Source organism: Takifugu flavidus, chromosome 13 (genome assembly GCF_003711565.1).
Source record: "Takifugu flavidus isolate HTHZ2018 chromosome 13, ASM371156v2, whole genome shotgun sequence".
NCBI lineage: Eukaryota > Metazoa > Chordata > Actinopteri > Tetraodontiformes > Tetraodontidae > Takifugu > Takifugu flavidus.
Genome location: NC_079532.1, coordinates 10,198,110 through 10,251,956, shown reverse-complemented (window position 1 = coordinate 10,251,956; position 53,847 = coordinate 10,198,110). Strand labels below are relative to the sequence as shown.

The 53,847-nt window shown below is 58.1% G+C and overlaps 7 protein-coding genes and 1 long non-coding RNA gene across 12 annotated transcripts in view; 4 read left to right on the top strand and 4 right to left on the bottom strand.

Annotated features, from left to right (window-relative positions):
• The window catches only part of ces3 (carboxylesterase 3), a 5,969-nt gene extending 1,327 nt beyond the window's left edge, over positions 1-4,642 (top strand). The window contains 12 exon segments of the mRNA XM_057052643.1: positions 1,488-1,626; positions 1,776-1,909; positions 1,974-1,990; positions 1,993-2,126; positions 2,226-2,330; positions 2,401-2,502; positions 2,602-2,742; positions 2,812-2,892; positions 2,977-3,118; positions 3,295-3,444; positions 4,187-4,259; positions 4,333-4,642. Of these exon segments, the coding sequence (XP_056908623.1) occupies positions 1,488-1,626; positions 1,776-1,909; positions 1,974-1,990; positions 1,993-2,126; positions 2,226-2,330; positions 2,401-2,502; positions 2,602-2,742; positions 2,812-2,892; positions 2,977-3,118; positions 3,295-3,444; positions 4,187-4,259; positions 4,333-4,510 (1,396 nt within the window). The 3' untranslated portion in view covers positions 4,511-4,642.
• Positions 4,643-6,245: 1,603 nt separating this feature from the next.
• Positions 6,246-11,917, top strand: kiaa0513 (KIAA0513 ortholog). The gene is given in 13 exon segments (XM_057052642.1): positions 6,246-6,266; positions 6,412-6,588; positions 6,591-6,721; positions 6,834-6,933; positions 7,391-7,464; positions 7,552-7,622; positions 7,693-7,900; positions 7,971-8,011; positions 10,065-10,137; positions 10,285-10,362; positions 10,490-10,570; positions 10,677-10,771; positions 10,858-11,917. Coding segments are annotated over 13 exon segments (1,203 nt in total). The 3' UTR covers positions 10,911-11,917.
• A 2,473-nt stretch (positions 11,918-14,390) lies between these two features.
• On the bottom strand, positions 14,391-17,404 carry foxl1 (forkhead box L1). The gene has a single exon (XM_057052833.1). It carries the CDS (start codon positions 15,642-15,644, stop codon positions 14,580-14,582), a length of 1,065 nt encoding a protein of 354 aa, XP_056908813.1. The 5' UTR covers positions 15,645-17,404; the 3' UTR covers positions 14,391-14,579.
• A 789-nt stretch (positions 17,405-18,193) lies between these two features.
• acd (ACD shelterin complex subunit and telomerase recruitment factor) lies at positions 18,194-20,444 on the bottom strand. Its single transcript, XM_057052830.1, has 2 exons — positions 20,264-20,444; positions 18,194-20,181 (listed from the first exon to the last, which is right to left on the bottom strand). Exon 2 carries the CDS (start codon positions 20,079-20,081, stop codon positions 18,462-18,464), a length of 1,620 nt encoding a protein of 539 aa, XP_056908810.1. The 5' UTR covers positions 20,082-20,181; positions 20,264-20,444; the 3' UTR covers positions 18,194-18,461.
• A 147-nt stretch (positions 20,445-20,591) lies between these two features.
• Positions 20,592-25,697, top strand: gan (gigaxonin). Of its 3 annotated transcripts, none has more exons than XM_057052827.1 (13): positions 20,592-20,624; positions 21,260-21,453; positions 21,537-21,651; positions 21,723-22,073; positions 22,168-22,236; positions 22,310-22,461; positions 22,546-22,667; positions 22,749-22,861; positions 23,145-23,294; positions 23,650-23,786; positions 24,392-24,526; positions 24,610-24,719; positions 24,780-25,697. In XM_057052827.1, exons 1-13 carry the CDS (start codon positions 20,607-20,609, stop codon positions 24,950-24,952), a joined length of 1,839 nt encoding a protein of 612 aa, XP_056908807.1. In that variant the 5' UTR covers positions 20,592-20,606; the 3' UTR covers positions 24,953-25,697. The 3 variants fall into 3 exon arrangements, with proteins under 3 accessions (XP_056908807.1, XP_056908809.1, XP_056908808.1); XM_057052829.1 differs by lacking the exon at positions 20,592-20,624 and adding an exon at positions 20,742-20,878; XM_057052828.1 differs by lacking the exon at positions 20,592-20,624 and adding an exon at positions 20,803-20,935.
• On the bottom strand, positions 25,282-30,787 carry LOC130536713 (uncharacterized). Of its 3 annotated transcripts, none has more exons than XR_008953447.1 (3): positions 30,353-30,787; positions 25,727-26,050; positions 25,282-25,608 (listed from the first exon to the last, which is right to left on the bottom strand). It is a non-coding gene; the product is annotated as an uncharacterized LOC130536713 (long non-coding RNA). The 3 variants fall into 3 exon arrangements; XR_008953448.1 differs by lacking the exon at positions 30,353-30,787 and adding an exon at positions 26,406-26,446; XR_008953446.1 differs by lacking the exon at positions 30,353-30,787 and having other exon boundaries at positions 25,727-26,099.
• On the top strand, positions 26,981-47,650 carry cmip (c-Maf inducing protein). Its single transcript, XM_057052825.1, has 21 exons — positions 26,981-27,907; positions 34,865-34,990; positions 35,661-35,711; positions 35,787-35,948; positions 37,014-37,055; positions 37,223-37,285; positions 37,411-37,491; positions 38,276-38,379; positions 38,510-38,614; positions 39,604-40,056; positions 41,613-41,678; positions 42,368-42,394; positions 42,467-42,515; positions 43,001-43,108; positions 43,220-43,336; positions 43,426-43,566; positions 43,684-43,731; positions 44,614-44,760; positions 44,896-45,001; positions 45,091-45,161; positions 45,668-47,650. Exons 1-21 carry the CDS (start codon positions 27,593-27,595, stop codon positions 45,719-45,721), a joined length of 2,436 nt encoding a protein of 811 aa, XP_056908805.1. The 5' UTR covers positions 26,981-27,592; the 3' UTR covers positions 45,722-47,650.
• Positions 47,651-47,799: 149 nt separating this feature from the next.
• On the bottom strand, positions 47,800-53,443 carry tgm2l (transglutaminase 2, like). Its single transcript, XM_057052826.1, is given in 16 exon segments — positions 47,800-48,515; positions 48,589-48,725; positions 48,803-48,960; positions 50,266-50,395; positions 50,477-50,538; positions 50,541-50,621; positions 50,768-50,867; positions 50,938-51,080; positions 51,150-51,253; positions 51,531-51,669; positions 51,745-51,922; positions 52,006-52,134; positions 52,222-52,340; positions 52,455-52,682; positions 53,078-53,248; positions 53,313-53,443. Coding segments are annotated over 16 exon segments (2,064 nt in total). The 5' UTR covers positions 53,326-53,443; the 3' UTR covers positions 47,800-48,343.
• Positions 53,444-53,847: the final 404 nt, after the last annotated feature.

The following is a 53,847-nucleotide window of genomic DNA, read 5'->3' as shown; positions in this document are numbered from 1 at the left end:
CTCCTCTCCTCTCCTCTCCTCTCCTCTCCTCTCCTCTCCCCTCCTCCTCTCCCCCCCTCCTCCCCTCCTCTCCTCTCTCCTCTCCTCCCCTCTCCCCTCCTCCTCTCCTCTCCTCCTCTCCTCTCCTCCTCCTCCTCTCCTCCTCTCTCACCCTGGCACTGGCCTCATTATTAGCATCTTTGCTAATGGAGCTACGGCCCCTCAGCACCAGCTAACCCTCCTCTCCTCCTCTCCTCTCCTCTCCTCCCCTCTCCCCTCCTCCTCTCCTCTCCTCTTCCCCTCTCCTCCCCTCCCCTCCCCTCCTCCTCTCTAACCCTGGCACTGGCCTCATTATTAGCATCTTTGCTAATGGAGCTACGGCCCCTCAGCACCAGCTAACCCTCCTCTCCTCTCCTCTCCTCACCTCCCCTCCCCCCCCTCCCCCCTCCTCTCCTCTCCTCTCCTCTCCTCCTCCCTCCTCTCCTCTCCCCCTCTCCTCCTCTCCTCCTCTCCTCCCTCTCTCTCCTCTCTAACCCTGGCACTGGCCTCATTATTAGCATCTTTGCTAATGGGCTACGGCCCCTCAGCACCAGCTAACCCTCCTCTCCTCTCCTCTCCTCTCCTCACCTCCCCTCCCCCCCTCTCCCCTCCTCTCTCTCCTCTCCTCTCCTCTCCTCCTCTCCTCTCCTCTCCTCTCCTCCTCCTCCTCCTCTCCTCTCCTCTCCTCTCCTCTTCCTCCTCCCTCCTCTCCTCCCCTCCCCCCCTCTCGCTCTCCTCCTCTCCTCTCTCCTCCTCCTCCTCTCCTCTCCTCCTCTCCTCCTCCCTCCCCCCCTCTCCCCTCCTCTCCCTCTCTCTCCTCTCCTCTCCTCTCCTCTCCTCTACCTCTCCTCTCCTCTCTCTCTCCTCTCCTCCTCTCCTTCTCCTCCCCTCCTCCCCTCCCCTCCTCTCCTCCCCTCTAACCCTGGCAGTGGCCTCATTATTAGCATCTTTGCTAATGGAGCTACGGCCCCTCAGCACCAGCTAACCCTCCTGAGCTCTCAGCTAGCTGCCAGTTGTTGCTGCTTCTCCTAGCAGCCGAGTCACTGCAGCACTAAACTAGCCAAACTAGCCAAATGTCCTCTGTTACCACCGTCCTCCTCCTCTCCATTTCCACGTGGACATTGGTCCATCTGCACCGAGCTTGGAAACGTTGCAAAGGGGACAAAGTTGTGAGATCCGAAACAGCGCCGCTAACCTTGGGCTCTCTGGAGTCCATGCTGTCCATGGTTTAGCTCGCCGCGTTCCAGCGCACGTAACGGTGGAAAGATGATGATGTTGTTGACTCAATGACACCAGACAGGGAGGAGATACACAGCCACGACCCTCTCAGCTGGGGGGTCAGACCGATGCTGCTGGGCGACCTGCGTCACACAACAAACCGATGCGCTAATTTCAGTGTGAAAGCGGTAAGAGACTGAAGTTTGCCTTATCCCTGTCTGTCCACCCGTCTGTCTGTCCGCCCACCACAGGTGTATCCAGGACCCAGACATAATTGTGACTGTTTCTCAGATCATGTCACTTCAGTACACCCCAACAGAGGTTTCAGAGGACTGTCTGTACCTGAACGTCTACGCACCAGCCGAGGCAACGCGAGGAGACAAGCTGCCGGTGTGTTGGGACGCAGGCGTTAGCAGCTGCTGCAGCAATAACCGGCTAATGACCAGGCCATGAGAGTCACCTGACCAACGAACAGGATGGTGCATTCTGGCCTGTGGTGCCCTTTAAAGAACTCAGGACAGTTTTTTGTCCTTTTGTAGGTGATGGTGTGGATCCATGGAGGAGGGCTGGCCATGGGAGCAGCCAGTCAGTTTGACGGCGCTCCATTGGCGGCTTATGAAAACATCGTTACGGTCATCGTTCAGTACCGCCTGGGCATTCTGGGCTTCCTGAGGTGAGAGCGCCTGGCTCGACTCTGTTCTGAAGGAATTCTGAGGTCATTTTTTCCTCGTCCACAGCACCGGAGATGATCACGCTAAGGTAACTGGGGGTTATTGGATCAGCTGGCAGCTCTGAGGTGGGTTCAGGAAAACATCGAGGCCTTCGGTGGCGACCCGCAAGCTGTCACAATTGCTGGAGAATCTGGGGGGGCAATCAGCGCCTCCATACTGGTACGGACGGAAGAGAACCACAAGTGCTTCCACGAAGAGCCGCTCTAATGTCCGAATCCCTCTTTGCTGATTACCGTGTCCATCCCTCAATGTGAACAGACTCTGTCTCCAAAAGCTGAAGGTCTTTTCCAGAGGGCGATCTTTCAAAGTGGGGTTGCCACAGTTGGGTCCTACACCATAAAGGACCCGTTGCCTCAAGCCAAGGTAGCCCATCCAGGCCTGGCTGCCCACAGCCCCCGTCGCTGCTGCTCATCCATCTGTCTTTTGGCACCAGATCATCGCCAACCTGACGGGATGTGACCACAGCAGCACAGAGGAGATGATCCAGTGTGTGAAGGGGAAACCAACGGAGGAACTCATCCATGTGACCAAGAAGGTGCGTTTGTGACGAGCTCCGACTCCACTGAGCTCGTTTGTTGCTCCAAATGTCACCGCTGATCCCGACTCGAGCTTCTGCTTCATCCTGTTGTGCTAGATGAAGATTTTCCTGGGAGCTGTGGTGGATGGGGACTTTCTGACGGACACAGCTGAAGAACTTTTCAAGAAAAATGAGGTTCTGAAGGTTCCAGTCATGATGGGAATAACCAACCACGAGTTTGGGTGGATTCTGCCTCAGGTAGGAAGTGATGTCGTTCTGTTTTACTGCAGCTGGATCAGGACGGGTGGGTTGTCGCTGTTCTTGCAGAGTTTCGCCCCTCCAGGCTGGGATGAGGGCATGACCAGAGAGTCTGTGCTGGCGGTGGTGAACATGTTCAACCCGACGGGGGTGAGCGCCACCGAAGCTGCTGTCCTTCAGAATGAGGAGTGTCAGGAGAATGAGCAGGTTCCCCTCTGGTCTCTGGTGTTTCAGCCCTCGCTGGCCAACAGCCTCATCACAGACCAATACCTGAGGAACGCCAGGACCCCCGCGGAGATCAGGGACAGGTTCACCGACGTCCTCGGAGACATCCTCATGACGCTGCCGGTTCTGAGTGTGGCGGGATACCTCTCAGGTCCAGAGATGTCAGAGTTCTTTTCCAGACTATTGCACAGTTCCAGCGTTGCTCTGAAGAACTTTATGATCGAGGCCAAAACAGCAGCTGGGCCGAGGAAGCCCCTCCGGCCCGAAAGAAGGTTCCTGTTAACACGAATGTGCTTCTCTTGTCCTCCCCCAATGGTGCCTCTTCAGATGCCGGCGTTCCAGTTTATCTGTACGAGTTTGTGTACCGGGCCGACATGCACCGGCACAGCAGGCCCGGCTTCGTGAAGGCGGACCACGGGGATGATGTGGCCTTCGTCTTTGGCAGCTGTTTCTGGGATGGCCATACAAAGCTGACAGGTAGGTGGCAGAGCCGTGAGCTGACCCCGCGTGTCGCCCACCCTCCACAGGCCTCTGCTCAAGGAACTGTCTCAGTCCGACCCAAGCGGTAACAGTGGTAACATCTCCCGATCACTGAGTTCCTGTCACCTCCACCTTGACCCAAACCAATCAGGCTTCAAGACTCCACAAAAGCCCTGTTATCTGTCAGACTCTCACATGGGTCTGAGCATCTGCTCAGTTGGGTAGCCACATTGGATCAACCAGCTCGTCCGTCTCTCCATGCTGGGCATCACTGGCAGAGCACTTCCTGGTTCCACTCTTACCTGTCTCAGGTCTGTCTCTTGCTCCTCACCAGCTCCTCACCCCAGGTATCGGGTCCGCTGCTCTTTTCCATGGCCTCGCTCGGGCCAGTCATCTGCTGCCATGGTGTTCCGTACCTGCTGACGTGCTTCTGCCGGTACCTGTTGTGAACCCTTAGTCTCGGAGAAGATCTCAAACTGTCTCTTGGACTCACCTGCATGGATGCAGAGGCGCCACCTCTAACTTGACGGTTCCATTCATCGTAACCTTGACGTTAACGAGACACCAAGGCTGCTCTCCTGATAGATGAAGCCACTTTTCCTGATCAGGTTGCATCATCTTCCATCCATCTCCCTGTCCAGGACAGTTCCCCTCACAGATCCAGAGGACATCAAGTGACATAAAACTACTTTTGTGTGAAAGCTGATTACTGGCAGTCTGAGAAGTGTTTCTCTTCCAGGTAACGTCACCAAGGAGGATGAAGACGTTTGCAGAACCATGATGGCGTACTGGGCCACGTTCATCCGGACTGGGTGAGTCGATGAAGCTCTTCATGGATTCTGGCTTTAGGTGGAGTTTAGCAAACGTTGTCTCCTGTCTCCTCAGCTCTCCCACCAGTGCCTCTCTGGTCCACTGGCCCCAGTACAATAAAGAGAGGCAGGAGTATTTGGAACTGGGCTCGACACAGACGCTCAGACAGAAGCTGAAAGAAGACGGCTTCCATTTCATGACTGTTGTCCTCCCTCAGAGGCTGAAGCAACAGGCCACAGCTGGAGCCATGTGACATGTCGCCTCATACGTCCCAGCTAAACCAGTGCAGACCAGTGCCTTTTGAATTTATTTATGCTAGCACAACTGGTTCTTCCATCAAACCAGGAAAATGTTTGGCCAAGTTATTCTCTTTGCTCTGTGTAATGACAGTACCAGAATTGACATAATTTTAATATTTACGCCTGTTTAATGAATTTCTATAAAACACAAGTTTTAATTGAATAAAATTGTTTGCTTGCAAAAGAACCAAAAGTGTCTCTGTGGGCTAAAAAACAGCATCATCATTGCAGTCAGACCCTTTTAAAGCAATCTAAAGCTTAAAAGAAGATGTTTAGGATCGATAAAAGCCAAGGATTAATAGGAGCTCAATTAAAATGATTCAGAGCAGGATGATTAATTAATAATTACCAAATACAACATGTACAACATTTTCTTACTATTTATATATATATACTGTACATATGTCTTATCTTATTTTATTTATCTTATTCTAATGTTGTCTTCTTTATGTTGAATGTCGCAGCATCACACCAGGACAAATTCCTAGCTTGTGTAATACTGTGTATTACATGAACAATGGCAATAAACCTGATTCTAATTCTAATTCTACAAAGAAATTAGAGGGAAAACACTGGCGCGAGACCAAGTCCCGGAAGCTTGTGACGGCGCGTGTGTGAAAGGTCTGCTCCGATTGGTTGTGTTCTGTGGTGACCTCACGAGGCCACGCCCCTCCTTCCGCGCATGCGCACTTGTGTCGCCAGTCCTGGGGTGTCCAGCGAAGCCTCCGAGGCAGAAGAAGCGTCGAGGAGCCGCAGCCTTCCGCCGACCTTCCTCGCGTAGGTACCCCCGCGGAGGGGTCCCGGCCCCCGGCCCCCGGCCCCTAACCCCCCCGGCCCGCCGGCGTTACAACCCCGCGGGGGTGACTCTGCGGGCAGAGCCGAGAGTCGGTGCTTCGCGCCGGCACATCGGGCCGCGTTTGGTCTGCAGGTGCTTGGAGGTGGATTCTGTCGGCTCGGGTCTGGTTTCAGTGTGGAAACAGCAGCGAGCAAAGTTCCAGGAAGCGTCATTCTTCTGCGTGTTTGTCCTCCTGCGTGTTTATTCTGCGCGCTTCCTGTCTCCGCGCGCAGGTGTTCCGTGAACGCAGCACGGCGACGTCGCTCTACGAGAAAAATGGGTTTTATGGTCTGTGAAGGCTCCAGATGTTCCGTTTGGTGGCTCCAACTCGACCCCTGAACAACAGGCCGGTGTCATTCTGTGTGGTGGCGTGTCACACGCACGTCAATCAAAATACGGGGAATTTCTTAGCTGTGTTGTCGCGCATTTACATGCAGATTTAAGACAACATTTCTAAATGTTCTAAACGTTACTCTTGCTTTTATAAAGGTTATAACCCTAATACAATCCCCTGGATTAGACGTCGAGTGACGTTTGACCTCACTTTAAAAGATTCGAGGTGCACTTGTGGGCGGGGCCAATGTCCGTCAGCCCCGCCCAGTGGCATGAACTTCCCCTGACCGGAAGTTTACGTCTGACCAGGTAACTAGTACAAGCTAACGTTATTCTTTGAAAGTGGACAGATTACAGCAGGTCATTGAGCCCAATATTAGTCACGCGTCCAGGAGAGAAAATGTTCCTTCCTGTCTGGACTCTTAGCAACAACAGGCTAATTAAACGGGTAGCGCCGCCCCTGTGTCCCGGACGTCCCACCAGCGCTTCTGTCTTTCTTTGTCCACAGGTGTGTCGACCCGATGGCGGCCCCCCCCGACAGTGTGTGGTCGGTCCAAGCCCAGAATCTGAGCGATCGGCGGTTGTTCCTGTGACATCACTGAGGACCTACGAGGGGGAGTGTCCCAGCATGGAGGGCGTGGCAGCAGCGCCTGCTGAGGCTCCGCCCCCCCACATCCAACTGTGCAGCCGTCTGGCCGCCAGAGCCGCCGGCGTGCCGGCTCCAGAGCCCGGGGCCTCCGCCGGCTCCGGGAGCCCGGGGCCTCCGGCCGCCTCCGGGAGCCCGGGGCCTCCGGCCGGCTCAGCCCTCCTGCCAGCGGAGACAGCGATGCCACAGAATCAGCAGACAGCGAGGACGACGCCGACCCCCCCCCTCCCTCACCTGGGAGCGGAGCAGGTCCTCGTCCTCGTCCGTCCACAGCGGCGAGGACGAGGACCCCGACACGCTGGAGACCAAGCAGTTCATGAAGCGCTACGTGGAGAAGGTGTTCCACGGAAGGTACGAGACAGCTGTTGTTAGAGGTCCTGGTGGTGGGAGGGGCGGCGCCGCCCCCGTGTCGGCGCCGCCCGCCGCCGCCGCCTCGGTTCTCTCATGATCCGGTCTGTGGCAGGGAGGACTTCGACCAGGAGGAGAAGGCCCGTTTTGGAGAGCTGTGCAGCGGCCAGAACGGCCGGGGGAGGGAGTGGTTCGCCAGATACGTCAGCGCTCAGGTGAGCGAGGGCCACGCCCACGTGGACCCGGACTTGTCCGCGGTTCAGTCGGTGCTCCGACGTGTGCTAACGGTAGCTAACGGTAGCTAACAGGAACACTTTTGGTGGCTGAGCGCTGCATCCTGTTTAGCTAACGTTGGTACGGGACAGGAAGTGTGTGTCAGCTCCACACGCTCTTCCTGTCTGTCCCGGTTCCGTCCCGGTTCTGTCCCGGGTCCGTCCCGGGTCTGTCCCGGGTCCGTCCCGCTTCTGTCCCGGGTCCGTCCTAGGTCTGTCCCGGGACAGACCCGGGTCCGTCCCGGTTCTGTCCCAGGTCTGTCCTGGTTCTGTCCCTGGTCCGTCCCGGGTCTGTCCCGGATCTGTCCTGGGTCTGTCCCGGTTCCGTCCCGGTTCCATCCCGGGTCCGTCCCGGTCCGTCCGGTCCGTCCTGTAACCGTGTGGCCGGCTCTCTTGGCAGCGCTGCCACTCCAAGCGTGTGAGCGAGGCCACCTTCTACCGGCTGGTCCAGTCCTTCGCCGTGGTGCTCTTTGAGTGAGTCCAACAGTGGTTCTGACCCAGCAGTGTGGTTCTGACCCAGCAGTGTGGACTCTTGCTAAGACCTGCTGGCTCTCCTTCCAGGTGCTACCAGGTGGATGATCACAGCCCGGCCAAAAACCTCATGACGATGTGCTTCACCTACTACTACCACGGTACCTCCTCACACCTGTCGCCGTGGTTACCGCCGTGGACGCTGAGCCGTCTGACCCTCCTCTCTTCCAGGGAAGGTCCAGCTGTCTCCGTCGGAGCTGCTGGACCGCGGGGCTCCTCCGGCCAGTCCGGACCAGTACCTGAACAGGGCTAACTCCTGGCTGTCGGGGAAGAAGGGAGCTGCCGAGCGCCTCCTGAAGAACTCCTCCAAGACGGACGTCAAAGGCTTCTTCGGAGGTCTGGAGACCAAACTGAGGAGCTCAATGGCACCAAAGACTGAGTGAGCTCCACCTCCCAGGTCTTCCTGGACCTCCCTCTGGTCCTGAACGCTTCTGTCTCTTGCTTTGTAGGGACGGGGACAGTCCACCGGAGACAAAGGCCACACTCACAGGTGCGTCGCAGCAGAAGGCGGGCGTGTCCGACCCGGTCCTCCAGAGAGGTCCCCCCCTCCAGAGGGGCGTCCCCCTCCAGAGGGGCGTCCTCCTCCAGAGGAGCGTCCTCCCCCAGAGGAGCGTCCTCCTCCAGAGGAGCGTCCCCCTCCAGAGGGGCGTCCTCCTCCAGAGGAGCGTCCTCCCCCAGAGGAGCATCCTCCTCCAGAGGAGCGTCCTCCCCCAGAGGAGCGTCCTTCTCCAGAGGGGCGTCCTCCTCCAGAGGAGCGTCCTCCTCCAGAGGAGCGTCCTCCTCCAGAGGAGCGTCCTCCCCCAGAGGAGCGTCCTCCTCCAGAGGAGCGTCCCCCTCCAGAGGGGCGTCCTCCTCCAGAGGAGCGTCCTCCTCCTCCTGAGGAGCGTCCTCCCCCAGAGGAGCATCCTCCTCCCGAGGAGCGTCCTCCCCCAGAGGAGCGTCCTCCTCCAGAGGAGCGTCCCCCTCCAGAGGGGCGTCCTCTCTCCAGAGGAGCGTCCTCCCCCAGAGGAGCATCCTCCTCCAGAGGAGCGTCCTCCTCCAGAGGAGCGTCTCCTCCAGAGGAGCGTCCTCCCCCAGAGGAGCGTCCTCCTCCAGAGGAGCGTCCCCCTCCAGAGGGGCGTCCCCCTCCAGAGGGGCGTCCTCCTCCAGAGGAGCGTCCTCCCCCAGAGGAGCGTCCTCCTCCAGAGGAGCGTCCTCCCCCAGAGGAGCGTCCTTCTCCAGAGGGGCGTCCTCCCCCAGAGGGCGTCCCCCTCCAGAGGGGCGTCCTCCTCCAGAGGAGCGTCCTCCTCCAGAGGAGCGTCCTCCCCCAGAGGAGCATCCTCTCCAGAGGAGCGTCCTCCCCCAGAGGAGCGTCCTTCTCCAGAGGGGCGTCCTCCTCCAGAGGGGCGTCCCCTCCAGAGGGGCGTCCTCCTCCAGAGGAGCGTCCTCCTCCAGAGGAGCGTCCTCCCCCAGAGGAGCATCCTCCCAGAGGAGCGTCCTCCCCCAGAGGAGCGTCCTCCTCCAGAGGAGCGTCCCCCTCCAGAGGGGCGTCCTCCTCCAGAGGAGCGTCCTCCCCCAGAGGAGCGTCCTCCTCCAGAGGAGCGTCCTCCCCCAGAGGAGCGTCCTTCTCCAGAGGGGCGTCCTCCTCCAGAGGAGCGTCCTCCTCCAGAGGAGCGTCCTCCTCCAGAGGGGCGTCCTCCTCCAGAGGAGCGTCCTCCTCCAGAGGAGCGTCCTCCTCCAGAGGAGCGTCCCCCTCCAGAGGGGCGTCCTCCTCCAGAGGAGCGTCCTCCTCCTCCTGAGGAGCGTCCTCCCCCAGAGGAGCATCCTCCTCCCGAGGAGCGTCCTCCTCCCGAGGAGCGTCCTCCTCCCCCTGAGGAGCGTCCTCCTCCTCCTGAGGAGCGTCCCCCCCCGAGGAGCGTCCTCCTCCCCCTGAGGAGCGTCCTCCTCCTCTGAGGAGCGTCCTCCTCCCCCCGAGGAGCGTCCCCCCCTGAGGAGCGTCCTCCTCCTGAGGAGCGTCCTCCTCCCCCTGAGGAGCGGCGTCCTCCCCCCGAGGAGCGTCTCCTCCTCCCCCCGAGGAGCGTCCTCCTCCTCCAGAGGAGCGTCCCCCTCCAGGGCGTCCCCCTCCAGAGGGGCTTCCTCCTCCTGAGGACCGTCCTCCTCCCCCAGAGGACCGTCCTCCTCCCCTGAGAAGCGTCCTCCTCCAGAGGAGCGTCCTCCCCCCCCGAGGAGCGTCCTCCCCCGAGGAGCGTCCTCCTCCTCCTGAGGAGCGTCCTCCTCCCCCCGAGGAGCGTCCTCCTCCCCCCGAGGAGCGTCCTCCCCCGAGGAGCGTCCTCCTCCTCCAGAGGAGCGCTCCTCCTCCCCCAGAGGACCGTCCTCCCCCTGAGGAGCGGCGTCCTCCCCCCGAGGAGCGTCTCTCCTCCCCCCGAGGAGCGTCCTCCCCCTGAGGACCGTCCTCCCCCTGAGGAGCGTCCTCCTCCCCCCGAGGAGCGTCCTCCTCCCCCCGAGGAGCGTCCTCCTCCCCCCGAGGAGCCGGTTGTTGACCTCTGTTCTGATCTCCTGTCCAGGGTGTGAGGCTGCCAGGGACCAGAAGGTGGAGAAGGTTTACCTGTACACACACCTGAGGCAGCAGCCCATCTGGTAGGCGGCTCCCCTGCTCCCCTGGGTCTGTGGGACGTTCCAGCCACGTGGACGTCACCTGTTCTGCTACTGTAGAGGCAACATCTCAGGTGACCTGGGTCTGCGCCTCACTTCCTGTTGAGCGTGTGTCTCCTTCCTGTCCTCCAGGCACAGCTTGAGGTTTTGGAACGCTGCTTTTTTTGACGCCGTCCACTGTGAGAGGAAGAAGAGGTCTCCGCCCACCAGGTGAGGGGCGGCCTGCTGGTGTGTTTGGGTCCTGAGTGTCAGGAGGTCCGGTAGGATGTGGGGGGGGGCTGTGGTCCTGAAGAGAACCTGAACCTGAACCTGAACCTAGATTCTGTCCTGTCTGTAGGGAGAAGTGGTGTCACATGACCCAGGAGGAGAAAGACGACAGCTACAGAACGGACGAGAACATCGCCTTTGGCCAGCTGGGGTGAGGGGGGGTGAGGAGGAGGGGGGGGGGACCAGGAGGTCCAGGGGGACCAGGAGGTCTAGGGGGTCCAGGGGGAGCTGCTGATGTGTCCCTGCTGTGTCTCCAGGACCTTCACTCACAACATGTTGGCCTTCGGCCTCAGTCAGAAGCTGTGCAGAGACTTCCTGAAGAAGCAGGCCGTCATCGGGAGTCTGAACGAAGGTAACCAGCACCTCCGGCGCCTCCTTGGCCTCCTCGGTGACCCGGGTCAGCTTGACCTTTGCCCTCTCTGTCTGACCCTTTTGCAGAACAGTACAAGCTGCTGACCGAGCACATAGAAACGATGGCCGCGGCCCATTAGCGCCGAGGGACGCCGCCAGCTCGCTCCCGGTTGTCACGGTGACGGACACTTTAGTGGTGAACCGTCACGAGGTCGACCTGCTGCATCTCACAAACCTGCCCGACGTCCTGGTCCTCCGTCTCCCGCCGCCGCTTTGATGGGCGGCTCAACGCACCCGTGCTGCAGCAGGTGGCGCCGCTGAGGCCCGTTGACGGCGCCCGGTCCTGCGCCGGGTCTGTGTGAGGTTCAGCTGTGGGAACGCCAACACTCAGAACTCTCCTCCCGACTGAAGAGCAAACGGAGCTAGCCGCGAGCTAAGCTTTGCTAGCGTATCTAGCCAGGAAGTGGTTTAGCGCCGAACGTTAGCTAAACGAAACTCACCTTGCTTCGAGCACTGACGAAAGCATTGAAGTCCAGCCTTGTGCTAAGCTAATTTTATTATTTTTAAAGCAATTGTATGACTTTTTTGTAGCTTTTATTCTGGTTTCCCACCGCTGGTCGAGTGACCGCGTGCACGTTTACTCATCTGGTTCCGTCCAGAAACTAGAAGAATGACTGAACTGAGCTGTGTTCTGTGGTGTAATGCCTCCTCCGACCACTGGGGGGCAGCCTTGTGTGTCAGGTCCTGCCCAGCGAGTGGTGATGATGTCATCCTGGAGCTCCTGTGCTGTTAGCCGTTAGCTCAGCGGTGCAGCGCCTGTGTCTTATTTCCCTGCTGTGGTGGTTTGACCTCGAAGGCTCCGTCGTGGCTCCAGAGGAGACGTCCCCGTCCTGCGTCCCCGTCCTGCGTCCCCGTCCTGTGTCCCCGTCCTGCGTCCCTGTCCTGCATCCCCGTCCTGCGTCCCCGTCCTGCGTCCCTGTCCTGCGTCCCCGTCCTGCGTCCCTGTCCTGCATCCCCGTCCTGCGTCCCCGTCTCCCTCCGCTGGACCGGCTGAAGGATCCGGAGCCTTCGCTGGTCCTCTGACTGGATCAGTCAGGAAGTGTCAACCATGACTCCAGTTCAGCAATAAATTTGTACAAAAATGTCACCTTTGTGACGCGCCGCCTCCTTATTCGTGTGGGTGCACCAGGGTCCAGGACTCGGACCTCTTAGGTTGGTCAGGAGATCTGTTGTCAGAATAAACGTGCACACGGATAAACGTGCACGTGGAAAAACGTGCACGTGGAAAAACGTGGTGTCATCTGGGTCAAGCAAAGTCCAGCTCTTCACCCCTGAGCTGACAGCTAACCAGTTAGCCGTTAGCACCCCCAGCTAACCAGTTAGCCGTCAGCTGAGGGCGCTAACAGCTAACCAGTTAGCCGTCAGCTGAGGGTGCTAACAGCTAACCAGTTAGCCGTCAGCTGAGGGCGCTAACAGCTAACCAGTTAGCCGTCAGCTGAGGGCGCTAACAGCTAACTGGTTAGCCACAGTTCTGACCAGAGCAGCTTTTCAACATCTGAAAAAAGAAAGATGGCTCATGTAACGCTGTACAAACAGGGCTGTTTATTTTAAACTTACATGTGTGTTTGTGAGGACCGACACAATTCCTGCTGTCCCGAGACGTGCACGTACGTGCACGTGCAGAGAGGGAGGAAAGGTGAAGTAAACTGATGATGTAGCACCACTTCCTCCCGGATTAGCTGTTAAATTCAGGGTGGTCCTGAGTCAGTGCTGCTGCTGTGGACACACACACACGCTCACACGCACACACACTCTCACTCACACACGCACACGCTCACCACACACACGCACACACACTCTCACACACGCACACACATGCTCACACGCACACTCACACTCTCACTCACACACGCACACACACACACATGCTCACACACACACACACACACACACACACGCTCACACGCACACTCACACACATGCTCACACACACACACACTCTCACTCACACTCTCACTCACACACACACACACACACACACACACTCTCACACATGTATATTTACAGTTGGTGCGAGCGAAGCCGCAGAGATGTTGATGATGAAAAGTTCTGATGGGAGAAGAATTTGTGGGCCGAGCGGCTGACGTGGAGACGGCAAATATTTAGGGATTCTTTTCTGTCCTGATGGCAACGCAGTCAGAATAAATATTTGTTTCTGTTCACTCCGAGAGCAGGATGTGTTTTAGTGCGGAATCATCAGCAATAATCTCTGTTTGGGTCAAAGATCCGAGAGGCAGGGAAACAGAACCGCAGCGCCACTCAGGCTAAGCTAACAGATGCTGTCAAAGTCAAAGAAGAAAGTAAACATCTGGCTAATGGGAATTAGCCCGCGAAGCGCCTGTATCCACTTAGCATTAGCGCCGCAGCCAGTACCAGAACTGGGACGGCACAACATTGAACAGATTAATCATGTTGGTGCCGAGTCCACAGATGAACTGGACCCAGAAACGGGGATTCCTGACGTTAGCGGTCGGACGACGGTTTACTCAACACCATGTTCAGCCCAGCTGGACCGGAACAAACATGTTCCTCGTGTTCTTTTGGTTAGCGTGTTAGCTGGACCAGAAGGGCCGGGCCCCGGTTCAGGCCATGGTGATGCTGACCGGGTTTCTGGTTCTGCTCAGGTTCTACCTCCTGCATCCACATCTTCCATTCTGAGGTTCAGTAAGCTGAGCCCGTCTGGGACCGCTACGCCATCACGTGTGCCGGGCGGGTTCTGGTCCGAGGACCGTGAAGCTCTGCCAGGAAACCGACCTTGATTAGCTGCTAATGTTGCCCAAACGCTGCCCATCAATCTTCAGCGTGGCCCCGCCCCCCAGGACCCAGTGTGTATTTGGACAAGTGGAGCCGGTTTACGAAGAGAGTGAAACAATATAATAAACAGGAGGATTAGGAGGTCCGCGGAGCGACCCGCGAGCCCACATCAGAACTCTAAAAAAGCCTTTCTGTTATTTGCTTTTAAATCTGGCAACAAGAAACAAAGAGGCCTTTGTTCTTCTCACTCTTTGATCAGGTCAAAACAGGAAATGGGAAAATGTTGGACTGGACCCGAGTTGTTCGGCCCAAATGTGCAGATATGGACAGCATCCAGGGGAACGAGCCAGAACCTTCTGGATCCACGAGCGGGGTTTGGTGCTGCACCGACACCACCTGCACACGCCTGTGGGCCCACGTGGACCCGACCTGGGTGGACCCAGATCCCTTCTGATCCACTGACGGACTCACAGGTGGAGGAAGAGCCGGCACGAGAGGCGGTTCTGGTTCCATCCTGCTTGGTTCTGGGTCAGAGGAACCGCTGCCGATCGGTGGTTTGAGCTCTTCACCGCCGGGCCCCTTCAGGGCTGAGCGGTTCCGAAAGGAGGCCTCGCTGGTCCAGAGGCAGGGACACACCCTGGACGGGGGACCAGGACACGCCCCCGTCCTGACATGTGACCCAGCGCTGACGTGGCCCCAGCACGTTCTGCTGCAGAGGGTCCAGGAGTTCTGGAGAACCCGAGGGACCCGGAACCGGGCAGAAACACACCTGAAACTCACCTGAGCAGCTTCAAATAAACCAGGTCTCCGTCTTTAAAGCTCAACTTTATTCACAAGAGTAACAGGAATTCACACCAATCAGCCAATCACATCGATTCTCTTTGAACTTCTCAAAGGTCCCTCCTGCGGAGGCTTTGATGACCCTCCGGGCGTCTCGCGCAGCCTCTGCGGGTGGACAGGTGGACCGGGACAGGTGGACCGGGACAGACCCAGCGTCAGTGGAAGTGCAGGACCTTGCTGGGGTAGTTCAGGGACACGTAGGAGCGCAGCGGGAAGCTCAGCTGCACGTGATGCGGCCGAACCACCGACGGGCAGCACGCGGGAGCCTCCGCGCACGCGTCCACGCGGGGGACACTCGCGCGCGGGTCTCCGCTCCTCGACAGGATGCTGTCGATGCTGAAGCCCTTCAGGCTGTCTCTGCTCGGGGACGCGCCCTTGGCCCGGTCCGAGCCCGGGTCCGTCCTGCCCCCCCTCCCGACTGTCTCTGCGTCCCGGCGGGGGGACGCGCCGCGCGGCTGCGCCCCGTCCGACCAGCGCGGGGCGGGACGGGACCCGAGGTGGGGCGCGCTCATCCTCTGTGTGCGGGGGTCCCGCGGCGGCCCCCCCTCGGGAGGCCCGGCCTCGGTGTCCGCCTGCGCGTCCATCCGCGCCAGGTCTGGCTCCACCGCTCCCTCCGCCCCCCCGGGACCCGACCGAGACGCCAGTGGGGACTGGGGGGCCCCGCAGGGGGGGCCCTTGTGGCGCCGGTGCGCGGCAGCTCCGGGGTCCGCGGCAGCTCCGGGGTCCGCGGCAGCTCCAGGGTCCGCGGCAGCTCCAGGGTCCGCGGCGTCCTGCTGGCTCCTGGTTTTCCGCTTCCTCCGCCGGTAGTTCCCGTTCTCGAACATGTCCAGGCACTTGTTGTCCAGGGTCCAGTAGCTGCCCTTGCCGGGCCGGCCCCTCTCCCGGGGCACCTTGATGAAGCAGTCGTTGAGGGACAGGTTGTGGCGGATGGAGTTCTGCCAGCCCTGCTTGTTGTCGTGGTAGAAGGGGAAGCGCTCCATGATGAACTGGTAGATGCCGCTGAGGGTCGCGCGCTGCTCGGGCGCGCTCTTGATGGCCATGGCGATCAGCGCGATGTAGCTGTAGGGCGGCTTCTGCGGGGGCTCGTGCCGGGCCGGGACGAAGCCCAGGCCGGCCGGCACCACCCCCCCGGGGTCCCCTCCGTACAGGTAGATGAGCGGCGCGCCGGCGAGAGCGAGAGCCGAGGAGGAGACTCCCGGCCGGCCGTGGTACAGAGTCATGACGCCGGAGTGAGTCCCGGGGAACGCTGCGTCCTGGTCCTGGTCCTGGGTCCCTCCGCCTGGTCTCGGGCCTCACGGGGGCCCCACCGTCCGCTGCTGGAGGCTGCTGTGCTCTGTTGACTTTGGACGCAGGAATAAATTGTCCATCATAAACAGTCTGCGCCGTTCTCAGCCCACCCACATTAATTACGGTTTCATTGCGCTGACCCCCCCGCGCGGCGCCGGGCCGGGGCCGGGCCGGGGCCGGGGGGGGGGGGGCCGGGCCGCCCACCCAGGCCGAACCAAGCTGTGTTTATTTGGAAAGATTTCCGGGCAGCCGATCCATAAACGCTCTGATGCGCTGTTTGAAATCTCGCGTCCTCCTGACGCGGAGCCGCGCTCTCAGAACCAACAAACATCTCGGAACCGCTGCGGACCGGACCGGAGCGGGACGGGACGGCTCCCCGCTCCCCGCGCCGCTCCGCGCGCCGCTCCTCGTGGCGTCTGGACGCAGCTTTGATGTCTGGGAACACTTTCTTCAGATGTCTGTCAGAATCAAAGCTTTGATGTTGTAAAAACGGCCAGAGAGGTTCTTCACATGAGGAGGAGAAGGTCCAGCTGGGAGTGGGCCTGGCCCAGGAGTTGGGGCTGAGGAACCTCTGGGGAACCTCCGGGGAACCTCTGAGGAACCTCTGGCCCGCTCCCTGTGGCCTTACAAGGACTGTGTGGGATTATTTGTGACGTGACGGAGATGCTTTATGTTCCTTATTTTCCTGTTTATGGGTCAGAGGAGGATTATAACAACTTCACAAGTGCTCCCAGCTGCAGCCTGCTTACAGAACCGGCCCGTGGATAAACGGAGCAGCAGAACCTGGCAGCACGCCCGCCCGCCCTGGGACCAACGGCCCGTTCTGGGGCTACTGGGAACAACAACAGCCAGGACAGCCTCTCTGTCTCTGGCCCAGTAGAACCAGTATATTTATGCTGTCCCAGTAGAACCAGTCCCTCTATCCTCTGTCCCAGTAGAACCAGTCCCTCTCCCCTCTGTCCCAGTAGAACCAGTCCCTCTATCCTCTCTGTCCCAGTAGAACCAGTCCCTCTGTCCTCTCTGTCCCAGTAGAACCAGTCCCTCTGTCCTCTCTGTCCCAGTAGAACCAGTCCCTCTATCCTCTCTGTCCCAGTAGAACCAGTCCATCTCCCCTCTGTCCCAGTAGAACCAGTCCCTCTATCCTCTCTGTCCCAGTAGAACCAGTCCCTCTCCCCTCTGTCCCAGTAGAACCAGTATATTTATGCTGTCCCAGTAGAACCAGTCCCTCTCCCCTCTGTCCCAGTAGAACCAGTCCCTCTGTCCCAGTAGAACCAGTCCCTCTGTCCTCTCTGTCCCAGTAGAACCAGTCCCTCTGTCCTCTCTGGCCCAGTAGAACCAGTCCATCTCCTCTCTGGCCCAGTAGAACCAGTCCCTCTGTCCTCTCTGTCCCAGTAGAACCAGTCCCTCTGTCCTCTCTGTCCCAGTAGAACCAGTCCATCTATCCTCTCTGTCCCAGTAGAACCAGTATATTTATTCTGTCCCAGTATAACCAGTATATTTATGCTCTGTCCCAGTAGAACCAGTATATTTATTCTGTCCCAGTAGAACAAGTCCATCTATCCTCCCTGTCCCAGTATAACCAGTATATTTATGCTCTGTCCCAGTATAATTATTCTGTCCCAGTATAACCAGTATATTTATGCTCTGTCCCACTAGAACCAGTATATTTATTCTGTCCCAGTATATTTATTCTGTCCCAGTATAACCATTATATTTATTCTGTCCCAGTAGAACAAGTCCATCTATCCTCCCTGTCCCAGTATAACCAGTATATTTATGCTCTGTCCCAGTATAATTATTCTGTCCCAGTATAACCAGTATATTTATGCTCTGTCCCAGTATAATTATTCTGTCCCAGTATAACCAGTATATTTATGCTCTGTCCCACTAGAACCAGTATATTTATTCTGTCCCAGTATATTTATTCTGTCCCAGTATAACCAGTATATTTATTCTGTCCCAGTATATTTATTCTGTCCCAGTATAACCAGTATATTTATTCTGTCCCAGTATAACCTTATATTTATGCTCTGTCCCAGTATAACCAGTATATTTATTATGTCCCAGTATAACCAGTATATTTATTCTGTCCCAGTATATTTATTCTGTCCCAGTATAACCAGTATATTTATGCTCTGTCCCAGTAGAACCAGTATATTTATTCTGTCCCAGTATAACCAGTATATTTATGCGCTGTCCCAGTATAACCAGTATATTTATTCTCTGTCCCAGTATAATTATTCTGTCCCAGTATAACCATTATATTTATGCTCTGTCCCAGTAGAACCAGTATATTTATGCTCTGTCCCAGTATAACCAGTATATTTATTCTGTCCCAGTATAACCAGTATATTTATTCTGTCCCAGTATATTTATTCTGTCCCAGTATAACCAGTATGTTTATGGTCTGTCCCAGTATAACCAGTATATTTATTCTCTGTCCCAGTAGAACCAGTGCTTCTACACTACCAGGCCCAGTAGAACCAGTAGAACCAGTATATTTATTCTCTGTCCCAGGAGAACCAGTACATTTATTCTGTCCCAGTATAACCAGTATATTTATGCTCTGTCCCAGTATAACCTGTGCATCTAGACTACCAGGCCCAGTAGAACCAGTGCTTCTACACGACCAGGCCCAGTAGAACCAGTGGAACCAGTACAAGCTGTGGGTCGGTGTCACAGGTGCGTCAAAGGAAAACAAAAGCGACTCTTTGGCGCCACCGCGTGGCCGATCAGAGAAGTGCTGCATTCTAATTAGTCACACGTGATCCACGTCCATGTCTCGCGAGAACAAGACTCCGCTTGAGCTCACGTCGTGCAGCCAGTCTGTCCAGAGGAGCCCTGATCAAAGACTGGACCTGGGTTCTTCTCAGGCCGGAGGAGGTACCTGAGAGCCCACTGCAGCCAGGCTGCCCGGACCTTGAAGCGACTGAGGTCCTGCTGGTTCTGACCCGACGCCCGGTACGAGTACGAGAAGGACCTGCCATCGCTGTGAACGCTGGGAGTCTTCCTGAGGACGCTGTGGTGCCGGTGCTCCTCCCGGGCCCCCCCCCGTGTGTCTGGGTGTCGAACAGCCAGGACGGGGGGCTGCTGCTGGTCCCGGCGCCCCCCTCCCCCGCTGGCCGGCGTCTCTTTCTCCTGAGCTTCCTGTCACCCGTTTCCTCTGGGACAGGAAGCTGTCCGGTGCTGGGCTGCTGCTCTGTGGGCGGCCCGGGCGACGCTCCGGTAGAGACCCCCACGGCGGTGGCGTGGGGGTCCAGTGGAGGCGGGTCCTGGTACGGCGGTAAACCGCTGTGTTCTGACTGCAGCGGCGTGGCGGGCGGGGGGGCAGCGGGGGGGCTGGGACAGACCCCAGTGGGCGTTTCTCCTCGAGAAGCGCCGGAGGAGCAGGGCGACTCGCCCGGGGGGGTGAAGATGTCCCAGGGGTTGGACAGGGGTCCGACGCTGTGGTCGCCGGGCGCGTCTTCTGCAGGGGGGAGGAGCTTGTCCCCGGCGTCCGGCCCCGGCTCCACGGCCGCGGGGCGGTCTGGCTCCCTCTGCTGGACAGGAGGCCGCAGCAGGACGCCGCCCTGCCGGGACGCCCCCGCCGCAGGACCTGGACCTGGGCCGTTCTCTGCAGCCTGCCGCTGGAGAACATCTGGAATGAGGAGCCATTTTACAGGGACGCTGAAAGGTTCCTCCGTCTTGAATCGGACCCTGTCCACGTCCCAGCCCGTGGCTTTAGGCGGGCCTGGGCCGGCGCTGGAGGTGGAGGGCTGAGGGCTGGGCGGGCCACAGGGCGGCCTGGCCAGCCTGTCCTCTACGTCCCTCAGGACGTCCTGGAAGCAGTCACGTTGCCACTCCCCCAGCAGAATGGACAGGTCCACCCCCGACTGGCTGCTCTCGGAATCCTGCAGGTTTTCATCCAGCAGGTCCTTCCAGGTCTGGCAGATCTTCAGCTGGACCGAGGCCAGAGCTGTGCAGCAGGGCACCTTGTTCCCAGGTGGCCCCACTGAGGTCATGGCCAGTTCCCCCACCGATAAGAAGAACCTGGATCTATTCTGCTCCGGGGCCGTGTGGAACTGCAGCTGGTAGTCCATAATAACCACCATGCTGTTGACCAGCCCCTCAAAGCTGTCTCGGTCCTCCTGCTCTTGAAGACGCTCCCAGGCGGCGGTGGTCAGGACGGCAGGGATCAGGACCACCCCGTCGGACAGCAGGAGCCGCCCTGGGGGGCAGTCGGAGCTCTGAGCCTGGGACTGGGACATCTGCTCCACCCGGGCCACCCGGGCCCACAGCGGCCCGCTGCCGCGGCCGGGGCGGCCCCGCTCGGTGCCGTAGCCCAGGATCAGCTCCTCTATCCACGGGCGCAGCTTTCTGCGGGCGGGCATGTTTGCGGATTCAAAGTGTGCGTCCCTATTTACACTCCGTCAGGGAAACATTCCACGCGCGGCCGTTCCTCCATCAGGGAATTCGCCACAAGGAGAGAATCTTCGGCAAAAAGGAAACAACGACGCATTTAAGGATACTTCGAAGACAAGAATTGATGAATAAAACACACTCGTTTCATTACCTGCATTATCTTTATGGAAGATCAATGTTGTGGTCAAGATCTATTATCTCCCTGCTGTTTTCGAAACACCATTAAACTCAAACAAGACGAGGTACCGGACGCGAGTGCCGGAAACAGAATTCTGGTTTCCGGTTGGTGTTGCCGTCCGGATTATATGACGATCAAAGTGCGCTTTTTACGCTATTTTCGCCAATAAACAGTGTAAAATGTGTCAAAATCAGTTACTCAAAGAGATTGTATAAATATTTGATGTACAGTAAAAGTGTTTTTAAAAATTTTGCTTACGCCGAGGTTGTTGTTTTGGGAGCGGAACGCGGTTTGAATGTTCGCTTCCGGCTCGGCGATGCTGCATTCAAATGAAGTAAATATTTAAACCGCCTCGTTTTGCACCAATATCTATTAAAGCCGAAAATTCAGATTGCTGTCTGAATTTTCACCAGAGCTGTGACACCGCAGTAGAGGCATACGCAAATACGCCAAATTAGCGTTTACGTCGCAGTTATTACGTGGGAAGTCACACACTCGGGTTCGGAAGGTTGTAGAACCAAAAGTTCCCGTTTAGGGAACGCACCACGGTATAGGACTGCTCGCCCACTTCCATGATTACTTCTGTAGGTGAGGAACATTCATGGAAACATTCTGTTCAGGCTTCCCACGTCTGTCAGCGGTCCGGTAAGAAAACGACATTTGGGAAATGGCATCGAATAACCAGACAGCGCAGTTGCGAACCGAGCCGCCGAGCACCAGGGCTCCAAACGCACGTCTGCATCGGGTTTTGCTGCTGTAGAGCTCCGATGACACTTCGGTTTCCTGATGTTGTTTTGCCGTGGGTGGACAGATTTCCTTTGGTGACGTTGGTGATTGTCGCCCGTGGGTGTTTTGCAACTAGCTAAGCTGAAGCCTTCCCTGTTTCTACAGCAGCTCCACCAAGCAGATAAATGTTCCACATATAAAAGACACGTTTTCTTCTTCAAACCCTCGTCTATGTGTTCAAAGGCAAACTCGGAGATGTCCAGTTCAGAGTGTGAAAGCAGTTGCAAGGTTTCAGACCCACAACACTCCCAGAAACTGCTCCGGGTCCTGCGCACCTTCTGGCTGGAGCAAAGTTTCCACGATGCGCTGCTGGTGGTGGGTGCAGAGGAGCTCCCGGTGCAGAAGAACATCCTGGCTGCTGCGAGTCCCTACATCAGGTCAGCTGTTGCCTCCCCAAGGATTCTTCTGCCATGCTGCCCTGCAGAAGCAGGGTGGTTTTCATCTCTTTGTGCCCAATCAGGACCAAGTTGAACTACAATCCTCCAAAACAAGATGGGTCTGCTTACAGAATTGAGCTCCAGGGGGTCTCCATGACCATCATGAAGCAGATCCTGGAGTACATCTTCAGTGGCGACGTGAGTATTTAATGTTGTGCCCAGAGGTTTGTCATCAGTGGCCAATCCGTCTGTCTGTCCCTCACATAAAGATCACGCTAAATGAAGAGACCATCCAGGACATGGTCCAGGCCTCTGACCTGCTCCTGATGACGGACCTCAAGGCCCTGTGCTGCCAGTTCCTGGAGAGCTGCATCACTGCGGAGAACTGCATTGGAATTCGCCTCTTTTCTCTGCGTTACTGCCTTTACCACGTCCACTACGTGGCCACAGAGTTCCTGCAGACACATTTCGGAGACGTGGCGCGCTCTGAGGAGTTCCGGGAGCTTCCGCCCACTCAGCTGTGTGAGCTGCTGTCCATGGAAAAACTGAATATCGGGAAAGAAGAGCACGTCCTGGAGGCCGTGGTGCGATGGTTTGCACACGATCCAGAAGATCGCAGGGTAGCTGAGTAAAGACCGAACCAAGTGTTTCGTCCTGTCGTTGGAGGTCTTCGTCTGAATGAGGTGCTCCTGTGCTCTGACTCCCTAACCCTAGGCTCACATGAAGGAAGTGACATCTGCGGTGTGGATGGACGGTCTGGACCTGAGCTACCTGAGAGAGCAGGTAAGGGAGCCTCCGCACGCCCTCCACGTCTGCACCAGTGCCTCAGTGGCCTCAGCAGGTGATGTCCCGCCAGGCTCTGGGGGAGCCGCTGATGAGGGAGGTGATCAGAGACCACTGCCAGCCGGTGCTGGAGCGCGGCCAGCTGCACGGAGAAGCTCTGCTGGCAACCTTCAAGCCTCGCGGATACTCGGAGTGTATCGTCATCGTGGGGGGAGAGGACCGTCAGTGAGTGGCTGATCACCTCTACAAGGCCCACGGCCTCACAAGCAGACCGGCTGAGAACGGCGTCTCCGCTCCTCTGTCCCGCAGGAGCAGAACGGCCACGGCCCTGATGCGCTGCTTGTGTCCGCTCTACGACACCAACAGACGCACCTGGATCCAGCTGCAGCCAATGAGCATCGCCCGTAGCGGCCACGGCGCGGTCGCTGCCGGTCAGTGCTGGCTAACCCTAACCCTAACCCCACAGTGTGACCCAGGCAGGAACAGGAAGTAACACGGTTTTGGTCTGTTAGAGGGCTTTCTGTTTGTCATGGGTGGATCTGATGAAAACAAAACTGTCCTGGACAGCGGCGAGAAATACGACCCCGACTCCAACACGTGGACCCCCATACCCCCGATGCTACAGGTGAGGTGGGACACTTGTCTGGGTTGATGCTGCTTCCCTCCACAGGTGAAGGTGCTTGTTGAACCTGCAGATTTAACCTAGTAATAAAATAATGTTGTTGTTATTTGGCGTGGCGGCCACCAGGGGGCAGTAGTGCCGCGACTCGGGTTCATCTTCAACTGTGGGCAGAGAAGATAAAAATGACTTTGGGCAATAAAACAATAATTGTCTCAAACGTTTGCGTTGAAGCTAAAGGTTGAAAGTTGCATCATACCTCTTTTTATTGTCTCACCTCTGTGCACAGACTCGCCAGAACTTTGGCGTGGTGGAGCTGGACGGGCTGATCTACGTCCTTGGAGGAGAGAATGAAGCTATGGAGCTGACCACCGTGGAAGTGTTTGACCCTCACTTCAACACCTGGAAACCTCAGACCAGTATGACCATGGTCCGCAGTGTAAGATCACAGGAACCTCACGTTCAGACAGAAATGGACCCGATACTCAGCAGCAGAACCCCCCGGCCCCTCGCATCAGTCCCTGGCTCAGGCTGGACTGATGCCCTGTGTGTTGGGGGGTTCCTGGAACCACCGTGAGGGGGATCGCCTCCTCTAGGTTCAGACGTCCATCCAGATGATGGATCCTTGGCCACGGTGGTGGGTCTGGAGCTGTGGTTAGCACAGACGTCGACCAGGTCAACGCCACTCAGGTTCTATCTGAAGGAAGGGTCTCCTGAACCGCAGTCAGAACTCTTCCCCGGACCTGAAGGTGCACGGTCTCTGCAGCTTGTGACTGTGACCTCTTGTCTTTAAGGTTGGCTGCTACGCCTCCATGAACAAAAAGATCTACGCCATCAGCGGCGGCTCCTACGGGAAGCTCTTTGACTCGGTGGAGTGTTTTGACCCTAAGACGCAGCAGTGGACAGGCCTGTGTCCTCTGAAAGAGAGAAGGTAAGAACGTTGTCCCCTAGGAACCCGTTCAGAGAACTCTAGTTCTCCTCAAAGCTCCTCGCCGCTCACCTTAAAGCTTTAACGGAGGTCTGCGTCGAGGACAGGAAACAGAACGCAGCTCGGGTGGTGCTGAAGGCCTCGCGTCTGCCGCCTGGACACACCAGGACCGTCCGCCAGACTCGCGTCCATTGGCAGAGAATGGTCGGTTCACCTCTGGACGTGGACCCACCCTCCGGGACATTCGTCTCCACATCGGCCCCCCGACACGACCCGACTGGACACCTCTGCCAGTCTGCATCCTTGGGTTTTAACCATTGTTTATCGGTCCATCACTTCCTGTCTGGTTCTGTGGACACCTTGTTCTCACCAAGGTTCATGTCCAAGTGAACCGAGATCCGGATTCCCAGCTGGCCCAGAGACTGGGCGGGTTTGGTCCACTTCAGAGTATCAGATCCACCTGGGTGATGCAGGTGCAACTATCTGATGAAACACACTGGTCCATTTAAAGTGGACCAAAGGCCTCTGGCATGAAAGGGGCCTCTCTGTCCGCACAGTGTTCTGGTCCAGTTCTTCTGGTCTTGCTCACCACTTCCTGTCCTCTCCAGGTTCGGTTCTGTGGCGTGTGGCATTGGACAGGAACTCTACGTGTTTGGCGGCGTCCGTAGCCAGGAGACCCAAAACCCCGAGCACCGCCAGATGATGACCTGCAAGTCTGAGTTCTACCACGAGGAGATGAGGAGGTTGGTGACCCTCTTGGCCCCAGCGGCGCCGCTCACCTGCCCGTGTTTATTGATTCTGAGGTGATGTTGAACGCTGGGTGCAGGTGGATGGTCCTCGACGACCAGAACCTTTGTATCCAGACCAGCTCCTCCTTCATCTACGGCGCTCTGCCCATCAGAGGGGACATCTACGTGGTGGGAGACCTGGACACAGGTGAGTGGGCACGCCCCCCCCCCCCCCCCGCTGCATGAATGTGACCGTGTGCGTTTGCAGGGACCCACTTCGACTACATCCGGGAGTTCCGGCGCAGCACGGGGCGCTGGCACCGGACCATGCCCATGCTGGCCTCCGACCTGTCCAAGCCCGCCTGCGCCGCCCTCCGCTTCGCCAACTGTCGACTGTTCCACCTTCAGCTTCGCCAGGGAACGTTCCGGCTCAGGGTCTGAGGGCGCCGCGGCGCTCCGTGGTGTTTGGGTTTGGGGTCCTCTGGGTGGGGGGGTGTTCTGTAATGTGTCTTTTGATTTGGGACCAAGTCCTTTGTGCTTTTTGAAGCTTTTACAAAAATGAGAAATAACTTGTAGCAGATGTTTGCATTAGCTGCCGCGGCTAAAGAGGAGCCTCAACCAAGCCCTGATGGTCCATGGTGACCCAGAGACCTGCTGACCGGTGCTGCTTCGCTCCTTCCTACAGCTCTACGCCCAGGAGACATCTCCATGGCAACGACCCAAAGTTCACTTTAGTCTCCATCTCCTGGCGACAGAAAACCCACAAATCGTGACATCCAAATGTATTTTATTGTTGGACGATCTTCTGGAACACACAGAAGATCCCAGAATGCATTGCACACTTCGTGAGCTTGGACCGGGCTTGGAAGCAGGTCCAGGTTGAGAATCCCTCCGCCCCTGGAGGTTCCTGTCCAACGCTGCGCTGCTCAGGGCAGCTAGCAACACGCTACCAGGATAGCATCACGTGCACGTTCACCCACTCAGTGTTCTGAAGTTCCCTGGAGCAGGTTTGTGCCAACGAGCTGAGCTGCAGCGTCTTCAGCCTGATACCGAGGCAGCAGCTGAAGCTCCATCACCACTGGTGCCGAGCGCCCCACCTGGGGGCAAGAAGGCACGTTGAGAGACAGGAAGTGACTTCATGTGTGTCGTTCATGCAATTAAATCATTAAACCAAAATGGCAACGTGCTGCCGACTGGCCCTTAAATGGTGGGAACCTCTGTGGGAACTGGGGTGGTGCCCAGGTGGGGGACTATGTCCGCCAGGTGGGCTGACGCAACCGCCCCTGGCAGCCTGTGGGCGGAGTCAAACAGCCATCAGGTGTGGTTGAAGAGCAGGAAATGGGACCCGGGTGGCTGCCAGTGCTCAAGGCTGCTTCAGGTGGGGCCACTCCAGGCGTGGTCATCCGCCGCTCCGCAGGGTTCCAGGTGGGTCTGTTGTGGGTCTGTTGTGGGTCTGTTGTGGGTCCATGAGGAGGAGCAACAATAAAAGGTGTAACAGCTCACAGGCTCCTCCCCCTTTACATCACCTGGCCCACGAATCTGTGGAGACGAATACGAAGGTTTATCTGCTGATCCAGGACAGAGCAGGTTTATCCTGAATTAATGTAATACCCCCCCCAGGTGTATACCACCCCCCCCTCCCCCAGGTGTAATACACCCCCCCCCTCCCCCAGGTGTAATACCCCCCCCCCTCCCCCAGGTGTAATTACCACCACCACCTCAGGGGCAAAAACCCTGTTTACTAATCTAATATTCCTGTTGCAGATGTATTTCATTGAAATACCCCCCCCCCCAGGTGTGATTCCCCCCCCCCCTCAGGTGGAATACCCCCCCCCCCAGGTGTGATCCCCCCGCCCCCCTCAGGTGCAATACCCTTCCCCCCCAGGATTGATACCTTTCTCACGCGTGATTCCCCCCCCCCAGGTGTGATACCCCCCCCCCCCCCCCAGGTGTAATACCCCCCCCCTCCCCCAGGTGTAATTACCACCACCACCTCAGGGGCAAAAACCCTGTTTACTAATCTAATATTCCTGTTGCAGATGTATTTCATTGAAATACCCCCCCCCCCCCCCCCCCCCCAGGTGTGATCCCCCCCTCTCAGGTGTGATCCCCCCTCTCAGGTGTGATCCCCCCCTCTCAGGTGGAATCCCCCCCCAGGTGTGATCCCCCCGCCCCCCTCAGGTGCAATACCCTTCCCCCCCAGGATTGATACCTTTCTCACGCGTGATTCCCCCCCCCCCCAGGTGTGATACCCCTCTCAGGTGTGATCCCCCCCTCTCAGGTGGAATACCCCCCCCCCAGGTGTGATCCCCCCGCCCCCCTCAGGTGCAATACCCTTCCCCCCCAGGATTGATACCTTTCTCACGCGTGATTCCCCCCCCCCCCAGGTGTGATACCCCTCTCAGGTGTGATCCCCCCGCCCCCCCCCATCGGCGACAGGGCCGCGTGCGCCCTCGCCAGTCACTAGACACGCGGCTCATCCGCTCGCCTCCCCATTGACGTCAGCGCGGGGCCACGTGACGCGGCGCGGCCAATCAGCGCGGCGCGGCGGGAGAGCGCTGACTGTCTCTCGGAGACGGGAAAGGCTGAAGAAAGGAAGCGGAGCCCGAACCAGCACCGAAGCCTCGACCCAGCCCAGACTCGCCCTTCTGGGTGTCCACCCGCTCTCTGCCCGCTGCCTCGCGCTTCCGCCTGTGGATTATCGCCTTTGGTGCCGGGGGGTGGGGGGACGGAGCGGATATAAGGCCGTGGCCCTGACGTATTGACGAGCCTGTTGGTGGCGGCGGTGGGGGGGGCGGAAGGCGAGACGCGCTCCGTGGAAACGCTTCGCGGATCTTTGTTCGGGCAGGAAAATGGTGGATTATTCCCGGCGTGAGACCCGATCCTCCCCCCGGCTCCAGAGGCTGCCGTGAGGCTGTTGGTGCGGGCGCTGCGTTCAGGATCCAAGGTCGTGTTCCGGCCGTCCGGAGCCAGGGAGCCCCCCCTCCAGCTCGGTCCGAGCTGCTGCTCCGGGTCGCCGGACCTTCATGCTGGTGCCGTAGTCCGACATCTGGAGACCTTGTGAAGTCGCGGGACCCGGACATGGATCGCGGCGGCGGCGGCGGCGGCAGCGAGCTGCACAACAACCAGTTCTACCAGTGCGAGGAGAACAAGCCCCTGCTGGGGGAGATGTCGGAGGGCCACAACAACACCAAGACCGCGGGGCCGTGCAAGAGGTCCGTGCACCACGGCGGCGGCGGCGGGATGCGCTACAAGCTGCTGCACGAGGGGGACATCCAGGTGTGCGCGCTCAAGCACCCGCGCACCTTCCTCAGCAAGATCCTCACCTCCAAGTTCCTGCGGAGGTGGGAGCCGCACCACCTCTCCCTGCTGGACGGCAGCCTGACCTCCGCCACCGTGAGTGCCTCCGCCTGCGCGCGCGCCTGAGAGGATGGTTTGAGTCCACGGCCAGGCCAATGTGTGTCCTCTCTAGTCCATGTCCTCTCTAGTCCATGTCCTCTCTAGTCCATGTCCACTCCAGTCCATGTCCTCTCTGGTCCATGTCCTCTCTAGTCCATGTCCTCTCTGGTCCGTGTCCTCTCTAGTCCATGTCCTCTCCAGTCCGTGTCCTCTCTAGTCCGTGTCCTCTCCAGTCCGTGTCCTCTCTAGTCCATGTCCTCTCCAGTCCGTGTCCTCTCTGTTCCATGTCCTCTCTGGTCCATGTCCTCTCTAGTCCATGTCCTCTCCAGTCCGTGTCCTCTCTAGTCCATGTCTTCTCTAGTCCATGTCTTCTCCAGTCCGTGTCCTCTCCAGTCCGTGTCCTCTCTAGTCCGTGTCCACTCCAGTCCGTGTCCTCTCTGGTCCATGTCTTCTCTGGTCCATGTCCTCTCTGGTCCATGTCCTCTCTGGTCCATGTCCTCTCTAGTCCATGTCCTCTCTAGTCCATGTCCTCTCTGGTCCATGTCCTCTCTGGTCCATGTCCTCTCTGGTCCATGTCCTCTCTAGTCCATGTCCTCTCTGGTCCATGTCCTCTCTGGTCCATGTCCTCTCTGGTCCATGTCTTCTCTAGTCCATGTCTTCTCTAGTCCATCTCCTCTCTAGTCCATGTCTTCTCTAGTCCACGTCCTCTCTAGTCCGTGTCCTCTCCGATCCATGTCCTCTAGTCCATGTCCTCTCTGGTCCATGTCCTCTCTGGTCCATGTCCTCTTTAGTCCATGTCTTCTCTAGTCCATGTCTTCTCTGGTCCATGTCCTCTCTGGTCCATGTCTTCTCTAGTCCATCTCCTCTCTAGTCCATGTCATCTCTGGTCCATGTCCTCTCTAGTCCATGTCCTCTCTAGTCCATGTCTTCTCTAGTCCATGTCTTCTCTAGTCCATGTCCTCTCTGGTCCATGTCCTCTCTAGTCCATGTCATCTCTGGTCCGTGTCCTCTCTAGTCCATGTCTTCTCTAGTCCATGTCCTCTCTAGTCCATGTCATCTCTGGTCCGTGTCCTCTCTAGTCCATGTCTTCTGTGGTCCATGTCCTCTCTGGTCCATGTCCTCTCTGGTCCATGTCCTCTCTGGTCCATGTCCTCTAGTCCATCTCCTCTCTAGTCCATGTCTTCTCTAGTCCATGTCCTCTCCGATCCATGTCCTCTAGTCCATGTCCTCTCTGGTCCATGTCTTCTCTAGTCCATGTCCTCTCCGATCCATGTCCTCTAGTCCATGTCCTCTCTGGTCCATGTCCTCTCCGATCCACGTCCTCTCTAGTCCATGTCCTCTCTAGTCCATCTCCTCTCTGAGCTGTGGGTCCTCTCTAGTCCATGTCCTCTCCGATCCATGTCCTCTTTGGTCCACGTCCTCTCTAGTCCACGTCCTCTCCAGTCCACGTCCTCTCCGATCCGTGTCCTCTCTGGTCCGTGTCCTCTCCGGTCCGTGTCCTCTCTAGTCCACGTCCTCTCTGGTCCATGTCCTCTCTGGTCCACGTCCTCTCCGATCCGTGTCCTCTCCGGTCCGTGTCCTCTCCGGTCCGTGTCCTCTCCGGTCCGTGTCCTCTCCGATCCGATCCTCCTCTCCGGTCCGTGTCCTCTCCGGTCCGTGTCCTCTCTGTCCGTGTCCTCTCCGGTCCGTGTCCTCTCCGGTCCGTGTCCTCTCCGGTCCGTGTCCTCTCCGGTCCATGTCCTCTCTGGTCCACGTCCTCTCCGGTCCGTGTCCTCTCTGGTCCGTGTCCTCTCCGGTCCGTGTCCTCTCTGGTCCGTGTCCTCTCCGGTCCGTGTCCTCTCCGGTCCGTGTCCTCTCTCCGGTCCGTGTCCTCTCTGGTCCGTGTCCTCTTGGTGTGGAGGCTCATTAGCTGAGCTGCCGTTTGCATCACCACCCCAGCAGGTAGCAGGTTAGCATTAGCGGGACAGTCCTGTCCTCCAGGCTGTCTCCCACCACCTGGACAGCTCGGCCAGGACGGAGCAACTCGGATGTGTTGTCGTCTCAACTGGCATCAGAAAAGTTGCTAACAAGATACAAATGCAGCTAAATGTAGCTTACTTCCAATTGCTCGAGGCTAATGCTAAATCACCTGTGAAGATGTGTGAGTGTGTGTGTGTGTGTGTCTGTGTGTTGTGTGGTGTGTGTGTTGTGTGTGTGTGTGTGTCCATAGTATCAGTTAGCACATTTCCTGAGAAGCATTGTTGCTACATGTGGTCAGAACTACAACGCCAGCTTGTTTGTGGCTCAGAGACTGGGTCCAACAGGGTGTGCCGGCCCTGCATCACCGTGCACGCCCCCACACACAGCGCACGTCTGAGGCCACTGCCAGAAGAGAGCTTTGTGAAGGCTAAGATGCTAGCGTCAGCACTTGTTTGGAGTGTGTGCGGTGCTGCGGTGACTCACATGTCGTTTCTTCTCAACAAACACGCTCTCGTCGCTAAGCTAACCTGCATCGCATTTGCGTAAATAGGATGTAAGTCAGGGTTAGCGACCACTTCCTGTCTGTTGCCTCACTCGTGATCGGTTCATGCTACAGGCGCGCGGGCAGAGCCGGGGAGGGTTTCCTCATCACGCAGATAGACGTCCATGACTTGTCTCCTCTTGTATGGAATGTGGTGGTTACCTGGGCAACCGCATGAGCTGTCATGACCACCGCGACGCTCACGCAGTCGTTCTGCTTTCATCTAGTTTGGCCTAGTAAACACACACTGTCCTGAGTTTATGCTAGCAGCAGCAACCTTAAGTATGCTAACTCCAGCTAGAGTTCATGAAACTGTCGTCCATCTTTTTTATAGCTGCTGGTCTCCTACGGGGTTGTGGGGGGGTCTGGAGACTAGTCCAGGTGGGGGGGGTAAGAAATGATTCTGTCACAACTTGATGCTAACTATTGTAGCGACATTAGGTCAGGAAGTCCGACACGTTCCCAGGAAACGGCCCCTCGATTAGAATTATCTTCAGGTGCGGTCACAGCTCAGCTGCCTACTTCCTGTTTTTGCATGTGCACACACAAACACCATAAAACCATCTGCTCTGGGTTTATGAGGCTAAGCTAACTTTGCTCGGGCCGCCGCCACCAACTGGGACGAACGCTGTGCACGTCCACCCACAGACGTTTCGCACCACGTTCTCGTCCTGAACCTAAAAATGTTGCTCAGTCATGTTTGAACCAACATCCAGACTTCCTGTTAAATAGCGCTGAGAACAGGTAGCATGACGGAGTTAGCTTCGCATCGCAATCATCAAAGCTAAAGGGAATCACTAGCATTAGCATATTCAGTTCTTCCTGCAGCAGCCCAGCTGAGCTCAAGTGCTTCACGCTCACTACCTGCATGTGCACGTGCACGTGCATCCTTTTGGACTCTTTAAAGTGTCCTTGCCAAAGTCACGTCTCCTCTGCTGTCTCCTCTGGTGGACGTCTCTGCTCCTGCTGTTTGTTTCAGAGACCTCAGCACAGCATCTGTAGCAAAGCAGCTAGTTAGCAGCCTGCAGGCAGAGCGGCACCACGGTGCCACCACGGAAAAGGTCCTGTAAAGTTCCTGTAATGGTCATGTAAAGTTCTTGTAAAGTTCCGGTGAAGTTCCTGTAATGGTCCTGTAATGGTCCTGTAAAGGTCCTGTAAAGTTCCTGTAAAGTTCCGGTAAAGGTCCTGTAAAGTTCCTGTAAAGTTGTCCTTTACACTCTGCCCAGAACTGCAGTGGCCTCGTCCCCTCCACCAAAAGTCTCTGTGGTTATCAAACACGTGAGATAAGATGTTCCTGGGCGCTTTATTGGCTCTGCTCTCGAACAGAAACATCAGATAATCAAATAATAAACAAAGAACCCTCGTCAGAAACGTGGATCCTTGAAATAAGTGGTTCGGGTTGTAAAACCATCGTTCTTAGGTGTCCCTGTACCAGAGGGGGTCCCCCAGCACACCGGAACCTGACCCCATGATCCTGATCCTGACCCCAACCCTGACCCTGAACCCGACCTCAACCTTGATCCTGACCCCATGATCCTGATCCTGACCCCATGATCCTGATCCTGACCCCAACCCTGACCCTGAACCCGACCTCAACCTTGATCCTGACCCCATGATCCTGATCCTGACCCCATGATCCTGATCCTGACCCCAACCCTGACCCTGAACCCGACCTCAACCTTGATCCTGACCCCATGATCCTGATCCTGACCCCATGATCCTGATCCTGACCCCAACCCTGACCCTGAACCCAGCCTCAACCTTGATCCCCTCAGGTGCGACCCGGATGTGGCTGCCGGGCTCTGGGGGGCCCAGGAGTGATGATGGTCAGACCGTCCTGCTGGACCCAGCTAGCTTCTCCATCAGCTGGTCTAAGTGATCCAGTACGCCGGTCGGTCTTGATAGTAGCCAGCACCAGAACCGCCAGCAGCCATGAGGGTGCTGCAGGGCTGCGCCCCCCTCTGAGAGGACGGCTCGTCCTTCCGGGAGACATCCTGTCATGTGCTGATCATGTGATCTGTTGGGGGTCCAGCCACTGCGGATCATCGTGGCCTTCTAGGGCCTCTGAGCTAGCAGAACATTAGCCAGCTACGCCTCCCTGAGCTGGGAACCAAGCTTCCCTTGAGCACCTCATGGTCCTCGTCCTCCAGGAAGGACTCTGGACCAGACCCGCGTGTTTGCTAAAGAGCGCTGAAAGATGTGCAATAGATGAGAAAGGAGAGTGGGCGTCACCTGTGGATGGCAGCGCGTGGCAGAGCATCGCGATTAGCAGCAGAGGCTAATGGCAGCATCGCGATTAGCAGCAGAGGCTAATGGCAGCAGAGGCTAAGGGAGCAGCCCGCATCGGATTAGCAGCCAGAGGCTAATGGGCAGGCATCGCGATTAGCAGCAGCGGCTAATGGCAGCAGCAGAGGCTAATGGCAGCAGAGGCTAATGGCAGCATCGTGATTAGCAGCAGAGGCTAATGGCAACAGAGGCTAATGGCAGCAGAGGCTAATGGCAGCTGAAGCTAATGGCAGCAGAGGCTAATGGCAGCAGGGCTAATGGCAGCAGGCTAATGGCAGCAGATTAATAGCAAGGCTAAAGCGGCTAATGGCAGCTAATCGCAGATATAGCAGCAGAGGCTAATGGCAGCAGAGGCTAATGGCAGCAGTGGCTAATGGCAGCAGAGGCTAATGGCAGCAGAGGCTAATGGCAGCAACGACACAAAGGTTTCACTCTGTTTAAAACCAGTCGTCTCTTTGTTCTAACTGTGTTTCTTTACCTCTGCGCGGCGTTTGGTGCTAGCAAACAGGACGTGATGCTAGCATTAGCTGTGGCGCCACCATCTTCTGGTGAAGAGCGCTAGCTGCTATGAGTTTGGTTTGGCCCGGTACTACTCTGGGGTACCCACCCGGCCCTACTAGCAGCAGCAGATGCTAACCACGGACGAGCTATGAGATAGCTAATTTAGCGTAGCAACCTCTGGGTGTGTTGGTGTCCTCAGCTCAAGATGGCTGCCATGTCTGTGCCCGTCTGTGCCTGGAAACAAACAAAGCAAAAACAACATACTCCATCCCTCTGTTTCCATGGCAACTCAGCATGAGGGGCTTTGACCCTCCTGGAGGAACGATGGAAGCAGAAGAAAGAATAAAGAGCGCGAGCAGAAAATGGAGGGGAGGAAAGAACGAGGGAGGGAGAGAGGGAGGAGAAGCCTGGACGAGGTAAAGGAAACGGTCACATGGTCGGCGCCAGGCTGAGGTTTCCATGGTAACATCAGCTGCTTATCAGAAAAAACCAAGCTCCTCGTTTGTTGCCCCCCCAACACACACACACACCCACCACACACACACACCCACACACACACACACACACACACACACACACACAACACACACACCCACACACCCACACACACACCCACACAAACACACACACACACACACCCACACACACACACACACACACACCCACACACCCACACAAACACACACACACCCACACACACACACACCCACCCACACAAACACACACCCACCCACACAAACACACACACACCCACACACACACAACACCCACACACACACACACACCACACCACACACACACACACACACACCCACTCACACACCCCACACACACACACACACACACACCCACTCACACACCCCACACACACACACACACACACACACACACACCACACACACACACACACACACACACCCCCACACACACACACCCACACCACACACACACCACCCACACACACACATACACACACACACACAACCACACACACACACACCCACACACACACAGACACACACACACACACACACCCAAGCAGATCAAAGGCTCCACTGGTCTCTCAGGTGTTGACCAGTCAGTAAAACAGCAACACCTGCAGGGGGTGAGGGCGGGGCAGGTGTGGGGGCGGGGCTTGGGAGGGGCGGGTTTATACCTGCTGGGGGGGCGTGGCTGCTCTGGCCGCTGGTGCCAATGGAGGAAGACGCTGATCCATCAAGCCCATCCAGTCAGGTCCAGTCAGGTCCAGTCAGGTCCAGTCGGGCCCAGTCAGGTCCAGTCAGGTCCAGTCAGGCCCAGTCGGGGTCTGGGCCTGGACCAGGCCCCAGGACGGCGGTTCTAGGGGGGCTACATGGGCCGTAGCTCCAGACTCCTGTTTGAAACTTTAAGCTACACAAATAGACTTAATGTCCCTGAAAAGGCTGCACTAAATAAATAAGTAAAGATTTGATTGTCCAGGGGGACGTCCGGCTTCTCCTGGTGTTTACTCGGGGACAGGGACTGTCCCACGTGGACTCCTGTCCCACGTGGACTCCTGTCCCATGTCCCACGTGGACTCCTGTCCCACGTGGACTCATGTCCCACGTGGACTCCTGTCCCACGTGGACTCCTGTCCCACGTGGACTCATGTCCCACGTGGACTCATGTCCTGCTCTTTGCTCTTTCAGCCCACCGGCTACATGGAGACACCGTTGTCCTACAGCACCATCGAGGACCTGCAGCTGCTCTCCTGGGACAACGCTCCAAAGTACTGTGTCCAGCTTAGCGTCCCCGGAGGCACCGTCCTGCTCCAGGTAACACAGATGTCCCCCTCACATGGTGGGTTCGGGGTCCACAGGTGCAAGACGTCCTGATCCGCTCGGCCCGTAGATCCTTGGCTGCTTGTCCTGATCCTGTTCGTTGCTCAGTGGTTTGTTAGCGGTGACACAATGTCCTCGTGTGGGGACACGGTGTGATAGGTTCTGATGGTCCTGTGGGAGGTGGACTCTCCTGAGGAACCTGGAGAACCACTTCAGCTCCAGCTAGCTTGTCCTCCCGCCTGTGGGTTGTGTAACGGCACATTTACGACCTTCGGCTAACCGCCGTCCTCGGGGACCTGACGCAACTCTGGGTTCCAGGGAAATTTCACATTAATGGGAACCACTCTGGTTTCTCCAGAATGTGGGTTTGGAATGTAGGCCAGGCCCACGTCAGCACACGCTTCCCCCTCTCAAGACCAGTAATCCCGCTCTGGGTCCGGTCCAGTCCAGAAGGTTCCCAGAGCCCCTACGTGGAGGTGTCGACAGACCGTTTGAGTCTTAGCAAACTTCAGCACTACGCTAACAGACCCAAGAGCAGCAGAGCAGGATCTGGGTCCAGTTCAGGAAACGGTAGCTGTTCTGGTCCTGGTCCGGGCTCAGGCTGAGGAGCAGGTCAGGACTTGAGGAATTCCAGACTAACACACCTGCACCTGCGTTGCTACAGGCGGCCAACAGCTACCTGAGGGACCAGTGGTTCCACTCCCTGCAGTGGAAGGTAAGCAGCCCCCAGGTGGACCGGTGCTCCTCAGACTCAGGACCGCCATGTGACCCTCTGTCCCGTCTTCTGCAGAAAAAGATCTACAAGTACCGCAAGGTTCTGAACAACCCGAGTCGCTGGGACGTGGTTCTGAAGGAGATCCGAGCGCTGGTGGACATGGCGCTGAGCTCACCGCTGCAGGACGACTCCATCCACCAGGCCCCGCTGCACATCATCTCCACCCTGCTAGCTGAGGTAGCACATGCTAACACCGCCCTGCTAGCTGAGGTAGCACATGCTAACACCGTCCTGCTAGCTGAGGTAGCACATGCTAACACTGCCCTGCTAGGTGAGGTAGCACATGCTAACACACCGCCCTGCTAGCTGAGGTAGCACATGCTAACACCGTCCTGCTAGCTGAGGTAGCACATGCTAACACCGCCCTGCTAGCTGAGGTGGCACATGTTAACACCGCCCTGCTAGCTGAGGTAGCACATGCTAACACCGTCCTGCTAGCTGAGGTAGCACATGCTAACACCGCCCTGCTTGCTGAGGTAGCACATGCTAACACCGCCCTACTAGCTGAGGTAGCACATGCTAACACCGCCCTGCTAGCTGAGGTAGCACATGCTAACACCGCCCTGCTAGCTGAGGTAACACATGCTAACACCGCCCTGCTAGCTAAGGGAGCACATGCTAATACCGCCCTGCTAGCTGAGGTAGCACATGCTAACACCACCCTGCTAGCTGAGGTAGCACATTCTAACACCGCCCTGCTAGCTGAGGTAACACATGCTAACACCGCCCTGCTAGCTGAGGTAGCACATGCTAACACTGCCCTGCTAGGTGAGGTAGCACATGCTAACACCGTCCTGCTAGCTGAGGTAGCACATGCTAACACCGTCCTGCTTGCTGAGGTAGCACATGCTAACACCGCCCTGCTAGCTGAGGTAGCACATGCTAACACCGCCCTGCTAGCTGAGGTAGCACATGCTAACACCGCCCTGCTAGCTGAGGTAGCACATGCTAACACCAACCCACACTGAAGGTCAGGGAGGAACCAGGTGAACGTGGGTCTCACCATGGCCCCAGACGGCCGGGCCTCTGCTCCAGGACCGGGCCCCGGAGGGCCGGCCCTCCGAGGGTTTGGTGTGTGTTCCTGGAGTCACTTCCTGTTCCAGGAACCTTGCTTGACTCTGGCGTGAAGCAGGAAGCGCCCTCTCAGCCCACACACACGTTTCGCTGCAGCTGCACTTGTGTTCTGACCCACGATTGCGTCACAGCTCCTCAGGTCCTGTGTTGTGTTCTTCTGGTCCACAGAACTCCAGCCTGAGCCCCCAGGACCACGAGAACATTATCGTGGTGAGTGTGAAGTAAACACACGTTAATCATTCACGGTGCCGCTCCTCACACACAAGGAAAATATTGATTCTCCACCTGTGTGTGTGTGTGTGTGTGTGTGTGTTGTGTGGTGTGTGTGGGTGTGGGTGTGTGTGTGTGTGTGGGTGTGGGTGTGTGTGTGTGTCCAGGCCATCGCTCCTCTTCTAGAAAACAACCACCCTCCACCGGACCTGTGTGAGTTCTTCTGTAAGGTGAGCTCAGACTCTAGAGTGGACAGGATCCGAGCCTGGCCCAAGAACTTGTGTTCACAGTGTGTGTGTGTGTGTGTGTGTGTGTGTGTGTGTGGTGTGTGTGTGTGTGTGTGTGTGTGTGGCAGCACTGTCGGGAGCGGCCGCGGTCCATGGTCGTGATCGAGGTGTTCACCCCGGTGGTCCAGAGAATCCTCAAACACAACATGGTGAGAAACCTTTTTCTGTGGACCAGTGTTGGGGACCAGTGTTGGGGACCAGTGTTGGGGACCGGTGTTGGGGACCGGTGTTGGGGACCAGTGTAGGGGACCGGTGTTGGGGACCGATGTTGGGGACCGGTGTTGGGGACCGGTGTAGGGGACCGGTGTTGGGGACCGGTGTAGGGGACCAGTGTTGGGGACCGGTGTTGGGGACCGGTGTAGGGGACCGGTGTTGGGGACCAGTGTTGGGGACCAGTGTAGGGGACCAGTGTTGGGGACCGGTGTTGGGGACCAGTGTTGGGGACCGATGTTGGGGACCGGTATAGGGGACCGATGTTGGGGACCGGTGTTGGGGACCGGTGTTGGGGACCGGTGTAGGGGACCGGTGTTGGGGACCAGTGTTGGGGACCGGTGTTGTGGACCGGTATAGGGGACCGATGTTGGGGACCGGTGTTGGGGACCGGTGTTGGGGACCGGTGTTGGGGACCGGTGTAGGGGACCGGTGTGGGGACCGGTGTTGGGGACCAGTGTTGGGGACCGGTGTTGGGGACCGGTGTTGGGGACCTGTGTAGGGGACCAGTGTTGGGGACCGTTGTAGGGGACCGGTGTTGGGGACCGGTGTTGGGGGACCGGTGTTGGGGACCGGTGTAGGGGACCGGTGTTGGGGACCGGTGTTGGGGACCAGTGTTGGGGACGATGTTGGGGACCGGTGTTGGGGACAGACTGGGAGGTCTGGTCCACAGTGTTCTGGACCAGACCTCCCAGTCTGATGGGACTTGCTGTCTCTCTGCAGGACTTTGGGAAGTGTCCTCGACTGCGTCTCTTCACTCAGGAGTACATCCTGGCCCTCAATGAGCTCAACGCTGGGATGGAAGTGGTCAAGAAGTTTGTCCACAGGTGAGGATTGTGGGTCCAGGATTGTGGGTCCAGATTGTGGGTCCAGCATTGTGGGTCCAGGATTGTGGGTCCAGCGTTGAGGAACCTTGAGGAACGAGCCGTCCTCTGATTGGTGTCTCTGTCCCTGCAGCATGCACGGGCCAACGGGACAGTGTCCTCACCCTCGAGTTCTCCCAAACCTGGTGGCCGTGTGTCTCGCTGCGATTTACTCCTGTTATGAGGAGTTCATCAACAGGTGAGCTGGACCTGCTGCTACCCTGCTACCCTACTAACCTGCTACCCTGCTACCCTGCTACCCTACTACCCTGCTAACCTGCTACCCTGCTACCTACTACCCTGCTACCCTGCTACCCTACTACCCTGCTAAGCTGCTACCCTGCTACCCTGCTACCCTGCTACCCTGCTACCCTGCTACCCTACTACCCTACTACCCTGCTACCCTACTACCCTGCTAACCTGCTACCCTACTACCCTGCTAAGCTGCTACCCTGCTACCCTGCTACCCTGCTACCCTACTACCCTACTACCCTGCTACCCTACTACCCTGCTAACCTGCTACCCTGCTACCCTACTACCCTGCTACCCTGCTACCCTGCTACCCTGCTACCCTACTACCCTGCTACCCTGCTACCCTACTACCCTGCTAACCTGCTACCCTGCTAACCTGCTACCCTGCTACCCTACTAACCTACTACCCTGCTACCCTACTAACCTGCTAACCTGCTACCCTGCTACCCTACTACCCTGCTAACCTACTACCCTGCTACCCTGCTACCCTACTACCCTGCTACCCTACTACCTTACTACCCTGCTACCCTACTACCCTGCTACCTTACTACCCTGCTACCCTACTACCCTGCTACCCTACTACCCTGCTACCTACTACCCTGCTACCCTGCTACCCTACTACCCTGCTACCCTGCTACCCTACTAACCTGCTAACCTGCTACCCTGCTACCCTGCTACCCTGCTACCCTGCTAACGTTGCTGAACTTGAGTTCCTTCTAATGTTCTGAGACCTTTTATTTTAACTGTCTGTTAACGATCCATCATCGTTAAACTCTCATTATTGGCTGCCCGTCCTCTGGGACTTCCTGTTGACAGCAGGTAGCAGACAGGAGCTATCTTAGCTCGTTAGCCCGGTGTCCTCGTGGGCCCGTCTCCCGTCCTCTGCTCTGGTATTCTGTCTGTGCGTCCACTGACGGTTCTGCTCTGCCCCCCCAGCCGGGACAACTCCCCCAGCCTGAAGGAGATCAGGAACGGCTGCCAGCAGCTGAACGACAGGAAGCCGCCGCTGCCGCTGCGCCTGCTGCGCCCTGAGCCGCCAACACCGCCCCCTCCCGCCACCCTCCTCCCCCTCACTGCCACCAGCAGTCCTGCTCAGGCCCCTCCCCCTGCCCCCTCAAACCCCGCCCCCACCATTCCCATCTCCACGCCCCCGTCGCTGCCTCTGTCCCCGCCCCCTTCTGTGGTTAACTCCAGCGAGATCCTGGTGGAGCTCGAGCGCAACAACAACTCTGCTAACGCCAAACGGAACGCCGACCCGTCCGGAGGGAACGGCGAGCCCAACCTGATCGACTGTCTGCTGGTCAGTCCGGCCGTCAACACTCTGTCCATCCAGCTGCCGGCCCAGGCAGACCGGGTCCTGGGCTGCTTCGCCCTCATCCTCAAGATGCTGTGAGTTCCGCTGCACCTAGCCGTTGCTACGCTAGCTCCCACTGGCTTCTGTCCAGGACAGCTCGTTGCTAGGAAGGACAGCTCGTTGCTAGGAAGGACAGCTCGTTGCTAGGAAGGACAACTCGTAGCTAGGAAGACAGCTCGTTGCTAGGAAGGACAGCTCGTAGCTAGGAAGGACAACTCGTAGCTAGGTAGGACAGCTCGTAGCTAGGAAGGACAACTCGTTACTAGGAAGGACAACTCGTAGCTAGGAAGGACAACTCGTAGCTAGGAAGGACAACTCGTTGCTAGGAAGGACAGCTCGTTGCTAGGAAGGACATCTCGAAGCTAGGAAGGACAGCTCGTAGCTAGGAAGACAGCTCGTAGCTAGGAAGGACAGCTCGTTGCTAGGAAGGACAGCTCGTAGCTAGGAAGGACAGCTCGTTGCTAGGAAGGACAACTCGTAGCTAGGAAGGACAGCTCGTTGCTAGGAAGGACAGCTCGTAGCTAGGAAGGACAGCTCGTTGCTAGAAGGACAGCTCGTAGCTAGGAGGACAGCTCGTAGCTAGGAAGGACAGCTCGTAGCTAGGAAGACAGCTCGTAGCTAGGAAGGACAGCTCGTTGCTAGGAAGGACAGCTCGTTGCTAGAAGGACAGCTCGTTGCTAGGAAGGACAGCTCGTAGCTAGGAAGGACAGCTCGTAGCTAGGAAGGACAGCTCGTAGCTAGGAAGGACAACTCGTTGCTAGGAAGGACAGCTCGTAGCTAGGAAGGACAGCTCGTTGCTAGGAAGGACAGCTCGTTGCTAGGAATCATCCACCCATCATCCATCCATACACGCATCCATCCATCATCCATCCATCCATCCATCCATCATCCATCCATCCATCATCCATCCATCCATCCATCCATACACGCATCCATCCATCATCCATCCACCCATCCATCATCCATCTATCATCCATCCATCCATCCATACATGCATCCATCCATCATCCATCCATCCACCCATCCATTCATACACGCATCCATCCATCATCCATCCACCCATCCATCCATCCATCCATCATCCATCCACCCATCCATCCATCCATCTATCATCCATCCATCATCATCCATCCATCCATCCATACATGCATCCATCCATCATCCATCCATCCATCATCCATCCATCCACCCATCCATCATCCATACACGCATCCATCCATCCATCCATCCATCATCCATCCACCCATCCATCCATCCATCTATCATCCATCCATCCATCATCCATCCATCACACCCCCCCCCCCCACTGAGTCATGGAGGGGGGGTTAACCTTCAGACTCAAGGTCAGTTGGTGGTCCTCAGTGTAGCCTGAGACTATCTGGGCAGGACAGAAGGTTCCTAGACTAGAACCTAGACCAGATGTGGACCTTCAGGGCCTGGTCCTGGGCCTGGTCCTGGTCCAGGGCCTGGTCCTGGGCCTGGTCCTGGGCAGGTCCTGGGCCAGGTCCTGGGCCTGGTCCAGGGCCTGGTCCAGGGCCTGGTCCTGGGTACGGGGGGCAGAGAGTGACGGCGTGTTTCTGTGCCCTGTCAGGTCGGACTACGATGACTGGAGACCTGCCCTGGCCAGCCTGCTGCAGCCCATCCCCTTCCCCAAAGAGTGAGTGTGTCTCTGTCCTGAGTGTGTGTCTGTTTCCATGAGAGTTGTGTACCTGGCTCCCAGTGCTCCCCCAGCGAGGACACCAGTGCTCCCCCAGCGAGGACACCAGTGCTCCCAGTGCTCCCACTCTAGCTTCAGATGACATCACGGGGAAATGGTCTCAAAAACAACAGTGTAACCTTCTGCCTTCCTCCAAGAACTCCCCTCGGTGCCTTCGGGTCCTGCTGGGCCGGGTCTGACGTAGATGAGACATCGCCCCGCCCCTCTTGGGAGCTGGCACCTGGACACGCAACACTTCTGTCCCGGGGGGCCCTTTTAATTGGCTCCAGCATCCGGGGGCCTTATTTGTGATGGTCGGGCTGATGTGCAGCTTCATTAGCTGATTAGCTTGTTGTTCTGCTAGCGCACCTGTTGCCTGGGTCCTCAGGAAGGGCGACGGTTGTTGCTCCGGCCCGGTTCTGTAGACCAGAGACAGGGGCGGAGCTCCGGCCCGGTTCTGTAGACCAGAGACAGGGGCGGAGCTCCGGCCCGGTTCTGTAGACCAGAGACAGGGGCGCCATCAGGAACCCCTGCGTTCACTTTAGAGGATTTGCAGTATTTCCCATCATCCTTAGCGAGGCGTTCCCTTCTGTTAGCATGAATTCCCGTTTCCTGAGTGACCTCTGACCTCTGTGTCTTCGTCCCTGCAGGGCTCTCGCACACGCCAAGTTCACAAAGTAAGTGAGGACACAAAGGTTCCTGGTACTCTGGGTCAGGTTCAGGCTTGAAAAGAGTTTCTGTCTCGGCAGGGAGCTGAAATATGTCATCCAGAGGTTCGCCGAGGACCCCAGGCAGGAGGTGAGTGGGCCGTGGTCCGGGGCGCCGGCGCCGCCATCCGAGGGGGACGATCACAGCTCTGAGGACAGACGGAGTTCTGGCGTCGCCCCACAACTGATCCAAACCACAATTATCTTGTTTTTATACTAAATTTGGCCCCAAACGGAATCTAAGAAGGTTTAAATGTCTTCAGAGTGGCCTGAACCTGCTCTGGCCTGGTTCTGTAGGCCAGAGACGGGGGCGGAGCTCCGGCCTGGTTCTGTAGGCCAGAGACGGGGGCGGAGCTCCGGCCTGGTTCTGTCGGCCAGAGACAGGGGCGGAGCTCTGGAGCTCCGGCCTGGTTCTGTCGGCCAGAGACGGGGGCGGAGCTCCGGCCTGGTTCTGTAGGCCAGAGACGGGGGCGGAGCTCTGGAGCTCCGGCCTGGTTCTGTCGGCCAGAGACGGAGCTCTGGTTCTGTCATGTCAGGGCCACAGAAGGTTCTTGATGGTGCTGGATGTGCTTCCAGGTCCATTCCTGCCTGCTCAGCGTGCGTTCAGGTAAAGACGGATGGTTCCAGCTCTACAGTCCAGGGGGCGTGGCCTGTGATGACGATGGCGAGCTCTTTGCTAGCATGGTGAGTCCAGATCACTACCGATGGTCAAAGAACGACCTCAGCCAGGGGCGATGGGGGTCAAGACCAGGTCCAGGTCCAGGTCCGTGGTTCTGATTGATGCCTCTGCTGCAGGTTCATATTTTGATGGGCTCCTGCTACAAGACCAAGAAGTTCCTGCTCTCTCTGGCGGAGAACAAGCTGGGCCCCTGCATGCTGCTGGCCCTGCGGGGGAACCAGACCATGGTGGAGGTAAGGCCGTTGTCGCGCGACGCCCCGGTGGCGGCGCCGCCGGTGCCGAGGCCCGATCACAGCCGGCCTGTGCGTGTGTCTGGGTCCAGATCCTGTGCCTGATGCTGGAGTACAACATCATCGAGAACAAGGACACGCAGCTGCAGATCATCTCCACGCTGGAGAGCACCCAGGTGGGGCGGCGCATGTACGAGCAGCTCTGCGACCGCCAGCGGGAGCTCAAGGAACTGGTGAGTGGCCCTGACCCTGACCCCTGACCCCTGACCCCGACCCCCCGGGGAGCGCCCCCTGCTGTGGGCACATGGTTCCTGTAGCCCTCACAGCCATGTTCTGCTTCTGTCCCTCAGCAAAGGAAAGGAGGCCCCACCAGACTGACCCTGCCGTCCAAGTCCACGGTGAGACAGAGACCCTGACCCTGATCCTGACCCTGATCCTGACCCTAACCCTGATCCTGACCCTGACCCTGACCCTGACCCTGATCCTGATCCTGATCCTGACCCTGACCCCGACCCTGACCCTGATCCTGACCCTGATCCTGACCCTGACCTGACCCTGACCCTGACCCCGACCCTAACCCTGATCCTGACCCTGACCCTGATCCTGATCCTGACCCTGACCCTGACCCTGATCCCAATCCTGACCCTGACCCTAACCCTGACCCTGACCCTGACCCCAACCCTGACCCTGACCCTACCCCTGACCCTGACCCCGACCCTGACCCTGACCCTGACCCTAACCCTGATCCTGATCCCAACCCTGATCCCAACCCTAACCCCGACCCTGACCCTAACCCTGATCCTGACCCTGACCCTGACCCTGACCCCGACCCTGACCCTGACCCTGACCCTGACCCTGACCCTAACCCTGACCCTAACCCTAACCCTGACCCTGACCCTGATCCTGAGACCTAACAGTCTGGCCTGGCCTGGCCCCGACCCTGATCCTACCCCGACCCTGACCCTGACCCTGAGACCCTAACCCCGACCTGATCCTAACCCCGACCCTGACCCTGACCCTAACCCCGACCCTGACCCTGATCCTAACCCCGACCCTGACCCTGATCCTAACCCCGCCCTGACCCTGACGCTGACGCTGACCCCGACCCTAACCCCGACCCTGACCCTGATCCTAACCCCGACCCTAACCCCGACCCTGACCCTAACCCTGAGACCCTAACCCCGACCCTGATCCTAACCCTGACCCTGACCCTAATCCTGACCCTGATCCTGACCCCGACCCCGACCCCGACCCTGACCTTGTGCTGGGCTCTCCACCAGGATGCAGACCTGGCCCGCCTCCTCAGCTCCGGCTCGTTTGGGAACCTGGAGAACCTGAGTCTGGCCTTCACCAACGTCACCAGTGCCTGTGCCGAGCAGCTCATCAAGCTGCCTTCGCTCAAACAGCTCAACCTGTGGTCCACGCAGGTACGCAGCGGCCCGGCGCCGCCCCTGGCCCGGCGCCGCCCCTGGCCCGGCGCCGTGCACGTGGCCCGGCACCGCCCCTGGCCTGGCGCCGCCCCTGGCCCGGCGCCCTCTAACCCCGCCCTCTTTCTGCTCTAGTTCGGAGACGCCGGGCTGAGGCTGCTGTCGGAGCACCTGGCCTGTCTTCAGGTTCTGAACCTGTGTGAGACCCCTGTCACGGATGCTGGGCTGCTGGCCCTCAGCTGTAAGACGCCTCCAGAACATCCCGGACCTGAACCGGTGCAGCAAGAACCGGGCCGGACGGCTCACACTCACCTTCTGCTCTCCTTTCAGCCATGAAGAGTCTTTGTAGTCTGAACATGAACAGCACCAAACTGACGGCCGACACCTACGAGGACCTGAAGGTAAGGAGACGGGTCCTGACGGGTCCTGAAGGGTTCTGATGGGTCCTGACGGGTCCTGACGGGTTCTGAAGGGTCCTGACGGGTCCTGAAGGGTCCTGACGGGTCCTGACGGGTCCTGAAGGGTTCTGATGGGTCCTGACGGGTCCTGACAGGTCCTGAAGGGTCCTGACGGGTCCTGAGGGTTCTGATGGGTTCTGAAGGGTTCTGACGGGTCCTGAAGGGTTCTGATGGTTCTGAAGGGTCCTGACGGGTCCTGAAGGGTTCTGACGGGTCCTGACGAGTCCTGACGGGTCCTGACGGGTCCTGACGGGTTCTGATGGGTTCTGAAGGGTCCTGACGGGTCCTGAAGGATCCTGAAGGGTTCTGATGGGTTCTGAAGGGTCCTGACGGGTCCTGACGGGTTCTGAAGGGTTCTGATGGGTCCTGACGGGTCCTGAAGGGTTCTGATGGGTTCTGAAGGGTCCTGACGGGATCTCATTGACCCTGATGTGTTCATGTGTTCACAGGCCAAACTGCCCAACTTGAAAGAGGTGGATGTCCGGTACACCGAGGCCTGGTGAACCCCCCTCCCCCGGTGCCATCGAGAGACCAGGAACTCTGAGGACCACCTGCTTTCACCACCACCTTCATCATCATCATCACCACCTTCATCATCATCATCATCACCATCATCATCATCATCATCATCACTGCGCCCTCCAGTCCATCGATCACATGACAGAAACGTTTTCTCCACTTTTATTTCTTATCACTGATGTATCATAAAAGAGCCCCCCCCCCCCCCCCCGGCTGCACCATCAGGAAGTCCTCCTGTTTCCGTCCCTCCTGCACTCACATTCCAGGCCGCGGGGCATCTGGACCATGTTCTCCAGACCCATGAGGTGGTTCCTCAGGGGGCCGTGGTCCGTCCCCCCCCCCCCCCACGAAGGCCTCGTCCATTTCCTGTCCTGTACATAGTGATGATCTGCCAAGAATATTAGCAGGCGCTTGTGTAGCAGTGGGGCGCTGGTCCGGGACCTCCTCGTCTCTGTCCCTCTTCCCTGGACCACTTTTGTCTCTTTCACCAGAAGCCAAACGGGGCGGCGGCGCCGGGGGCGGAGCCTCTGCGGCCGCTCCGGCGTGGACTCGCCACCAGCTGAGTTTTCCTGTGAGTGGAGAAGAGGAGTTGCCAAACACGTGGTGACGGTTCTGCTCCTGTGGTTCTGCTGTATCGGGCCAGAAGGTTCTGCGTTGATGGTGGCTACGCCGCCTCAGGGTCGCCGCTTCTGTTGTCAGGTTTCCATGGTTACGCCACCCAGCGACTGTTGTCAGGTCTCCACGGTTACGCCACCCAGCGACAGCAGACCCCCCAGCGCCATCCGCCCGCTGGCCGTCCCGTCCCGTCCTATTTATTGGGAGCCATGACGGTTGCGTCCCGCCTGTAGGGGGCGCCAGCGTGGCCGTTCCATCTGGCTGCTGTACATACCTGTATATAGGCGTGCCCCCCCCCCCACCTTCCTTTACGTGTGTGTGGGTTCTGTTTTTCACAATAAGGGCGCCGTGATCATTTCAGGAAGTCCTCGTCGCCGTGGCGATAATCAGGCCTTTTTCCTGTGGGGTTTTTTCTTTGCATGCACATTTTTGCTCCACCACTTTTTTTTGGGGACTTTGTATATTTTTTTTAAATAAATGAAGTTTGTGAGCAGGTTTGACTGGAAGAGCGAGATCCATCGGACCCTTCTGGATGTTCCCCTGAGGAAACGTTCACAGCCAACCCCGGTCCCGGCCCGGCCCGGCCCGGCCCGGCCCGGCCCGGCCCGGCCCGGCCCGGCCCGACCCGGCCCGGCGGACCACACTGACTGCTCCTGATGCAGTTTGAAGGTTGTTGGTTCCACTGCTCAGCGCCGCCGTGGGACCGTCTGCCCACCGGGGGGCAGACTCTCTTTTTTAATTGCCGCAGGATGGACTCGTCTCCAGTTAGCTTAGCATAAATTATGGAGAAGCTCTTGGCTATCTTTGTTTTTTAAGTGTGACGTCGGTCTTGCATGGCGCCGTGTGGGCGGAGCTCCCTGTGCTTGGGTTTGACACCTTTTATTTTGTAAGTGTGCCTTCAGAAGTGCTGACGAGGCCGATCTTCTTACAGGTGGATGCCACTAACCTGTGGGGCGGACCCCCCCCCCCCCCCGAGCTTACAGTGAGCAGTTTTGTATCCTGTCAGAACCGTAACGGTTTTTGTTCTGTGGTGATTCTGTAGCTGCGCTCGCTTTCATTTCCAGGTTTTCTATCAGATTCTACACAAACTGTAAAGAATGTCCAACGGCTGAGGGCCAAACCTGCAGAACCGCTCTCCTGTTGGTCCGCCCCCCCCGACTCATTATTATTATTATTATTATTGTTCTTATTCTTATTCTGCTGCTCTGTGGCCGTTGTACTAAAAAAGATCATCGACAGGAAAATTACAATTATGTGAAATCATTTCAATCAAAAATAAATTGTCTGTGAAGATGTTCCAGCTGTGTCCATGTCTGTCTCAAGCCCCCCCCCCCCCCATGACCAGGTAGGAGCAAACCCCCGTCACCACCAAAAGGCTGTTTTCTGATTGGCCACCAGGGGGCGGGCGCTGGGATCTGTGGAGATCTACTCAAGAATGGAAGGATCCTCACGCAGGAGCCAGAGCTTTATTAGAATCTGAGAATAACAATTGATTTAAGGAACAACTCAAGTTTAGCCGAGACCCCACGAAACCTTCAGGAAGACGCATCGGTTCCTCTCATCTGCAGGTCACAACCAGGAAACCAAGCTAGCAGGTTTAGCAGAGCTAGCGCTCAGCTAACAGGCACGTCTGAGTCCACCAGTGAGCTGTTCTTTCAGGGTCCCTCAGGATCCATCAGGGTCCATCAGGATCCATCAAGGCCCTCAGGGTCCATCAGGGCTCCTCAGGATCCATCAGGGCCCCTCAGGGTCCATCAGGATCCATCAGGGCTCCTCAGGATCCATCAGGGCCCCTCAGGGTCCATCAGGGCTCCTCAGGATCCATCAGGGCTCCTCAGGATCCATCAGGGCTCCTCAGGATCCATCAGGGCCCCTCAGGGTCCATCAGGGCTCCTCAGGGTCCATCAGGGCTCCTGGGTCCAGTCTGGTGCAGGCTCCTGGGTCCAGTCTGGTGCAGGCCTCTGGCTCCTGTGTTATCCATTCCGTCCTCCTTAGTCACGCGAGGCCATCTGGGGGGGCTGTTTGTGGACGACCACGGTGGTGACGCCCTTCACGTCCTTCAGTCTGTCGGAGTCAAAGTCCACCAGGAGCCTCCTGACGCCGGTCCGCATCGGGGAGAAGGGCAGCGTGACGGACAGCTTCTGGCCTGGAGCTACAGAATCCCTAGAGGGAGAGAGGAGAGCCATGAGAGCCTTCTCCATCCCATCATCAGTGGTTTAGCTGCTGGGTCACTTACTTGACTTGGACCTGGGTAGCGGGCAGAAGTCCCGCCCCCTCCACCGTGAAGACGCCGCCCCTCAGAGGCACGGGGAGAGGGTTGGCGAAGGAGATGTGGGCGCTCACGCTTTCCCACACAACAGCTTTTCCAGGGACCTGCAGGAGCACATGATCGGTCACATGATGCTCCGGGCCGTGCGCCGTCCCACCAGGACCAGGACCCGTGCACTCACCTGCACCAGGAGTTCAGGTGTGCTGAGGGAGATGTTGGCCACCGCCATGACGGGGCGGCGGCCTGTGGGCGTCAGGAAGGCCTCCACCCTGATCAGGTGGTGCTCAGAGACACGGGCGGCGTAGTCGGCGTAACGCAGGCGCAGAACCTCCCTGTGGACTGGACAGACCATCAGAACCGACCCTGACCCCGACCCTGACCATGACCCTGACCCTGACCCTGACCCCGACCCAGAGCCAGACCCTGACCCTGACTCTAACCATGACCCAGACCCTGACCCTGACCCTGACCCAGAGCCAGACCCTGACCCTGACTCTAACCCTGACCCCCGACCCAGACCCTGACTCTAACCCCGACCCAGAGCCAGACCCCGACCATGACCCCGACCATGACCCAGACCCCGACCCAGAGCCAGACCCCGACCCAGACCCTGACCCTGACCCAGACTCTAACCTGACCCTGACCCAGACCCAGACCCTGACCCAGACCCAGACCCTGACCCTGACCCTGACTCTAACCCTGACCCTGACCCAGACCCTGACCCTGACCCAGACCCTGACCCTGACCCTGACTCTAACCCTGACCCTGACCTGACCCTGACCCTGACCCTGACCCTGACCCAGACCCTGACCCCGACCCCGACCCAGAGCCAGACCCAGACCCTGACCCAGAGCCAGACCCTGACCCTGACTCTAACCATGACCCAGACCCTGACCCTGACCCTGACCCAGACCCAGACCCTGACCATGACCCAGACCCTGACTCTAACCCTGACCCCGACCCTGACCCTGACCCACCCTGACCCTGACCATGACCCTGACCCCGACCCTGACCCAAACCCCGACCCTGACCATGACCCAGACCCCGACCCTGACCCCGACCATGACCCTGACCCTGACCCTGACCTGACCCAGACCCTGACCCTGACCCCGACCCTGACCCTGACCCTGACCATGACCCTGACCCCGACCCTGACCCAAACCCCGACCCTGACCATGACCCAGACCCCGACCCTGACCCAAACCCCGACCCTGACTCTAACCCCGACCCAGAGCCAGACCCCGACCATGACCCCCCGACCATGACCCCGACCATGACCCAGACCCCGACCCAGAGCCAGACCCCGACCCAGAGCCAGACCCTGACTCTGACTCTAACCCTGACCCAGACCAGACCCCGACCCTGACCCTGACTCTAACCCTGACCCCGACCCAGACCCTGACTCTAACCCTGACCCTGACCCTGACTCTAACCCTGACCCCGACCCAGACCCTGACTCTAACCCTGACCCCGACCCCGACCCCGACTCTAACCCTGACCCTGACCCTGACTCTAACCCAGACCCTGACCCAGAGCCAGAGCCAGACCCTGACCCTGACTCTAACCCTGACCCCGACCCACCCTGACTCTAACCCTGACCCTGACCCCGACCCTGACCCTGACCCCGACCCTGGAAGCACCAACCTGCGTGCGCGTGCACGTGCACGCCCACCGACCGTCTCTTGCACTCCCCCCGGAACAGAGCGTTGTAAGTTACAGCTTTGGCCAGAACCGTCAGTTGGCCTCCAGCCCCGGAGCCTTGGACGTTCTCCACCTGCACACAGAACCAACCCTGGACTCAGACATCAGGAACCGACCTGAGCCACCTGTGCAGGTGCCGCCGCCGCTCCACCACCTCCACCATCACATCGAAGTCGGTCCCGAACACAGGCGTGCCGTGTTTGATGGACAGCTGCAGCGGTTCTGGCGTCTGCTCGCCCGCCCCGGTTCTGTCAGCCGCCGCCCCGCCTTCACGTACACCTCCCTCTCCTTCCTGGAGCCTGCAGCAGCGAACAGGAAACAGAAGGGGAGGGGTTCAGAACCAGGACGGACCTGGATGGCCTCCAGGACGACTCCAGGTCCAACGTGTGGCCCCTGTCCTGGGTCCTGAAGGGTTCTTCCCCGACTGCCTCAGGCGTCTCGTTACCTTCGGGGTATTTGTAGAGCCGGGTGACGTCTTCTCTGGCGTCGCCAAACACACTTTTGGTGCTGATGTTCCTCCCCACGTTCGCCTGGTCCTCCCGGATCTGTCAGAATCAAGTCCAGCACTTTTTCACCAGGAACTTTGGAATAAACCGGAGGAGCACCTGTGGTCACCTTCTGCCGCCGGCCGTCTGCGTACGTGATCCAGTGGACGATGTCGGCGTTCACCTCCGCGAACACGAAGGGAGCGTCGTACTTCACGCCCAGGTTGCCCTCCTTGATGGCGGCCACTGGACACGGGCCACAGCAGAACTCCCCTGGAGAGCCCAAACACAATCAGCACCGTGGACGGACCCGGCGCGGACGCCGCTGTCCTCGGACCGTACCGTCACTGCGCTCCTGGGGGGTGGGGTCTAAGACCTGCCAGCCGTCGTGTCCTGGGGGGAGGTCCTCTCTCTTCATCCAGGCCTCCACCCAACAGTGGAAGTTCCTGCAGGCGTGAGCAGACGTGTCACGCTGGCCCAGAAGGTCCCGCTGGCCCAGAAGGTCCCGCTGGCCCAGAAGGTCCGCCGGCCCAGAGGGTCCCGCTGGCCCAGAAGGTCCCGCTGGCCCAGAGGGTCCCGCTGGCCCAGAGGGTCCCGCTGGCCCAGAAGGTCCCGCTGGCCCAGAGGTCCCGCCGGCCCAGAAGGTCCCGCTGGCCCAGAGGTCCCGCCGGCCCAGAGGGTCCCACTGGCCCAGAGGGTCCGCCGGCGGGGAGCTCCTCCTACCATTTGCTGTCCTCCCGGCTGCTGCCTGAGCTCTCCAGGCTGGCGTCCAGCAGCACGTCCACCGCCAGGTTCCCGTCCACGTCGTGGGCCGAGTTGAAGTTGGTGATGACGCGGGCGGGGATCCCCAGGCAGCGCAGCACTGTGGCGACAGGAACACGCCGCTCAGCCTCGGGCGCCACGGGACGCCCGACCCCGAGCCCCAACCGAGCCTCACCTGTGCAGGTGACGCCAGCAAACACCCAGCACTGGCCGTACTTGACCGCCCGGGTCCCGGACTGGCTCCACTGCCGGAGGACCGGAACGCTGCCGGTCCATCGACTTGGCGAGACACCGTCAGAGAAGGGCTCGGTCCAACGACCGACCAGCACCCCCCTGTCGTCATTGGCGTTCACCTGGGACACAGGTGAGCGAACCGTGAGTCAGCAGAGCCGGTCTGACGTTTGAGGAGATGAGGTTCTGGGAAAGAGCTCTTCACCATGGCCGTGATGGTTCTGCCGATGTAGACCGGATCACACCTGCGTGAAAGGTCCTTCAGCGAGTTCTTCAGCGCCTTCTTGGAGTTGTCCAGGACTTGGAAGCAGATGTCCAGCACATGGTCCTCAAACTACAACCCACAGAAGAAACAGGTGTGTGTGTGTGTGTGTGTGTGTGTGTGTGTGTGTGTGTGTGTGTGTGTGTGTGTGTGTGGCACCTGTCCATAATTCCAGGGAAGACTGTGGATGTAGTCCCAGCTCCCCGTGTAGATGATTCCATCCTCGTTCATGATGTATTCCTGGAGCAGACTTTCCTCTGGGAGGTACACTGTGTCATCTGAGACACACACGCACACGCACACACACGCACACACACACACACACACACACACCAGAAGCTTTAACCTGGGCGGGCCCAGGACGTGGGCCTTTCCTGGTTCCCTCGGCTCACCTTTGCACCAGGGGTTGAAGAGCAGGTGGAAGTGGCGCCCCACCTGCTCCACCATGTGACCACCTGGTGACATCACCAACACAGCCAGACGGTAGTGGCCTATGGCGGCGTCTGCTGGACTGTGGAGGGTGAGCAGCACGTCCTCCTGGACCCCCTGCTGCTGGAACCACCACTTGTCTCCAGCCCCCCGCTCCGTCTGCACCTTCACCACCTGCTCGTTCTTCACACCTGAGATCGAGACGCTTCAGCTTCAGCAGAAAGACCTGAACCATCGACCGACACGTTGATGTTTCTCACCCGTTTACACACGTCACACGAGGGGGTTTGCTCTTGTGACCCAGAAGGTGCTAATTTCGTTAGCGTGTTCTCGTGCTCTGCACCTGTGCACCCGTGCACCTGTGTCACGGCCTGGTAGGTTTCCTTATTGCTGAGACAGCTCGTGTCAGACTGAGGCTAAAGCTAGCTGAAGCTAAAGCTAGCCAATAAAGCACATCTCTAACACCGATGATAACGGGAGCCAGTCTGAGCTGGGGCGGCGCCGCGGTCGTGGTTACGTTGTTAGAACGAGAGCAAACACACCTGTTAGACCAGGTTAGATCATCAATGCTGCAGCACTCACTGACCCAGGTGCAGGACCAGGTCCAGGTAGTGTCGCGGGGGCAGAGCGCGGCGCCACTGCACCGCTACAGAGAAGGGTTGACCCCTGCGGACCACCAGCCGCTCTCCATCCATCTCCCTGGTACGGTGAGCCAGGTTGTTCTGGTGACTCCTCAGATCGACGCCAACCATCAGACCTGGAAGCAGCAGATCAGGATCCATCTCCTGCTGGCTGAGACCAGGACCTGAGTCAGGACTCACCCCTGCTGTCCATCCTGGATCCGTCCTCGGGACTCCTCGCCTCCAGTGCACCAGCCTCCTGTATTTATACAAGTCTCTCCCGGCCAGCCCCTCCCCTGTTACACACACACTCACACACACACACTCACACACACTCACAGTGAGTCACTTCACCTCGCCTGACCTCAGCGACCTCTGACATCACCAAAGATTTTCGATGTTCTCATAACCTTAAAATGGGGAATCGTGTCTCGTCTGTGCAACATTTGAAGTTAAGTTTAAAGCTGGAGAACTTGGTGTTGCTGGTGCGGAGGTGAAACACACGTCCTGAGGAACACCTGATCACAGCCTAATGAAGGGGGCGGGGCCAGAGGCTCCAGGAGGTGCTGCACGGGGCTCCTGCCGTTCAGGTCAAGGTCGCCACCACCTCCTTCATGTCCCTCCATCGCTGGTCCACACCTGCAGGGACAGGTCACAGGACGCGGTCCCCCCTGTCGTCACCATGGTGACCTGGTCTCTGGGACGTCTGGGTCAGAGGTCTTATCTTATCTCAGAG

Excerpts from the sequence above, each read along its gene's own strand:
- foxl1 (XM_057052833.1), bottom strand. The coding sequence starts at position 15,644 with ATGACTCTGTACCACGGCCGGCCGGGAGTCTCCTCCTCGGCTCTCGCT.
- acd (XM_057052830.1), bottom strand. The coding sequence starts at position 20,081 with ATGCCCGCCCGCAGAAAGCTGCGCCCGTGGATAGAGGAGCTGATCCTG.
- gan (XM_057052827.1), top strand. Across the intron at positions 21,454-21,536 it reads GCTGCGAGTCCCTACATCAG|GACCAAGTTGAACTACAATC; the intron begins GTCAGCTGTTGC and ends GTGCCCAATCAG. Across the intron at positions 22,462-22,545 it reads GTGGGGGGAGAGGACCGTCA|GAGCAGAACGGCCACGGCCC; the intron begins GTGAGTGGCTGA and ends TCTGTCCCGCAG.
- cmip (XM_057052825.1), top strand. The coding sequence starts at position 27,593 with ATGGATCGCGGCGGCGGCGGCGGCGGCAGCGAGCTGCACAACAACCAG. Across the intron at positions 35,712-35,786 it reads TCCACTCCCTGCAGTGGAAG|AAAAAGATCTACAAGTACCG; the intron begins GTAAGCAGCCCC and ends CGTCTTCTGCAG. Across the intron at positions 40,057-41,612 it reads GCCCTCATCCTCAAGATGCT|GTCGGACTACGATGACTGGA; the intron begins GTGAGTTCCGCT and ends GTGCCCTGTCAG.